At 43.4% G+C, this 57,995-nt stretch overlaps 1 protein-coding gene across 1 annotated transcript; it reads left to right on the top strand.

Moving 5' to 3' along the window:
- Positions 1-5,865: 5,865 nt before the first annotated feature.
- CAPN8 (calpain 8) lies at positions 5,866-36,919 on the top strand (the record flags this gene model as incomplete). The annotated part of the gene is made up of 21 exons (XM_080341726.1): positions 5,866-6,102; positions 8,636-8,705; positions 17,726-17,844; positions 18,942-19,075; positions 19,378-19,546; positions 20,429-20,512; positions 21,320-21,405; positions 22,734-22,808; positions 23,810-23,970; positions 24,640-24,815; positions 26,862-26,873; positions 28,598-28,809; positions 29,413-29,449; positions 29,929-29,994; positions 30,929-30,986; positions 31,582-31,646; positions 32,837-32,905; positions 34,198-34,276; positions 35,196-35,312; positions 35,931-35,989; positions 36,896-36,919. 21 exons carry the CDS (start codon positions 5,866-5,868, stop codon positions 36,917-36,919), a joined length of 2,109 nt encoding a protein of 702 aa, XP_080197852.1.
- Between the last annotated feature and the right edge of the window lie 21,076 nt (positions 36,920-57,995).

The following is a 57,995-nucleotide window of genomic DNA, read 5'->3' as shown; positions in this document are numbered from 1 at the left end:
ACACAACAAGTTTCCCCCCAAACGCGCACCCCCACCATGCGATGCAGGAAAGGAGTGTCTCTGTTTTGGCAGTGTGCTGCTGCTGAGGATGGCTGAAACACTGCTGCTGGCATCCGCCTAGTACGGCATCCCTCCAAGGGAGAATTCAAACCATTTGTTTCATATTTTAGGTCTGACTCAGGACGTGCTGGGCGCCAGGCGGCATTCCCGGGGCGGTGGTGCAGAGACTGATAGCCCATAGTGTTGCACTCGCTGCCTGTGCTGGCTGTCCCACTGCCTCGGGAGGAGAGGCACCTCCTTTTGTGGGTCATAAATCAAGCCCTGGATGCACTAAACAGTTCTTTGGAGCCATCCTATCCAACTACAGTCAACATTACTGTTTGAAAAATGTCTAAAGAACCAGAAAACACACAACTGTGCTGTTTGCTGAGATGTTGTGGGATGTTTTCCTTGAAAATTACAAATCAGAGGTTTTTCTTCATTGCTGCTATATGGTGCCTCAGTGTGCCAGGAAACACTGTCCGTTAGTTTAGTGATTTTGGACTTAAATCACTTATGATTCTTCTGCTTATACTCAACACAGGTCCTACGTACGCAACTATGTGGGAAACAAGGTAAGCACTGCCCATTCAGTTCACAGTATTGAAAAGGAGGCCCCCAAAATCTTCTTGAAGTTAGATATGAGGTTGTTATGAGCCACATCAGCCAGCCACATCTGCGTAGATCATGGCCATGCACGGGAGCAGTCCTGATGCTGCCTGTGAGGTTGTTCAAACCTGACCAGGTACAGACCAACCTCACTCTGCTTTGAAGGTGTTGGTTCTTCCTTGCAGGTCAGAGGGTATTATTCTCTTAGTGAAGAGAATAATGGTATTTTTAGCTGAATATTCAGGCACGTGGGAAATCAGTCACACATGGAGAACTGGAAGCGGATCAAGTAATGTTCCGTGCCATAAGTGCTCTCTGAACAGAACCGGTACATGCTGTGTGCACTCAATTACTGGTAAGCTATTAGCAAAGGTCTCCAGCAAGGCTGTCCTGAAACTCCAGCAGGACACAGTGTGACACCGGAGGATGATTTTTCTTGGCTGTTTCAAGTAATTAAGAACTGCTGAATTATTTCACAGGCAAGAAGGCTATCGGCTGAAACAGGAAACGAAGAGACAACAGCACCTCACCACCTGGGAGTTTAACTCTCAGTGAACCATGCTGCATCCTAACATGACAGATCCAGGAACTCTAGAACTGCTCAAAAGGCGTTTGTTTGGCTCCACACAGTGGTTCAAATCTGTACAGCTGCCACAGATCAGACTTCCCTGATTTTTCAATCGTCCTGGTAAAAGGAAAGCAGTGTTAGTTTAAAGCAGTGGTTTTCACTGGCCCACAAAGCCAGTTTTGCTTCGTGAACTCCTCTAGCCACTTTCCAGCAGGTGCAGAAATTCTAAGCTGGGTTGAAGCTTGTCATATAATCACTTTGCTTTTCTTAGTCATCTCCCCTGCGTCCCATAGATGATGGTCACAGACCACTCCAGGGTCTGCTGGTGGTGCGCCAACAGCCTCTGCTTGGACAACCATCAAGAAGATCGAGTGTGTACAAGCACATTATACGGTTGTGCTGTGCAGTCAGTCTCACCAGAGTTTTCTTAGACTCTTTGCGGTGGGATGGGGATTGAGATAGAGCCAAAGCAGAAGAGCAAGAAGGGAGCAAAGCCAAAAGGAAATTGAGCCAGCAAGGATCCAGGTAGGTGGTGTAAGAGGTACCTTGGGCAATGCAGAGAACAGGTATATTTGCCACCATGGCTTGTTAGACTGGTCCCAAACATGTAGGGGCCGTACTGTCCCAGGTGGTTTGATGACAGACAAGGACATGTTGGTGTAATACAGAATTTCTCCTAATATATGGGAAGTTGGTTGTACCAGCAGCCATCTGAACAGCCTACCCACAAAGACCTCTGTGGCCAGGTAAACTGGCAAGTCAGCCACTTCTAGCCCAGCAGCAGGTGTGGATATGAGTCAAGAGTTAGAGGGAAGGAATTTATTTAGACCACTACATGAGCACATCCCTTGATCTTCTACATACTCCCACAATATGCCCATTTTCTTTAAAGAAAGGGGTGATATCCATTTGACTGTGAGACCAGTGTAATGCTCCTAGGTAAAATAGCAGCCCCAAGAACAGTTACCCACTTGTCTCCCCCTAAAACTAAGCAACTTAAGAAATAAATTCAACGTTTTCATAAGCTCTCTGCACACTTGTAGGTCTTAAAAAAAGCCACTAACTCTCACATTTTGCAAGTAAAGTGGTTTCAGCTGTTGCTGCAGCAGCTCATGCTGGTTGCTGATAAGGAGCATCCAGCTGCCAGTCACAGCCTGGAGTTCCAGGCAGGATGGGCTTCTTCCCTATGCCCACACTCAGCAGGTGTGAGTGGCTCAGTGATGCTCTATCTCATCACATCCCTCCCCTCTCTTGCTCATCTGCCCTCCACTATACACAGATATTGGGGGAACTGTGGGGAGCAAATGGCCAGCCACTCAGGAAGGGGGAGATGGGTCAACACACCTGCTGGGCTCCTGCTCTCATCCCCAGGAGCTGCCCTGTCCCCACCAGTATGAAGATGGCTTCCCAGAGGAGGAGGCTTGCAGCAGCAGTGATGTTTCACAATGAAGGGAGTTGCTTTCCCCTCTGGAGCTGGGATTTGGAGAGGGACTGAGCTTTCCCCATCAGCGCAAGACTGGCTGTAGCCCCAGCCAACATGGTGAGAGGTGGCAGCAAGACCTGGGTCATCTTGTGAAATGTACCCATTCCAGCCCCTCCCGGTGCTGAAACATCGCCCTGGATTGGCCTGGATGTGTCACAGGGCCTCACACCTGGGGTGCAGGCATTACCACTGCAGCACCCCATCTTCTTCCTCCTCAAGTGCCAACAATTTTCTGGCTTTTACAGAAAAATGATCAGGATCATGGCTAATTTCAGATGCATTTCCTTATAGGGAACCCACTAGGCTGCAGCTTGTAGAAAATACTCAGATAAAATATCACAACCTCTAAAAGAATAATCTTGTAGACAAACACTTAGGACCTTTCATAGCCTGCACTAGTCTGCCTATTAATAGTTGCTCCATTTTCACAGTAACAGAGTGGGTAGGAGCTCATACATCTTGAACAGGAGAAGGCAAGCTCTCTAAATCAAGCTAATCCCTTTTCACGCTGTAGGGCCTACAATACAACTAAGCAGCTTTAATTCTCATTAGCAAAGCGCTGCAGTACAGGAGAGCCATTTCATTTCCCTCTAATGCACTACAGCAAAAATGTGTCTAGCACTGTTAGATAATTGGCAGTTATTTTCTTCTTAAGATTTCCACAGATACAGAACAGTTTTGATTTTATGGAATTTGCAGATTCTTCTTTGAAACCAAGATGATGCTTTTTCCTGGTTTATCCTGTTCTTTCTGCTGGCTTCTCTCATCCTCTCGCTATCAAGAAGAAAGGGGAAGAGGTGAAGTAAAGCAGGGAGAAAGCAGGGAGAGCCAGACAAAGATAACTGTCAGTTGTTACTGTAGACATCTATACAGTTATCATATTTTCCTTTTTTATGTATCCTCTAGATGGTGCTTGTGTAGTGCTTTCTACACAAAATAAATAATTCTGCCCCTAATCAAGCTTGGGAATGGATGTGAAGTGCTGTTCCACAGGTCACTAGGAGCAGAGGTTTGTGGTGGACACACTGGGTAGTTACCTCGTCTGAGTCTCCATCAAGATAAAATGGTTGTGCTCAGCCTCTTCCCAAATGTAAGATACAGGACAGAGAAAATCATATAGCACATTTTACTGGAATAATAATATAATAATCGCATGCTGGTGCTGCACAAGGGTTCACCCCTTCTGCGCACACTCATGGCCAGCGGTAAATGGAGTTACAGAGCGCAGAGCATATCAAGTATATGTTCAAAAAAGTACATGTGAAACAAAAGACTCCTGATGAAAATGGTATTTCCAAAATGTTGGAGCACTGTGACTTTCCATAAACAAGTTTGCCAAAGTTTACAGCAAGCAAGCAAAATGGGTGTGCCTCTGGGCCATAGGGACAGAGGAAATTTCAGTGTAAGAGGCTGGTGCAGAGAGCAAAAGAAATCAGTATTCTGTCTCACAAGCAGAGAAAGTGGGTAACTCTGAATGAGTCTATTTGTCAGGAAAAAAAAATCCACCCCGGAAAGAAAAAACTCTCCCCTCAACCCTTTATCTTTACACTCTCTGTTCTGCTTAAGTACACAGATGCACCTAGAAGTGCTGAAATGTAAGAGAGACAAAATTCTGGCCATCCTTGTCCTTTACTCAATTTTAACAGTAGTAATTTAATTTTTAGATAACCATTATAGCAATTTCCACAGCCCAGCCTTCTCTACCTGTGCTCACCTGGAACCGAGCAACTCAATTTGTTTCCTCTTTTGCATTCACGCTCTTCAAATATTTGCAGACAAGCAACCTGGCTAGTCTCTGTTTGGACTCCTTATCTCAACAGGTTTCAGTCCTTAAAAATTCTCTCTTCCCCACACCTTCTGTCTAAACCTACCAAGGGGTAGTCACCAAACATACTCTCTGGCAAACAAAGTTATTATTTACCCAGCTCTTAGCTGGACATGCAGTGGGCTTTCCTGGGAAAACCTGACCATTAAATAGGAAGACAGCAGAGAGCAGCTGTGCTCCATGGAAAATTGCTCCTGCTTTAGTTCTTGAGCCTCCAAAAGTTTGCAGCCACCTTGCCAGGGAGTTGTATACCCCTGTGTCAGTACAAAAGGGGGTTGCCAGGGTAGAAACTTGGAACTTTTCTACTACAAGAAGAGGAACCACTATTTTTAAGGTCCAAAAAGCCTTCTGTGCCCAAGCCTTGCTCTGGTTTTTGGGTTTTTTTTTTTGCTTGTAAACATTTTATATGCAGGAAGCACCACCTAAAGATGGTAAATATGATGGCTAGCTTCTCACTAGGTAAGATCCTGTTTTTATAGATGGGGAAGGTACAGTGACTTTTGCCCAAGGTCACACTGGAGACGGGAAGCAGGGGTTACCAGCTTGCCTCCTATCTCGTGTCATCATTTTCAAGTTTTGGCCCAGGTCATGCTCTTCGGTTGTAGCCTTGCCCTCTGCAGGTCATGTGGCCCAGTAGCCATCTCTCGATCTGTCAGATTCATGTGTCTTATTGCTAATAAATTAACTCATAAAATAAATCATACTGCTTTGAGAGTACCAAAGAGGTTTGGTTTTGTTTTGTTTTTAAAAAGATCACTTAAGCCAGAAGCAGGTTCAACTTCTCAGCTTTTCCTGACTTTAAAACTCAATGACACCTCCATAGCCATGTAAGCTGTAGCAATAGATATCCAGCTCCTGTTTTTGTGGCTGGGCAACCCTCCAACAGGATAAAGCCCTGTCTCAGAAGGAAAGAAAGGAGTTTTAAACTATCTTCTGGGTTTTTTTAAGTGATAGTCCTCAAGCCTGACTTTCAGCACACTGAACACACACAATTACTTTCCATATGTAAACAGGCGTGTCTGCAAAAACGCTGGCTCCCCTTGGTCCTCATTAAAAGTGTATTTTAAAAAAAGGCAGCAAAAAAGCAAATAATGTGGGAATAGGAAGAGGCAGTGCCCACAGTCCCAGCCCCACCGGCTGTGGCCCCCACCAGCTCCCTGCCCCCTCTCTTGGGTGCATCTTGGGTACATATTTGCACTTGTGGTGCCTCCTCCCTCCAGGGCTGTTGGAGCCCTTAGGGCAAACCTGGCTCCACCTGAACCTCCTACCTGCCCGTATTCACCTCCTCTTGCCCAGGAGGCACAGACAGAGCCTTGTGGCACGCCGGGAGGGTAGGCAGGCATGTCCAGGGCTGCGGCGAGGCTGTGCCAAGAGCGAGCGGCCGCAGATGGGCTTGGATCCAACAGGAATGCCATCAAGTATTTGAAGCAGGACTATGAAACCCTGAAGCAGCAGTGTCTGTGGGCTGGTGCCCTCTTCAAGGATGAGGAGTTCCCAGCCTGTCCTTCTGCCCTGGGCTACCAGGACCTGGGACCATACTCCTTCAAAACCCAGGGGGTAGTCTGGAAGCGCCCCACGGTAAGAGTGCCTTTAACTGCCTGTTTTACTGGGTCCAGATCTAATCAAAGCCCACCTGCACATCTGTGCTAAAGCAGTGGTGAGCCTGAATATCCACTATTACTGTGTGTTTTGTATTTTTCTTTTGTCTTGCTTTACCTCCATGGTTAACAGAAGCAAGGTTGAAAGGGAGGTGGGGAAAAAAAATCAACACCTTCTAACCTTCTAATCCCTTACAAAGCAGGGAATCCTATAACTGCTTCATGGGAACCTGCTTCCTCCCTCTCTGTCCCACCTCCATGGAGTTGTAAGTCTAGGGTACAATCCAGAGATGGATGCAAAAGCCACGCATGTATCCAGGCAGACTGTAGGGCACCCCAGGAGTGACCAACCACCAGTCGTAATGGTGCCCACACCAGGGTCTTGCCACTGTACACTCTAAGAAATCAGGCAAATACCTAAATAAAATCCTCTGCCTCACTTCAAGCTACATATAACAGTTAAAGAGCAACTACCTGGGACCTGGAAGCATGTATCCTATAAATGGCCTTTCATTTTAAAAAAGTAATTTTCATCAGGAAAGATTAGGTGCCTATTTTTTTAAGCCACAAAATCAGGGCTTCAGTGATTTTTCTGCACTTTGATTTCTCAGTCATTTGTTTCTGTTCCTGCTTTGCTCCTCCTTTGTCATTTTGCCCCTCCTTGCAACATCAAGAAAAACTGAAAAACGGAAAGAAGGAAAAACTTCAGAACGACTCACCTTCCTCTGATGGGGGCAAGGAGAACAAGAGAAAATTTCAAGGCTCTGATTTTTATTATTTTTTTTCACTTGAAAAGTGAGAAGAAACTTGCAGGTTTAATAGCTTCAAGTTTCTACCCTGGCAATCCCATTTGTCTACCAGCACCTCTCTCTGTCACCTGGATGTTTCAGCAAGAAGTACTGTGGATGCATCCCTCAGCTTTGCCTACCTTGGGAGAAGATCAGCCTTTAAAAACTCATTAAATTAGACTTGGGCTCCTTGTGCAAGAGCAACATGGTACCAGGACCCACTGGCTTGTCCCTGTGCATGGGGCAGAGCCCAACCCCTGCTGCAAGGTGACACAAACCCTCTGTTTTGCTCTCCTGTGGAGGGACCTGGATCTGACCTATTTTTCTGCATCACAGATGACTCCTGTCAGAGGTTACAGCCCTGCTCATTTCTTGGACTTTTTGAGTTGGTCAGCAGGTTTCCATCTGCAAACTGTGTCCATGATTGCAAGCTGATGGGGTCACTGTTTACTGTTCTGCCTGCAGCCAAAACAAGCAGCAGGACCCAGTGGGAAGCCTAGAGGAGACCTGCTGGAGAAGTACCCCCTGCAAAATAAATATCCACTGCTAAGGTCATCCCCTCCAGGCCGTGACTGCTGGTTTGCAGACAGTGGCTGTTAGACATCATGCCATCACGGAATTATCTTCCAATTTGAACAGTGGGTTTATAGGAAGAAGGAAGGTGGAAATGCAGTTATGTGAAAGGGCAAAAGGTGTATGTGGCACTTGGCAGTGGCTCAGAAAGGACAGGTGTCTTGGTGAGTAATGAGTCATACGCAGCTGAGTGACACCAGGTGCACCCTTTTGGAGAGAGGAGGGAAAAACCAACACAAAACCTCTTCTGTGTAGGTAGGTAACCTACTCCTGACTCCTACCCGCTGAGACAGCTGTGAAGCTGGATAACCACAGAAACAAAAAGGATGTAGCTGAGATCACACCTGTTGCGAGAGGAGGTTCACAAACTGGTTCATCATCACACACACAGGAGTCCTGGGTTGTCCCTATCTCCATGGGATGCTCAAAGCTGACAACTGCTGCTCTCTGGGAGAGCCAGCAACTGCTCAAGGCTTCCTCAACCATGCTTGCCAAGTCAGGCTTCCTATAAACTGCCCCTTGCTGCCACCCAGAAGCTCATGGAAAATGCTTGGGAGAAAAGGATGGCTTTTGTCTCTAGAGAGACTATTAACTTCCCAATATAGAGCATGAATTGTTGGAAGGCTCGGAGTTGGGATAGGAGGGGCAGTCAGTGCCATAACCTACTTGGCTGGCCCCAAAGGCCCAGGAAGAAAGTTGAGAGTCACTAGTAAAAGCATTTGTACCAATGGCCTCCCAGGAAGTGGAGTCGAGGTGGGGGAACATCCTCCACACCGGTGGCAGTGGAAACTCAATACAGCTCCAGTGCCAGAGCCAGCAGGGATGGTCACAAACTCATTTGCACTGCTTGAGCCAAAACCACAACAAGATAACATAAAATGTAAATGCTGAGGTTGAATTTTCACCTCTTTCCCCACAGTAGCAAAAATTCTGACTAAGGGCTTTAGGATTTGCCTCAAAAACCCCTACAGACTCATCAGTTGGATAAGGCAACATTTTTCTAACACCATGTTAATCAGAGAGAAGACAAAGGATATATATATATATTTTTTAATGTCAAAAGTGTTTAATATTTTTTGAGCACTGAAACAAGAAATGGGAACTTTTCAGAACAGAAATGGTAATGCATACTTTGAAAATGTGTCTTTTCAGGAGTTATGTGCCAACCCTCAGTTTATAATTGGAGGAGCTACTCGAACAGATGTCTGCCAAGGAGAGCTGGGTATGTACAGTGCTTCTGAATTTTGTTTTAGAAGAAAAAAAAAATGAAGTTTCATTTAAAGATTCCTCATACACAGATGATTTTATTGGCTATCTCCCAGACATAGTAGGAGAGAGGCAGATGATACCCAAGAAGGGGACTCATGGACCAGCATTGCTGCCTGAGACAGGGTATACAAGGGCTTGTACCAGCTATGTCAAACCAAACTACCTCCTAGAGGTAGGAAGCTAATTATCCCTTTGTGGAGCAGAAGGCTGACTTGCTTTTCACTGCTTGAAACGAGAGCTGGACACCAACCTAATAATGAAAGCACTTGCTCTGATGCAAGGGAGTGGGCTTCACAACCATCCCAGCAAGAGCAGCTCCAAAGACTCAGGGGACAGCAGGGAGGTTTCATCTTGTAGCCTGGTCATTTTTATTTGGGAGGTAGAGCAAGTTCCAGCCTCAGTTTCACACCAAACAAATACATGACAACCAAGGAGCAGAGGAGGAACTGGTTCAGTACAGGGGCTGGGGCTGTGAAATGCCATTTCATGCCAATCAGGATGTCCCATGCAGGCATGAGTCAGAAATAAAGACATCGTAAAAAACTAACAAAGCACGTAAACTTCATAATACCATCCACAACAAGCAAATTATCCTGAGCCCTTCATGCTCCTCCTGCTTGCACAGCGTTTGGTGTAGAGCTGTGAGCAGGGAAAGGAGCGCCCAGGCACCAGCAACGTGCTGCAAACACAGCCAAAAAATGCAGAGCTGCTCAGCCCCTCGAACTGGGGCCTGGTGCTGATGAGATGTATCTCAGACAGCACTCATCCTCTCCTGGACATCCATCATAGAAAAACTTCCTTGCCCATTTTTCTCCAACATTTGCTGCTGTCTAAGCCGAGCTCCTATGTGAGTGGACAGAAGGGAGCTGCAAGGGGCCTTTATTCCCCCTTCGAATAGCTGGTGCAGGAGATGCCTTCCCTGCCTGCCTTGTGGATAAGATCCAGCTCCAGAAGACAGCAGCAGCAACCTCTCCTGACTACACATAGCCGTGAGAAGGTTGAAACTCTAGTAATGAGAATTTGATAGATTAGACACAGAGAAATCAGCCTTTCTCCCTCCTGCGCTGCTTACCGCAGTACTCCTGACCTTCCTGGTCTTCTAGCCCATCCATTGCGCAAATGAGATTCAAACAATTTCTGAAAGTCATTGGCAATAAATAATACCAATGCTGGTCCTGTAAACACAGCACCATTAAAGCAATTGCTAAAAAATTCCCTGGTGTGTGGGCCTGTGCTCCAAATGCTAAAAATAAGATGCCCAATCATATACTTGCTCCAGGATATTTATCCAGTGTATGCTGGAACAGAGTACGGGGAAATCACTTACTGTATTTTAGGAGAATGTTTCAGATAAGCAATAAAAGCAACATTTCTTGTCACCTCCAATTTGGGAAGTTTCTATAGCAGCATAAAAAAAAAAAAAGATTGTACGCCTGAAGTGAAACCTCATTTTCCTTGACAGTTTACAAGCTAAAGAACTGAAGATTATTACCTGCTCTTAAACTAGAAGAGGCCAATGCATTATTTGTGTTAAGTCTAGAAACTGAATGCAAATACCCTGAGCCCTTCTTTATTTCTGTCACCTCCTAAGTGTCTCTGGGGACTCCCAGTCTTTTGTGCTAAATGGAATTTCACTAGGGAGGGTTGCCAAAATCCATCAAATAGTGGTAGCAACAGAACTGGACCCAAAAACCTCCTGTGTATCTGAGGATGGCGCCTGGCTCTAGGCTTTCCCAAGCCAGCCTTTGGCGGACGGTACCCCAAGTGCTAGTCCTGAAAGCTACCCCTCAACCTAGAAAAATAGCCCCAAAATCTGTTTCTGCTTTTGTTAGAAGCTTCATTTTCTCTCCGCCTAAAATAAAAATCAATTAAAAAAAAAAAAAAAAGGAAGAGAAAAAATAATCAAAGAGAATCAAATTTGTTCCTGCAAGGCTGCTTACAATCGCTCCTACACACACTGACCCTTCACGAAAACAAATGAGAATATAGACAGGGGACTTCCCTTCTATCATTCAGGTATTTGCTTTACATCTCTGAGGCATACTATACTTCTTCGGTATTTGATCCAATACCTTGAATATCAAAGGCCTTGTTACTAAAGCCCTCATGTAAAACACTTCTACTGAAACAGATCCTGAGTACATATTTACATAAGCCACGTATGTGACCTGTTAACAAGTCCTTTAGGGAAATAGAGCCTATTTTTAATAATCTGCTCTGACATGTTTCTTTTCTTTTAAAAATAACACTGCAGGTCTGGGTTTATATGAACAAAAGGAACAAGAAAACCCAGAGTTAGTCTCACTCCATTTAACTTATTTCTTTGACAACAGCATAAGCTAGATGAATATCAGCTTGGGAAGTTTGATGGGAACTTGAAAGACTTGAAATATTTTAAATGTTCTTTGAACCATATCTTTTTGATAGCCTAGTAACAACTTGAAATGCAGTCACACAGCCTTAGCTATTAAAGGTGACTTTAATGAAGTTTTCTTGCAGCTATCTGAATGTTAACCGCAGAATTGTTTGCAGAAGCTCTTAAGCAGCAAGTGGCATAAATTTAATTTAAATAATATGAAACACACTCAAACCCTCTGAGTTTAATATTAGCTTTCCAGAGCCACACCATCTATATTCATGGGGCACTTTTTGTTCTGAAGGCTCAGAGGGAGCTCCAGGCACTGCAGCTCCCTTGGCCTGGGCTGTCAGCTGGAGAAGTCCCCTGAAGCCAGCGCAGATGCACCAGTCCATACCAGCTGAAGAGTCCACCCCATGTGGACTTTGTACGTGTCTTGTCTTTTGGGCAGCTTTGTGGAAGTTATGGGCAGGTTGGAGAACAAACCAAAGCCTGACAGCTCTAAGATGGATCTGATACCTGTTGAAGGAACCTTTGGAGCTCCTGTAGGCAGGAGAGTACTTAATACTATTAACTTATTTTGCTATAGATATTAATACATGGTTTTTCTGATGTTCAGTCCCACGGGGTGTTTGAGATGCTTGTTCTAAAAGACAGATCTCCTAGATCTCAAAAAATACATTAGGCAACAACTCTGAGATTCCAAAGAGAAGAAACTTGTTCCTTTGGTGAGTGCTCCTCTGAGCTTCTGTACAGAGCTGCAGAGCTTAATTCATTTCCACAGAAAACTTCAGGAAGCCTTCTTTAGAAATCTCAAAGCAGGAACAGTCTGCACTGCCAGAAATTATGAAGCTAGCAGGTCAATGCTTCCTTGATGTCTAGTAGAATGCCCCAGGTCCTATGAGCTCTGAAAAAGGCTTCCAGCAGAGACTAAAGATGAAAGTCAAATCTGCTTGACAAACCAGAAGACAAGAGCCAGAGCATCGTCTTGAGATCCCTTCTGAACACCAGGCATTGCTGGAATAGCAACAAGCCAAAGTACAGTCAGCACAGAAATGCCTCTGAACTGTCCAGACAGATCTTGGAACCGGACACTTGGATTTTTGACTTGAAGTCACCATCAACAGGTCAATGAAGAGTTTGGGTGCTTTGTGTCTAGACACTTTGATGGTAGCTAAACAGAAACTGAGCACTGCTCCGTAACAACTGAAACTAATCAAATTTCTCATTTATTTTATGGCCTCAGCAAGTGCAGCACGCTTGGGTAAACATCATCAATATAGAGGAGTCACTCAGCTCCCAGGTCACCAAAGATTCAGTATTCTCTGCCACAGTTCGATTATCTCCATAAACCAGGAGGCCCCTGCATGGCACTAAGAGCATGAGCCATCTCAGTACACCTGTGAGCAGCGAGTGATTTTATTTCAAGCACAGTAACAGTCAAAGTAATTCTCCAAGACCATGTATAGATAAATATATACATACAGACACACACACAGCTAGGCACAGCTAGGTTTCATGCTTACCATTTCTACCACAAACTCAGGGTCAGAATTGTTTATTTCAAATTAAAAAACAAACACACAAAAAACACTCAAACCAAACAAACCCCAAGACCACGACTAAAAAGTAATTGGACTTCAGCAACATTACAAATTACTTCAGATCCAGGAATCATGCTGGCTTCTTTTTAGCACATTCAGCAGCAGCGGTAAACACTGTATTTGGCACTTGTCTGAAACTTTTGTTCATGAAATATGAAGCAGAGCAGAAAGCAGTCTATGTGCCCGTAGGTGATTTAGACTTGCAGGGCCAATGCTGAGAAGACTGTTTATTTATTTTTATAAGTCAAAAGGCTGCAACTTCAAATACACATAGTGAGCAGAAAACTTGTTTTTGTTTTTTTTTTTTTGTCATTTTTCTGACTATTATTGTGTTGGGAATGTATTCTTATTAAATATTTAATTAATTGGCCAATCAGCCTCATTTTCTCTAAGAATTCATTTTTAGGAAGAGAATCGAATTGTTTCCTCACAGTTTGAAAGATGACATATAACCTGCAGCTGAATGAGGACAGGTTTTAGTGTTCCTATACAAGATACATTTCTAGGGAGCTTGTGCTGTCACACTGCATTGTAGGCACAACCACTAACAAAACTCTGAAATTTGATGCCGGGAAAATGATGTTGGACTATGAAAAAAGGAGCATGTACTATCAACTTGTACTTTTTTAGAATTAGTAATATATTATTCCGTAGGGCTCAGAAACCTTATTAATAGGCCAGGATCCCATTGTGGTGTACAAGAAGATAAGGGGCAACCTGTGCTCTATCCTGGAAGCTCCTTGGTATGGACAGATTCCTACATCCTCTATAACTTGTCTTAGAATCACAGAATGTCCTGAGTTGGAAGTGACCCACAAGGATCATCATGTCCCACTCCTTTCCCTGCATACAACAAGCCCACAGTTCACACCATGTGTCTGAGGGTGTTGTCCAGTCTCTTCTTGAACACTGTCAGGCTTGGGGCCGTGACACCTCCCTGGGGAGCCTGTTCCAGTGCTCCAGCACCCTCTGGGTGAAGAACCTTTTCCTAATGTCCAACCTAAACCTCCTGCCATTCCTTCAGGTCCCATCAGACCCAGAGAGAAGAGCTCAGTGCCTGCCTCTCCTCCTCCCCTTGTGAGGAAGCTGTAGCCGCCATGAGGTCCTCCCTCAGTCTCCTCCAGGCTGAACTGCTCCTCATACGGCTTCCCCTACAAAACCCTCATCAGCTTCGTGACCTTCTGCTGAGAGGTCTTAAAACCATTATCACAGGAGCCTGAATGTAACTTGTCGCTTTTATACAAAGGTGACCCCAAACCTTCTGCATCTAGGCACCTCACATGAACCTTCCGTTTTATCAAGTTACTGCACAGCAGCCAATTCTCAGCTGCTTCCTTTTGGAGGGCACATTTGATATTTGTTCAGCAACAAGCTTAGACAAAGATATTAGGCTCCCAAGTAAGGTCTAGAGACAGGACTCCACATTGCTCAAGGCAGGCATAGCTACTTTTAAGGCCAAGTTCACCACTGTGATTCTTCCAATACAATTCTTTCCAGACATGCTTTAAGCAGAGTTACCCCTGATGCTTCCCCAAGAGGTTAGATTGCACAGTGTGTTTGCGAGAGGCAGACATGCCACTCACTCTCTCAGATGCTAAGAAGTTAATTCATACTATAAGATAACTGTAAAGGATTTCACGCTGCATTTGGCATCTCAAGGGGATGAGATTCTGAAATTGTTTAGTTCTGAGTCAGAGAAGTAAATAACATATTTAAGGCAATCCCTCTTATTTCACTGATTCTTCTGCCTAATTGTGCATCAGACATACACCATCCTCAGCAAAGCCCAGAGTAGCTTCCCCTCCACTGGCTGTAAAATCTGGCCTGGACCCAGAAGGGGAGATCATTCCAAATGTTGCACATTGGGAGAGCACGAACTCCACACTGCTACAGACCTTCCTTGGTTTCACCAGGGGCAGAGGGATACACCAGGAACACCAGGACCCCCAGCTTTTCAAAAATAGTCTTCTGTGCTTCATGGCATGCCAGGAACAGCCAGGGAAGCAAGAAAATCTGGGGTAGTTGAAAAAAAATAAGGGCTTCAGTTCCAACTTCACAAGGCTTTTCATCTTCCTCCTCTGAAGAGCTTATCACCATGATTTCTATCTCTCCAAGCAAAAGCAGAAGTTGTAACATCATAAGGCATATACCTGTACCAAGGAAAGCCTGAAAAAATAGATACAAAGCAGGTCTGAGTGATCTTGTTTTTTCCTGCATCTACATTTTCTTGGAACACAGGGTTCTTAAAGCCTTTTTTCCCCTGCCTTGTGCACTCCCAGTTTTGCTTATTTTATACATAGGTACCTAGGGCTGGGAGGAACTTTCTAGGCTAGTGAGTTGCGCCCTCTCCCATAGAATGCAAAATAATTTGATAGAGAGCTAAGTTGAACACAAGCTTGAGAAGGTTTTTGCTCACAGTTGTTCTAGAGACTAAGGCTTTTGGACTCTACTTTCTATATGCACAGCAGCAACATTTTCCTATTTCCAGTTCGAGCATCTCACAACACTTTTATTTTAATTTACCTTCTCTTCTGTGAGGGAAATCTTACTTTTCAAGTAAGGACTCTTGGCTCAAACAGCTTTTCTGCAAAGTAGCATTTAACCTGCCTTACAATTCCTCTTCAAATTTCACTTTTGTAGGATGAGCAGGACAAGCTTTTTAAAACATCTTCTCATAAGAAATGCAGGTAAATCACAGAATGTCAGCGATTTGAAGTGACCTCAAAAGATCATCCAGTCCAATCCCCTGCTGGAGCAGGAACACCCAGATGAGGATACACAGGAAGGTGTCCAGCTGGGTTTTGAATGTCTCCAGAGTAGGAGACTCCACAACCTCCCTGGGCAGCCTGTTCCAGTGCTCCGGCACCCCCACTGAGAATAAGTTTCTTCTCATATTTAAATGGAACCTCCTGTGTTCCAGTTTGTACCCATTGCCCCTTGTCCTATCATTGGTTGTCAACGAGAAGAGCCTGGCTCCATTGTTCTGACACTCCCCCTTTATATATTTATAAACATTAATGAGGTCAATAACTCTGCCTTTTCTGTATCTTCTATCACCAGGGCACCCACATCATTCATCAGTGGGCCTACTTTACCTCTGGTGTTAGTTTTATTTGCCATGTATTTGAAGAAGCTCTTTCTGTTGTCCTTGACCCCTTTTGCCAGGTTTAATTCTAAGGAGGCCTTAGCTTTCCTAGTTGCCTCCCTACATCCTCTGACAACAGCCTTATATTCTTCCCAAGTGACCAGCCCCTCCTTCCATGACCTGTAAACTCTCCTCTTCCACTTGAGCTTACCCAGCAGCTCCCTGTTTAACCACACAGGTCTCCTGACTCCCTTCCTTGACTTTCTATGTGTTGGGATGCTCTGATCTTGGAAGAAGCAGTTTTTGAATACTGACCAGATGGGGAGAAGCAGATAATCCAGCTGTTTTCGACTCCCTTCCAGCTTGAATGCTTTTTCCTGAACACAGCAGTCAGAGTGACATAACACAATCCTGAAGGAAGGCTTAAGCAGCACCTCACATACTATTATAATATGAGGTTTTCCCTCCTCATTAGAAACATATGAGTTGGCACACTGGGTGGACCACACTTTTGCAGCCATATCAGATCAGCCAGCTCAGGTAGTTACAGATCATCACACCAGGGACACTTCTTTATAGATGTTTCTCAAATTACTGTTTGACAAACTGGGAACAGCTGTTTCTTGCTCTACTCATAGGAGGCACCTGGATACCTCCCAGTGGGCTACAGGCAGAAGAGAATACATAGCACCAAGCAAGTTCCAGTATCTCACCTTTATAATTATATTCATTGTAGCGTTAAAACAGAAAGCCCAAATCAATATAAAGGGTTAAATGCTACTCTAAGATATTGAATTATTCTACAGATTAAACTTTTTCCTCAGTTTCTTGGTTAGCTTATTTCCACTGAACCAAGAGCTGTTATGCCGGTTTCTTCTGCAGAATATGCACCTGCACAAAGAAACACGTCTTGGCACAGGTAAACCACAGGAAACCAGGAAAATGTTACCACCTTCAGAGCAGCTTTGTCTTCCTTGAGTTTCTGCACACCTAAGAAATAACACATAACCACAGAAGTTCTTCTTACTGTTTGTAGTATGCAAATACTGTAAGAAACCCATGAGTCACTGTGTTTCCCAGGGGCAGCACCTTTAGTGTAATAGAGGCTTTTACTTATCCAGCCTTCATTCTACAACAAGCAGGTAACCAACCCAGCAGACAGCTTGAGCAAGGACCGGGCATGCCTGTCCTTTCCAGGATAAGAAGTGTGCCAGAGAAAGGACTCACCTGCTTGCAGAGTTCCCAGGAGGCTTCAGCTTCCATTAGACTCATGGGCAAATCTGTAGGAATAGCCCTAAGTGCTGGCTCAAATTCAGACCTTCAAAGAAAGGTCTAAGAAGGAATAGCCACTCAGATATTCCTGCTATCAATCAAATCTTCTCCAAAAGATAGGGATGGAAGTACCAATGCCCTTCTATCAACTCAGAGGTTTTTCTCTCTTCTGGTCGTCTTCTAAGCCCTTGCCTCTCCTGGGAGTGGTGGATTTGGTCTAGTTAAAGTACCACAGGTCATTAACTCTGCACTGCCCAACCAGGCTTTGCAACCCACATGGCCCAAATGCCTTCTCTCTCTGGCTATGTTCTTGGTCTCCTGAGGGTATTAACAAGCTTAGATAAAGCAGCCTGGTTTCACAGCATTCAGAAATCCAAATTGCAAAGTCCAAACTAGACCATTGAAATCACCACCATGATCAGCCTCAGAGGTTCCAAGATACCTGTGTGGTCTGGCTGGGTGGAAAATGAGCACAGAGATAAATAATAAAACAAGAATGAATTGCTGAACCAATACTGAGGCTAGCAGGACCTTGCAAAGCACTTAATGCTTGTATTTATTATAGGTGAGAGCATGACATAGTGGTGTAAGGATTAGCTGGGCAAAACACTATTTGTTAATGTATTTTTCTGCCTTGTAACACATGGATTTTTTAGGTGATTGCTGGCTCCTAGCTGCCATTGCATCTCTCACTTTGAATCCAGATATTCTGCACCGTGTTGTTCCCGAGGCTCAGAGTTTCCAGAAGGACTACGCTGGGATCTTTCATTTCCAGGTACCTATATGATTAAGATGTTGAGAATGAAAGAGGAAAATTGTAGTGTTTAGCTAAAAGCAGCTTTTTTGTGTGTGTATCTTTGGCACAGGGTAAATATTCAATAATTCCAGTGTGTAAGTGAAATTAGTGGAGGAAAAGAGAGGAAGAAAAGAAGAACAGAGTTAAGTAATATTATATGACACCTGTTCACTGGCTAGGTTCTGCTGTCTTACAGCTTGTAGGGCTCTGAAGAATTATACAGGCTTTGTAAACTGAGCCAGACCATCACACTGCATGAGTTAAGAGAAGCTCTGTTGCTGCTGAATGTGAAAGGTGAATTCAGGCTGAGGTGGTTCTTCCTCCTTCCCTTCCCTCTCCGTGTCTTTGCCTGGATTTCCATGCCTGCAGACCCAGCGCGCTGGGACTGCTTTCATTAGAGCTTTGGCTCAGGTTTGAGCAAGGTGGATTGATCCTGCAAAGCTAAAGGAGGTGTTCTGGTGAGGAGAGATATTATAGAGCACACACTTATCCCTTGCACCAGCTCATCTCAGCAGAGGGTGTATTGCGTAAATTATCTTCTTTCCTTTCAGGACTGCATCAAATTCTAGATGAAATGTTTCAAGTGCTCAGGCAAAAAATAGCATTAGTAACATTTCACACATTTTCCAGTGTTTTCAGAAGGGATTAACACTATGAAGTGCTTCCCCTTTGGATGACCACTCTTTGCAGCATTTTTATAGGGTCTTTTTAAGAAATTTTTTTTTTTTTTTTTCCTCAAAGGATTTGGCCTTAAAAGAGTAGACAAGAAAAAATTTAAGCGTGTTCTGCCTACTCACTATCTTTCTGAACTCTCCACCATGTAAACTCTTCATGGAGAACAAACAGCATTCCACAGGTTATATGCAAGAAGTTCCTTTTAATATTACTTATTAGCCAAACTTTATTATGGCATTAAGAAGCCTGGTCAGTGCTTCGCAGAGATGAGGAGTCCAACATGCGAGTGAAACCTTACAGTGTCTTATCCAGGGAGAACTGATGACAGGCAAAGGGGTAGGAAGATGGTAGTGTAGAGCTATTATGTGCACATCAGCTCTCTTCTTTTCTTTCTTTTTCAGTTCTGGCAGTACGGGGAGTGGGTGGACGTCGTGGTGGATGACAGGCTGCCCACCAAGAACGGGAAGCTGCTCTTCGTGCACTCGGAGGAAAGCGATGAATTCTGGAGCGCGCTGCTGGAAAAGGCCTATGCCAAGTACGGTGGCTAAGCAGGACAAAGTGCTCCTGCGTGTGCAGAAGCTGCCTGCCCAAGCGGGTATTGTTAAACACAACGCACATCACTCAAATGCAGCCTCTATTCCACCCTTTATTTGGTTTCCCATAGGTCCATGAAGGGTGTTGCCAACTGTCTGTTTCAAGAGGCTTTACTTCTGGTGTCTCAGATCACACTTGATGATCACATGGACTGAGAGATACTAAATTATAAACCCTTCTTTCTGCAGTGCCATTGCTTACAGGTGAAGATGGCCCCTTATATAACCCTCATGTCTCCCACAGGTTGAATGGCTCTTATGAAGCTCTCACAGGAGGGTCCACTATGGAGGGCTTTGAGGATTTTACTGGAGGCATCTCTGAATCTTATGAGCTGCAGAGGGCTCCTTCAAACCTCTACCAAACCATCCAGAAGGCTCTGAGAGCTGGGTCACTTCTTGGCTGTTCCATTGATGTAAGAGGCTGTTGCTGCTTTATACTCCTCATTCCTGCTCTCAGGGCTCCAGGCCATATTGTAACAAAAGTTCGGACCAGAGTTAGACATAGGTAGGAAGGTCTGAATTAAAAGCATAGTACAATTAATGCGAGACTTATTGATTTTAGTTCTAAAAACCCTTGGATGAGGTTCTAAATAACCAACTCCTGTTATGCCTCCATTTTTACAAGACAGCCTGTGATAACACTTCAAGCCATGAGCTGTAGACTGGTCTTCCTGAACTCCATTTTCATTTTCTGAGTATTTTTTCTCATTCAAATTCTGTGTCATTTCAGGTCTAAAGATGCAACTGCCAGAGGCAAACTCTTTGACATGATACTTTGTTGTAGCCTGTAGTGTGATTCTGGCTTTTGGTTTTCAATCGTAAAGATTATTTACACCAGTAGTACAAATTCTTTCAAGTTAGAGATTATATTTGTACATGTTTTGGAAACCCCATGCGTTATCTTGTTTGAAATCCTGGTTCATGGCATGTAGGATTATCAGAGTTGAAATTTTGATATGCTGGATCTCAACCATGGCAGGGTAGAGTCGAGTTCACATGAACACAACTTTGCAGGTGGCCAGATCTGCTACCTGAGCTGGGAATTGGGTTTTGATTTAGATCTCATTGTGCATTCTTAAATCTCTGCTGTGCTAGGACTGCATATTTGGGGGCATGAAACTATGGAGATGGACTTTTGCCATGCCTGTCATATCTATTTAATATACTTTGCATCAGGAATATTGATATTCATTGTGCATACCACTTTGGATATCTTCCCCCATATTGATTAGCTCATCAAAGCTGTGTTCATACGCAATATATAGTCCTAAATGTGTATACTTTTGTTGCCTCAGACAACTAGTGCAGCTGACATAGAAGCAATCACAAGTCTGAAGCTGGTAAAGGGACACGCTTACTCTATCACTGGAGCAGAAGAGGTAAGCCAGCCTCTCAAAGCCCATCACACAAAACAGCTCGGGGCTGAAATACTGCAGTGCCTTTAACTTTTTGATATCTCTCTGTGATTGACCAGGTAAAAATGTTGCTGCCTTATGCACCCTTTTACAGAAAAAAAAAAAAGTGTCTGTAGTACTTAGCCAGGTCAGAATCTCTGTACTGGTAGTGACATAGAGTGTACTGTGCAGTCTGCAACTGGTGTTGTACCAACAGACTGGAATACAAAATGTGAAGGTGGACCAAACTGTTACTGAAATGGAGGATACGGAAAGGAGAAACAGGAGAGGAGGCAGCCCCATGTATTTGTACTGCATGAGGTGGGAACATCTGCTTTGCCATCCGCACTAATGGGAAAGGAGTAAAAGGCTCTTTCATGAACTCCTGCATTAGTTTTACTTTCACAGTGAGCCATAGATACTCCTGCTTCTCTGAAACGGGAGTCATTACAGAGGTGTCCGTGCTGAATAACCTCTTTCCAACCTTGCTGTGTTGTGCAACGTCTCCTGCTTCTGAGGATGTAGATATTCTGCTATTTTGTAGCTGATGTTTTACCTTGCAGGTTGCCGTCATTACATGAAATGGTAAGTGCTACACTAATGGCTCACTTGGTGGCAGAAGAAAATGTAAAATAAGGGTGAAAGGCATCTAGGTGTCTTTTAACTATCGCAAATTGTAATGGACCGCATCTCTCAAGTACAAATCATGTTTTATCCTGTATGAAAAGCAATTGCCCCATGATGATTTGGATAATGGAAGTGCTCAGGCTCTGTTTGTTGTGGATCTTTTAGGTATATTACCGAGGACGGCCAGAGAAACTAGTGAGGCTTAGAAATCCCTGGGGTGAAGTGGAATGGACGGGAGCTTGGAGTGATAAGTAGGTTTTTATATGCTGCTGCTTCTCTCTCTTCAGTGTATTTGGGTGTCTTTTAAAAATCAAATGGGGACTGTGCAATTTAATCCAATCACAAAGCACATTTAGGAGAGATACTAAATCAGTTGGAATAAAACACTATTAATTTATTAAAAAGGTTAGATATTGATCCACTCTGCCCAGCGGACATTCTTCCCAGCCTCAGGCAGAGCTTTCTAATGAGTGAGAACAGCACACGTTTTAATTGTGAGCAGCCCAAAACAAGTCATATCCACATTATTTTGCCAGGCAACTTTTCTCAGATTGATCCTACTGATGGTGCCAGGACCTTAGTAGGTTACGCATACCAATCCCATTCCTGGGAAATACAGCAGGGCTAAAACGTTTTGCCGCTGCTTCAATTATAAGGTTGCTGTGCTTTAAATCAGAACGGTATTTGGTTTCTACTGAAGAATCTTGAAAAAAATGGGGATATTGACTAAGCTAGGGGCTCAGAAGTTTGAATATCTATCAGAAATCATCTGGGCTTCAGCTGTCTTGGAATCTCATGAGAATGGCAGTGACAACACCTCTTTTATTTTTATGTTTAGAATGGCATAAATTTTACTTTCACATGATGTTTTTTCACACAATACTTTGAGATTTCAGTTTCCTGTCCTCGTTGACTAGAATACCAATGCTGATGTTGTATAAGACTTAATGATAGAAAATAAACATTAGAATTATGATTACGTTTATCAGAGCTGCTTTGCTCAGCCCTGAGATAAGGTGCCTCAGGCACACACACATGCCATCTGATTTTGTTGCACCTGTTTTACCATGGGACAGATGCAGAGCTACACCATCACATGAGAGCAGACCAGAGCGCAATCCAGCTTGCTGCACATTAACATAGAATAGGAAAGGAGAAATGCTGTTTTCTGCAGTACATTTTCTATTTGCACCTTTTTGCTTTCTTGTTCTTCCCTGACCCTAACAGTGGAGCTTATATAATTTCCCTAGGAACACTATCAGGCATCCCAATAGATCTTAAAATGGAGAAGCTCTGCCTCACTTTCAGGCTGCATGTTGCCTAATCCAGCCAGTCTGCAGTATTTGGACATTCTGGCACCTTGCATCAATGATCCAGTTTAGGGCTTATTTGTTGCAAATATGGTTGCTGTCTAATTTCAGCCCCGTATAGTCAGGTGTACTGCCATTGGGAGATCTAGTTGTTGGAGAAATACATAACTCCTTTATCAGCTATAACTGAAGAGAGAGCCCAACTCTCTAATCTCATTGTAGAATAAAATACAACAACTGAACAGCTTGCTTTTGTGCTTTGTCTGCAGTGCTCCTGAATGGAATTATGTGGATCCCAAACAAAAACAGGCTCTGGATAAGCAAGTAGATGATGGAGAGTTTTGGTGAGAATTGTTCATTTAGCTTAACCTTTTGGAGATTTTCTGTGCATGTTTTGTCTTTAAGCAGTCCTTTCAGCTGGATGGAGGGAAACTGCCAGCAACAAGAGGGTTAATAATGACATACATGCATTGTTAGCCTCTTGTTTATCTCCCATTCAAATATTACCTTTTATTAGAGCTTGCATGACTCAGTGCTTATCCAAAATATAGAGACCAGATGGTAATAAAATTAATGAGGTAGCAAGAATGAACCTCAGCTGCTCTACATTTTGAGGTTTGTTTTTTTGCTTAAATGCTACATACTAATGAAAAAGTTTAGATTACCAGCTTGGGAAGTGAATGTTTACCCAGACCTAATGGAAAGCCCATCCCAGTTAGCTGATTATATGGATCAGTACTGAACCCACGTCACTCTGTCCTGGACTGGAAAGATAAACGACCACCATCTTCCAGTGCAATCAGCTATGAGGGCCATAAGGCACTGAGAAATGAGAATAGACCTCTGCTTGCAGCGTGAAGTGATCAAGGCCTATCAGTCATGCAAACCTACTAGGAATGGTAAAAACAAACATCGAGGACAGAATTAAAGCGAAACACCAAGCAGAGACTGTTTTACTACAGAGTGATGCTTTCATAAGGGCCAGCTCTTCCTCCTATTGAATGGTATCTCCTTGCACATTTTGTTCCACCAATTTTAGCGAATTTACTTATAGATCATAATCCATGAGGGATTGCCCACAGCTGGGGATGACAGAAGATGGTATGTCTGAGCCCATAATGTGTAACAGCCATTGAGAATAACCATTGCCAGGAGAGACAGCTTGTTCAGGGAGTTGGAAATTTTCTTTCCCAAAACTCAGTTCCAAGTTTCAGAGTTCAATAAAATGGGGCTTTGGGCAGCTCTTTAGAACCGTCGTCTGCTGCCCTGTTGGAAGAGACATCCATTTGCAGTTGCCTCAACTGTTGCAGGCTGATGGACTAACCCTGGTCTTTTTGTATGCCAGGATGGCATTTTCAGATTTTCAAAGGCAGTTCACCCGCCTTGAGATCTGCAACTTGACTCCCGATACACTGACAAGCAACGAGGTCAATAAATGGGATCTGACCCTATTTAATGGACAGTGGAGACGGGGTTCAACTGCTGGGGGCTGCCAGAACTACCAAGGTGAAGACTCAACCAAGTGGGCATTTTGTGAAATACCAAACAAAACAATTTAAAAAAAAAAATGCTTGTGAACTGGAGGAGGCTTTGGTGGGAAGGGCTTGGAGGTGCAGCTCTTTCTGTGAGGTTTAAACAGTAAGCAAAAGCTTGGCAGTCTAAACAAAGATCTAATCCACAGTTATTTCCTTGTCAGGGATTACCAACCCACTAAGCAGTTAATTCATGACTGTATTCTTAGTTGTTTTTTTTTTCTCTGTCTGCTTTTCTTGCCTGCACAGCTTTTGCTACTGACTGGAGTAATCCTCCAAAGGGTTGGGTAGGCCAGGAAAGTGTCACAGTTCGGTGGCAGTGTTGTTTCCCATTCATTTTCAGGTCAGACCTCTGGAGAGGCTGTCTGGCATTTGGTCCTCTTGCAATGATTGCAGCCTCAGCCAAGGACATTTCCTGGAGATTAATGACTGACTGGAATTAACAGTATCAGCTCCTCCCTGTTGGTCATTACTCCCCAGGAGCTACCTTGGTGCTTTGATCTGCCATGGCTCCAACTGATATTCAGCATAGCTGTGAAAACATCCTTCCAAAGAGGTGCCCTCTGTAATTCTAGTGACAGCCATCTCAGCTACAATGACAGTAAAATCTCCTCCTTTTTTGTCTCACCTTCGGAATTCTTAGCGACATACTGGACCAATCCCCAGTTTAAAATCCGTTTGGACGAACCTGATGATGACCATGAAGGCAGTTTGAATGAGCCATGCTGTACTATAGTGGTGGGCTTGATGCAGAAGAACCGCAGGAGACAGAAGAAAATGGGGGAAGCTCTGCTTAGTATTGGTTATTCACTCTACCAGGTACAGTTTGTTCCTGATTAAAGGCTTTATTCCCTGTTCTTCAATGCTGGAAAAAAATTAGTGATAGGCTACATCTTGACATTCATCACTATACTTCAGTAGGGTTTGGATTTTGCAAGATGATTCGAATACTTCTCTTATTTCTTCCTGACCCACATAATATGGGAAGATTCAGATAAATTTAGGCCCAGTTTTTGTCCCACTTTAACAGGAAAGCAGTGTAAAACTGGAGGCAATAATTTAGCAGCAGTCTCATTGAGAGCCTTCTCTTACAAATTGTGAACGGGGGCAGGCTCAGGGTGCCTGGCAATTCCAGATAAGTGTTTCTGATTACAGCCTATCATGAGTGCTCAGTACTCACTTTCTTTTTTTTTTTACTATTTTTCCATTGCATGTGAAAATTGTTTTGATTCATTATCTACCATGCTATTGTTCTGGTTCAATAATTTTTTTTTATTTAATTTTATTTAATTTTATTTTTTTCCTGATTCTTCCAATGTTGCTTCTGTCTCTAAAAATGTAATGTAGGAAAAAAACCTACAGTGTCATCTCTAATTTCTGTGATGTGAGGGGAAAAAAACAAACATAAAAATTTCCAACCAGTATTATAAGTCCCAACATCTTACCCACAGAAAAGCAATTAAATGTTGTATGGATTCCACTGGATGAAGATCATTAACCACCACAGGCTGGAGCAGATGGGAATGGCTGACTTTTGCTAATATATCTTGTGCAGGATGGTTCAAAACTAGAAAGGGTTTCCCTAGTGCCTAAGTGTCTGCATACACAAATGGTTCTCCCTGAGCACATTTCTGAGTTGCCATCTGTGTGGTGCCAAGCACCTTGGCTTATTGGCATCCTGAATTCACACATTAAGGATGTTTGTCTGCTCATAGCACTGAGTACAACCCTGGAGAAGTTAGCAGAGCTTTTGTGCTTTACATCTACTTCAGCCTGTCTGTCCTTCACCATGATCTTTTCCACAGTAGGGTAGACTGGGTGACTCTTAACAAGATAAAGACTTTCTTTAGAAAGATGTGGTTGCTAAGTTATCATCTTAGGTAGACATCCAGCTACGATCCAAGTCACTTGACTTGGGTCATGTGCTGTTGTAGATTTACATCATTGCAGCTGATGCTGTGGCTGAGGAGGTCCAGTTAGGACAGCGTGGATGGTGACCTAGAGCAGATCTCTCTGCAGGAGAAGGCAAAAAGGTGTATGCTCAAGTCTACCTGTCCTGCAGAGCTTTTTGAAGTCATGCAGCTCAAACTGCCTACTGATAATAGCTCTAAGTGTGCCCATCACCAAGCTCCTGGCCCTTCTAGTATGTTGGTTATAAGGAACAAGACCTGAGGTCTCAAGGGGCCATCTCAGGCCCAAGAATCGTTGTATGGACAATGTTTTCAAAAGCTCTTTTTGGACTTGAGAGGACACTATCTGTGACTCTCACTGGAATCTGTGCTCTCGAGACAACTAATTGCTTTTAGAAAAGCTACCTTATATTTGGAGATAGAAATTAACATAGCAGTTCAATTAATTTAGAAAGGCCTAAATCTTGAAATTTGTTTCTTGTTATAATTGCCCTACAACAATCATCTCATGATCCTCAGACTGATTGCTAGTGATGATAACCTTATGTTTGCATCAAATTCCAGTTGCAGTAGACCACTAGATTTTAGGTCTGCTGTAATAAATTTTCCGTTTGGTTTGGTTAGCAAAGTGGAGCTTACTTATTGTCTTTCTGGACTGAACATTTAAAGGCTTACCCAAATATTTACAACCAATAGTATCGTTCACGACACCATATCAGGAGAAAAGCAATTACATGTTGTATAGATTCCTCTGGATGAAGATACTGTTTTTCCTTCGCAACAGCTCTCGCACAAGCTAGAACTTCATGTATAGCTGATACTACAATATATGGTTGTAAATGAAAATGAAAATAGCGTCTGAAGGAGGCTTTACTTGATTGTTCTTTTCTTTTTTCTGATGACGGATGTCGTTATGTAGCAGCCCTTTAACATCGGTTTGTTCTCTTCCTTTCAGATTCCTCCGGAGGTATGTAATCTTTGCTGAAGATTTCTGGCCTCCAGATGAGCACCTCCTGTTGCACAGGAGAACTTAGCTACCAGGAAGACTTATTCCTTACTAATGACAGGTCTTCTGGAGAGCTTTGTTCTTGGATCACCAGACCAAAATCCGAAGTTCTGAATAACCAGTTGCAAGTGACTGAGGCACAAGACTTTATTACAAACATCTGAGTCCCAATCTCGACTTCATTTATATTTGTTGAAATTTGGCTTCCACTAAGTTTGCATAACAGAGGTCAGAATTACTCTATTTAGTAGAAGTGAAAGCAGAACAAAGTGTCTGCAGTCTCAAATAGAGAAAATGTAGCTAACGTTGTTTAGAAGTAATGCCAAACACTGTGGATCCATTCATTTTATAGCTCTGAGCTGGGGTTCCTGTTAATGAACAAACCCTGTTCAACCTTCACTAATCCTCCCAGATGTCAATACTGAGGTAAAGAGACTTTTCATTCCTGAAGAAAGAGACCTCAGGGACCCCTGGCAGTAGGAACAGCCTATACTCATTACAGAGGTCTAGCAGCCTGCATTGCTAATTTTGTCTCAGCTTTTCAGCCCTTTTCTTCTCTCTCAGTAAATGAATGTGTGGTCATGTAGCAATTAACTGTGTTCTTTTAACAGCCTTGCAGATGCAAAGGGAAAATGAACTTTAGATATTGAAAAAGATATGGATCTGGCTTCTTAATCTTTGCAGTCCCACTTAGTTTAAGACTCCGTGAGAAAGAGGGTTGGAGCTGTTGAATAAATACCAAATCCAATCTTATCTTAACAATAAAAGGGGAAAAAACCCCATATTCTTCTAGAGTTTACAACAGAAAAATGGAATTATTATAAAATGTTTGGTAACATCTTTGTATGCTCTAATCTTAGCCAGAAACCTTATCTGTATGCAATGTTCCCTGGCCTGTGTCAACCACACAGCACTTTTTGTGGATCATTGAATCACACTTTTTGAAAGGCATCCCTGTGGAGCAAAAGTCATGAATAGATGGTTTATATCAGAGTTGTTATTCTTGCACTACTGTTTCGTCTTACATCAGTGTGTTGGTTTATGAGCTATGCAATGTTTCACTTACTTAAGAGTATATTGGTATTAAGGAAAAGTTAAGTACTATTTTCCCCATAATCCAGAGGAATACCCTTAGTATTACTAACATAAGTTAGGTAAATCATCTAACGTGCCCCCAAAAATCTTACTGTTGTGACTACTGCTCTGTCCTGTTTACTGTTCTCTTCTGTCTGTTTAAAGAAATAAGGGAGTACAGTTCCTATGCAATTAGGAGATTTATCCCATACCATAAATTGCTCAAAAATATTCAGAAATTGAAATTTGTCCTCAGGCAGCATGTGAAAGCAAAAATTGCTCAATAGATGGACAACTTAAGAACAACTTAAGTTGTACTAGATTGGCCAGATATGAGTACACGTTAAGATATTTTTATTTCCTTTATATCACAGATTGTAAAGAGGCATGTGAAAAGATAATCTTTATAAAGATCCTTGCCCCTTATAATTATCTGCCTGACAGTTTCCCATGCCAGAACCCTGGTGGCTATCTTTTATGCCATCACTTTCGGATCTGTTCTTTATGTTAAGAAAACCTTGAGACGGTTTTAAAGCACTGCAATTGAAATAGGGTGTCTGGCTTACCAGTGAATTGTCCAATGGTGGCTAACAAAAACACATTTCCCACAGCTGGAAAATAACACAGATATTCATGCGAACCGTGCTTTCTTCGCAAGGAACCAACCAGCAGTCCGGACTGATCCTTACGTCAACCTGCGTGAAGTCTCCAGCCGCATGAAGTTGCCCCGGGGAGAGTATCTCATTGTGCCATCCACTTTTGAGCCTTACAAAAATGGAGAGTTCTGCCTGCGAGTCTTTTCTGAGAAACAGGCTAAAACACAGTGCGTATCTTCTCTATAAAGTCTCCTCTTCTACTGGCGAGGCACATAAAGGCAAAGGTCAGGTGTTGCACCCACATCCTGCGCTTTGTCTTTTCCCTTAACCAGCAAAATAGGCCCATTTCTAGGACCTGTTTTCTTATGTAGTCTACTATATGTGACACACACACCATGGTAGAGAGTCATGGCTCTTCAGATGGCCTCCACCAAGCACTCAAGCAGTAACTGTATTCTTCAGGTCTGTGAAGTAAAAGTTCCCATAATTAGAGAACATAGGATATGGGAGTATGATGATGATGAGACAGTTTTAAAAAGGGTTGTATCAGTGGCAGTCATTGAATGAAAAAACAGGAGTCTGGATATAAGGCAAGAACAACAAAGCTGGGTTTCCCAAGGAAAATATGTTCAAAGAGATGCAACAGACTGAGATGGGATAGGGAGCATGGGAAACAGGAAACCTGCGGGCTTGTTCTATGCATTTGCTAACACCTTATATTAAAACAACTTGTTTTGCTAAATATTTTAAAGGCAAATGGTAAACTCATAATTTCTGTGTTGTTGGTATTTTGATTTTTGTTTTGGTTTTGTTTGTTTGTTTTTCCTTAGGATGATTGGTGATGTGGTGTCTGCAAAACCATATGAGGTAAATGTCTAGTCCTAGCAGACTTTGCCTTCAAAATGTGGGGGCAAAACTGGGGTAGGATTTTCATTTCTCCCCTGAGCTGGGGTCACAGTGTAAGTTTGTGCTTAGGAGAAATGTTTTTTAGTTGTGGGTAAATTGTGTTCCTGCAGCCTGAGAGCAATTGCAAAAGCTGACTTCCAAGGAACTGCTGAATTGCTCTGGCCAGGTGCAACAACATTTTCTCTGCAGCTATTTCATGAAACTGCCTTGGTAGCAGAAGAAAACTTTTTCATCAATCTTAGAAAATATTTACTCCCAAATGACGCCAGCCCCTGGCTGGTTGTGATTTAAGTGGTGCCTCTGTTTTGCCGTTGTCGCAGATCAAGTGCTCATTTTCCATTGCTGTAAATAGTCCCCTGTAAAGCTGCTTTATGATATCCACAGCTCGCCTTTTTTGAACTACCTTGTAAACCACACTCTTGGTCATCTCTTTCCTCTAGCCTCGTGTCGATAACAAAGATATAGATGATGAGTTTAAGACTCTATTTCAAAAGCTCTCTGGAGAGGTAAGTGGATTAAAGTGAAAGAAAGAGACTGGGAGGACCTCTCTGTTATGATTATGCAAATATTTGACTTGCCGATTCTTTTTACTGTCTTCAAAAAACCAAGAAGTTCTCACATTTTATTAACTCACAGCTTCAGTTCAATTTATTTTACAACAGAGCAGTTTTACTACATTGTTCCACTTATTGGTGCAAAATGCGATTTGTTCCCTTGGTAATACAGGGCATGGAATAACTTTGAAAATAGGGGTAATGGGAGCGAAAACTGTGAAAATATTATCCCACAGTGAAATAAATTACCTGTGGAGTTAGTGTATAATTCTGACAATTGCCTAGTTGGCCAATTCCTTCCTTTTTGTTTAGAAGCCCCAGGAATCGGAAAACTGTTGACTGAACTTTCTCTCTATTTATTGTATTTGACAAACCTCAGTACCTAGAAAGCCCTGCTGTGCTAGCCTGTGGCTGTCACATCGGATTTTCTCTTAATGAACAGGTGGCCACTGGCACTGAAGATGGAAAACATTTTGTTAGTTAGGAAGACCTTTTTGAGTTTTGAGAGGGTAATTTTAGTATTGTTTGGTTATAGTTTCTATAAGCTTGGAAAATCTCAAATGCTCTCCTGAACCTCTTTAGCTGAGAAAGCAAGCAGTCACCTAATTCGGTCAAACCTGTTAAAAAGCTGATGTTTATTGTGTTGTGTCACTATGGCACCTAACAAACCACTTATTTCCCATTTGAACGGCTAGGAAATATTCATGGTTTCTAAGGATCTCCTCTGTGTGATGTCTGATGGTAAATGCAAAGTTTTAGAAAAAAGATAAAAGTTTACATGCCTTAGATATGGAAGGAAAATAGTGTCTGGATGCCTGACAGCAAATGAATATAGTTTGTTTCAAATGAGTTTTGTGTTAACATCTGAAGTATATTTTCTGTCCAGGATTGTGAAGTGACTGCAACTGAACTTCAAACTATTCTAAACCGGGTTTTAGCAAAGAGTAAGTAATATTATGTAGTTCCCATTGAATGGAGCCAAAAGACACATGCGGAGATGTAGAGACAGCAAGTTGCTCTCTGGGCAGAGTGAGCATCTGTGCCATCAGCACACAGATGGGGTCTATACTAGCAAAACAGAGTTCTTTCAGCTAAGAGTGATGAAAAGTCAAGGTTTGTCTGTCCCCAGATGAGTTTCTTCTGGCTTGTTGACCCTCTAATGTGAGGAGGGGAGTGGGAAATACCACCTGGTGCTCCCCTCCCAAGTGCTGCCAGACAATGCCCTGCAGAGGCACTATATTCCCTGCACCTTCTTGGGAGGACCACCATGGGAAGATATTATTATGCTGCTGCATAACTTCTGTGGACACAGAGAGGCTTACCAACCCCAAAACTGATGGCATCCCCTGCCCCTGTGCGAAAAAAGCCGTGTTTATCAGCTGAAGGGAAGGGGAACAGTGGAAGAAATGGCAGAGCATTTACTTTGCTAACAAGTTTTTAAGGTGGCTGATACCTCCAAGGTTGTCTGCAGAAAAAAATTATTTGCCTAGAAGTATTTCTGACTTGGATTTTTTTTTTTTTTTTTTTTTTTTGGTGCAGGAAAGGATATTAAAAGTGATGGATTCAACATTAACACCTGCAGGGAGATGATCAGCCTTTTAGATGTATCCTTTGAATGTCATTTCATCACCTTTAAAATTTCTGGATCTCTTTTGCAAAGCTTCCTGACAAAATAAGGTGAAGTTTACTCTTCAGTTGTCCAGGCACATGGCTTAAGGCAGAAAATTCAGCCAAGCAGCCCTATCAGCTCAGGGTGGCAGAAAGCTGAACCATTTAATCATCAGCTGCTTCTCTCACCTGCTCTGCATCTCTCATTGCTTAAATTTGTCCCTAAAAATAGCAGGGAGGAGAAGCAGGGACCTTCTGCCCTTATGCACCTGTGCAGTTTTGGATGCATACACAGCATGCTTGGCAGGAGACGGGTTTTAAGCACAACCTCAACTTCCATCTTAAGTCAGGTGCTGCTTACAGAGAGACAGCAGAGACAGGCTCTTCAGAGTGGGAAAGCTACAAGTGCATGCTGTGCTTCCCTCCCTTATGCATAGCTTGTAGGACACATGGGGCCAAGGCAGTAGGAAAGGTCAGCACATCTGCCCAGTACCCCTTTGATATGCTGGGAAGGTAACCAGTGCAGTGGGACGGTCAAGAGCCATGCTGCTAGTATTACACTCCTGGTGGTCTCATGATATGGTCATGTTGAGCTCAGCAGGGATTAGCCGTGGATCCTGTGGCCACTGGCTGTTAGGACAAGTGATGTCTTTGCCCTACAATCCACAGCCTCCCAAGCCCAACAGGGGAACTCCATAAGTACAGCATAATGGGGGCCAGCTCCCTGTTTCTGCATAGTTTTCCATAGGAAGAGACGTTCAAGGCCCTGAAGGACATGGGGGAAGACTGTGTATCCTACTATTGAGTCTCTCCATTCACTCGCAGTTCCTGTCTCTGCTTTCACTCTTGTCCACTGGGAGGCCAGTCCTTTGTTTTCCTAAGGGCTTTAACCTACTGTTAACTGTACAAAATGCAAGTGGATCTAATTGTGCTTATACATTTAGCAATCCCATCTATCATTCCCTGAGAGCACAGATAGCCTAGAAATTCTTGGCATGCCTTTAGCTAAGCAAATGTAAAGCTGTGTGCATGTCTATGTGAAGTGGAGATGTATTACCAACGAGAATGAATATGGCATTGAGATGACACTGTGATGAGTGATTTGTTTTTATCAGAACTGGTAGCTCTCCAGCTTTGCTAAGGATAGAGAAATCTTGATTTTTGAACCATGCCTTAACATGCCCAGACCAATGGGACGAGCACCTTGGGACTGATAGAATTCAAGACACTTTGGATGAAGATTCAAAATTATTTGGTAACATAATATTTCTGACTGTCTTGCCTCTCAGCTCTGAAGTACAGATCCAGGACTGAGATAGGGTTAAGTCACCACAGGCAGATATACTTGGAAGCCTTCCTTCTCATGGCTGGAGGTTGTTCCAGGGCTCAGAAACACTACTGATTTAAAAGGGCACAAGCAGATCCTCTTTCACCTTGGTCCCACCACTCTCCATAATTTGCAATACCTTATGGAAGGCCAGATTAACCCTCTTTCATTGCTGGCAAAGACAGCTCTCTGCTGCCTGCTGTATTAAGGCTCATATGAACATATCTCTGCTGTTGTGATATGTTACGTTGCTAGCTGAGCACCAGCAATCACAAGAAGCACATAGCTTTAGGACCTACAAAACCCCAGCTTTGTGTTTTTTAAATCTTGTGGAAGTGCTGAATTATTTTTCTGACAAAGGATTTAGTATCCCAAGACGTGTACTCAGAATCTAGCAGTCTAAAGGAAGGTCAAACTTGGGCCTGCTTTTTTTGACAATATCCCTTTCAAGAAAGTCTGCTGCTACCGTGCTTGATGCTGGTCAGCATGGAGCATCTGTCCTGGAGGTTCATAAGATGTTCAGCTCTGCTTCAGCCAGAGGCACTGGCTCTGTCCTGAGGCTGGTGTTGGCAGAGCAAGCCCTGGGAGCCAGTTCCAGTCTGAGCCACAGGTCTGGGTGGCTTCTAATTCTGGAAAATAAACCTGTTTGCAGTAGGAAGCATCTGTCATCTCAACTCAGATATTAAGCAAAATGGACTTAGTCTCTTGAAGTGTTTGCCAAATGATAGGATATGTTCCTCAATGGCCTGTCGGCTGCTGTATAACATGAAGGCAGGCAGGCTGCCAGCCCATGGGAATGTGTTACCCAATCTGCCTTGCTTGCCAGTAGCTACTTGAAAAATTTCCCTTGCTCATGAACATTTCAAAGAGCAGGAGCTTAGGCTTGTAGGGGCAGCCCCTGCCTCAGCCATCAGAAACCCCAGGCCGTGTCTGCACAGCAGAGCGATGGTGTGGGTGCAGCAGAGGTGGGCACGAATGTCCTAGCTTTGATCTAGCTGCAGGAGCAGGTAGGACGGTAGGGCATGGGCTGCAGAGTAGGCTAGAAAACCAAGGTTAAATCTGAGAGGATCTGTGGCTATTTCATTTAGGTGAGCCTTGTGTTACCATGTCTTCACTACTGTTGTTACCCAGCCATGAAAGCCAAAGCCTGCCTGTCCTTGCACCATCACATTGTTGCATGGGCACGCATTGAAAAGCCATTTTCACATTCACATTCATAGGCGATCTATAAGAAAGTGGACAGCGACTACTCTGGTACCATTGACTCCCATGAGATGCGAAATGCCCTCAAAGAGGCAGGTGAGTACACTGCTCAGGGACAACATCAGTTCACTGCAGTCCCCCCACCGAACATCGGAAGAAGAGTGGAGCCTTTAATGTCTTCGCTTCCCTCCTGTCTCCCAGATCACAGCACTGCTGGTGTCATTCTCCATCACTGACAGTCACATACCGCTACGTCCTTTGGCTGTTACAGACATCAAAAATCATCCTCTGTTCCGCATTCTGAACCACTGATATTTTTGTCCGTGCTGTGACCACTGCTTATCCATCTGATTATTACTTGCTCTATTTTTGACCTCATTATTTCCTAATCTAACTGTCCTCTTTCAGAGCTATGTCCAAATCCACTTTTTCCTTTGTTTCCTCACTCCACCTTTCTCTACACTAGAGAACGTGAAAAAAGCCTGATCAAGGCATGCCCCAACAATATCCTCTCTGATGTGTGCTATTCACTTTTTGGAGCAGTGCTTGCCAGCTCAGGACCATCTAGGGAAGCACTTTTTTTTTTCATCTCTCTTGTGCTCGGTAGAGTTTATGTGAGTGATCCAGAGACAGAAATAGCACTCATATGGGCCTGAATAGAGCCCAATGTGTTATGTGAGCGATTGGCTCAACTACAATCACTGCTATTCAGCTGCAGCACCAAGACTCACTAATTAGGGGTTTATCTGGGGAACATAGGACTGGTTATGCTGTGAAACAATGTGAAATATGCAGTCTGACAAAATGCTGTGGGAGAACTTTATGCCTCTCTTCACCCAGCACAATGGACTTTGGAAAGGACCCACAGCAGAGGTAGAACAGACCTTCTTGGAGGAATAGTTCTCAATCCTTCATCCAGGTCTGCCTGCAGCTGCAGCAGTCCATGGATAAGCCATGTTAAAGACAGCATATTAACCTGCTGTGTCAGTGGTTCATGTGCTTCCCATGCCTTCAGGTTTCACGCTCAACGACCAGGTGCAGCAGAGCATTGTCCTCCGCTACGCCTGCAGCAAGCTGACCATTGATTTTGATGGCTTTGTGGCCTGTATGATCCGCCTGGAGACCCTGTTCAGTAAGTGCCTCTGTTCATCAGCCAAGATGAGTTCCTGAAAACTTTGTGTTTTTGTTAAGTATTTGGTGTCTTTTAACTGTGAATGTAGCAAATTGCATGGAAATGTGAGAGTGCCAGCAAAATTCTGTCTCCTGGAGAAAGCAGCAGAGAAATAGCAAAAACCTTTCTGACTGCATGATCATGGAGTGTGGGGGACATGTTTTCATAACCTACCATGCTCTACTGCTTTACAGTCATCTACACTGTATGGTCAGTGCTCTGGTCCCCAAGTTGTCCCATCTCCTGTAAATGATATCAGTTATCATTTACAGTCCTTACTCAGACCCGATTTTCAGGTTTGTCCCTGGATCATACCAGATGCTACTGCATCAGATTTTATAGTTGTCCTGCTGCCAAATCTCAGTTTGCTGCTGTAGATCTGACTATTCTGCCCCATCAAGTGGCTTAGAAATGACTTGTAAAAGGGAAGAACAGCTGTAATATTCTCTTACAGAACCCATCCAGATTTCCAGCAGATCATGGCAAAAAGCCAGACTTCTACATTTTGTCAGACTAATTCTCTACATGTCAAACTCTGTGGTTTACATCCAATATTTTTCCCCCTCTTCTACTTTTCAGAAGTGTTTAATCTCCTGGACAAAGACAAGAGTGGAATAATCCAGCTCTCTCTGGCTGAGGTGAGGCTGGTCACACTGAAGTAACAACTGGTTAATCTACAGCAATGGACTGCACTGAAATACATTTATTTAAAATCATTATTATATGTGGTAAACTCAATAGTGATTCAAAGGGCAAGTTTGTTTATGTGAAAAGGCTCTTCAGCTTGGAAGGCTTGTCTGAATTAGTAGAATAAACATTTACCTTATATAAGCAAAAATGTAAAGGTATGTTCAAAATTCCTAAGGTTGTTCAAGAAGATGCTTACATGGTGTGTTTCACTGTCTGCTTTCAGAGAGCAGTGGTCAATTCACTAGAAAACACACAGCAGGGAATTGTTCTTGTCTGGCAGAGAATGTACTGATCAACCTGACAGAATTAGAAGAAACCTTTTAAGATGCCATATTTTTTTTTTTTTTTTTAAATCCACATTGTTTTTAATGCAAATTTTTCCTTTTGAAGCTGTAATAAAGAAATCAGCTTGAGTCTTTCCTTTGCAGAATACAAATATATCTCAGGAAACAGCTGGAAGGGGCCCCAAGAGGTCCATCCAATTAGTCCTTTCAGCTGATGACTGGCTTAAAGAGAGAAGGATGGCTGGGAAGCCCAGTGACCCTCAGTCACAGTTAGTTAAATCTAGCTGAAATTGTACATTGTGTACTCCGACCCTAGGATTTTTCAAAGTCACGCAGCTTACCCTGGATAACTGGTCTTCCTTTGGAAGAGACCCCACTTGCAATATCTGAGGCAGGACGTGGGGATAAATTTCCCTGAAGTTCCAGAGCAGATGTAACCTACACATACAATAGATTAAAAGTCAGCTCCAACCTTTTCCAGCTTGTTCTCCCTGAGCTGCAGCAGAGTGCCCCAGTGGCATCCTGTGAACCTTCCAGATGGTTTGACTCTTTCTTCTGTTTCTCCCTCAGTGGCTGTGCTGCACGCTGGTTTGAACCATGGTCGAAGAATTCAGCAGAGACTCCTGAGGCTCTTCTGAACATGGAAACACTCACTTGGATTCTTCTTGTTATGGAAGGCTGAGAGAGCAACTTGGTTTTATTACTAGGAAGTTATTTTAAGCCCACTAAAAATGAAGTGATCCCTTGTCAGAAAATAAAATCACTCTTGAAGCAAAAAAGATAAACAAGAAAATAAAACAAACAAACCCAAACTGCACCTCCTTTACTTTTCCTGCCCAGAGTATTTTTGCGCGTTGTGCTGACATGTCACAAATTTTGACTTGACATGACAAATTTTGACTTGACTTGATAAATTTTGACAGATGGTCCCAGGTGTCTTTGGTTTGACTTCTGACTGTGCATCAAAGTTCAGCAGTGTCTAAAATCCTGGAAGGGATCTCCATTGTCTGCAATGTCCAGAATATGTTTCACAGAGAGAAACGCATGCTCAGATCCTGGGCAAAATTTGTGTTGCTGCCTTAGCTCCCTTCCTTCCCAGCCAATTGCCCACTTTGGCTGTGCCAAACTCCCCCAGAAGCTGGGGGTGAGGAGCTCAGAGGCAGATGATGAGCTGCTGAGAGCACAGGGGCATCAGGCATGGACACAGCCCCAAGGATGAACTGGGAATTAGGCAGATATGATGGTACTCCTCCATGAGTCTTAGCTCAGTCTTCCAGGATGAGGAGCAAGGATGGAAGGCCATAGGCAAGTTGCTGCAGTGATTTCAGCTGAGATTTTTTTTTTTCCTGTGAATGTTTGTCCGTATGTGTACTTCGGTGCCCAAAGGTGGGATTTGGAGTTTTAAGAGGTGAGTGGTTGGAACCCAGAAACTCATGAAGGCAAGTGTGAGGAGAAGAACATAAAATGCATGTGTAGGGGATCCAGGAGCTTGAGTGTGAGAGGGATGTGCTGATGCGGATTGTGATTTAAAGAAGAAACTGAAGCTAACAGTCACTGGCTAACAGTGTTATGCTTTCTTATGATCTTGTGAAACCTTTGTCCTTTTAAAAAAATCTCCCTGCATTTAATTTCAAAATATTATAAAGAATAATATCACAGCAATACAAGCAAGATAATCTAGCAGTCTTTTTAGCAATTGGAAAACATTTCTGTAACTCGCAGTAATGATCTGACAAGGTAACAAGTCTTTGACACTTCTTCCTGGAAGCAGAATGAGTGCAGGCAGAGATCTGTGTCCCCAAGGCTCCATCCCCCTCTCTCTTCAGTGCTGTGTTTGAGAGGGGCCTTTCTCCACACCTGCTAGTTTCTAACTTCTTTCTTTAAGCAGGAAGAAAGCTGTTGTTCAGTGCCTGTCTCTGAACACAGAATGCCTTGTGACAAACCCCAAGCCTCGCTTGACATCTCCCAGCATTTCTTCTTGGTGCTTGCTACAGAGGTCTGACTAAATGGGATGTAAGATCTGTCTCAGTGCATGGCTCTGCCTTTCTAAAAGGGGTCCTCTCCCAGTAAAAGAGAAATAAATACTTCTCGGTTCAGGTTGCAGGATAGAAACAACCAGCGAGGGAACCAATGGCTTTCCCCTGCTGTCCCTGTGCACGTATCACTGATAGGCAGGCAGCTGTCCTAGGTTGCCACCAGTTTCTCATGGTAGATATTTGCCTGCCGACCAACAATAGACATCTACATACCTCCACCTGCCTCAAAGACAGACCCACCTGGGGCAAATGGAGGTCTCCAAAACCTTGAGAATTTTCCAGTGAATGCTCTGCCTGTTCAGTAGGATGAACTTGTCCTTCCCTGCCCTATATCTTGAGTATGCAACACATCTCCTTACTAACCATGCAGCAGGGCGAGCTAACTGCTTGCAGCTTCGGATTTGCTTTCTGCTCACATACGCTGTTCATGAGTTCATTCCAATTATGATCAGAGAGAGGCCTCTCTCCACAGGGCTGGGAAAACTCAAATATACACAGAAATCCATTGCATGCTCCCAGTTCTTCTCCCTTTACGTTAAGCAAAATGCCCCCATCACAGCAATTCTCATAGTTATCTCAATGGCTCTCACCCGCCTGTACAAGATGGGCAGAGTGCTGCTCTTCATCTTCCTTTATCTTTGGGAAGCAGGCAGCTCCAGAGGAGCCACCTCCTTTTTCATTTTTTCTTTGAGCACAGCACTTGCCTATCAGGTCTCAGAGAACAACTGCTCCGAATAAGCCTTTTCATGGGATTGAATGCATTTCTCCTTTTCACTTGACACATCTGCAAAAAAGATTATTAACGTCCACTTTATTTTTCTTCCTTGTGCTCCATGCTGAACAAATGTTGGCACCCATCAGTTCTCTCAATTAGTCCTTTTGACTGAAATGCCTGCAGCAGGTCCTGTGGAAGCAGTGGGGCATGGTGGGCTGAGCCAGGGCTTGGGCATCTGGACTCTGCACTCTTACACCCTGCATATTTGCCATGTTTCATTTTTGGAGCTGTGAAGCACTGCAGCTTCCAGTAGATTTCAGTAGCTCAGTCACGGAGAACTATAATGCAGGCAAGTCACTAAGGTTCATGAATTTGTGATACGTTCCCTGTCACTATGAAAACTGTGCTCTTCAGAGCTTTCCCTTCTCTCTTCACTTTCCCACAGAAATGTTTTCATTTGCACTACAGCCTCATGAACTGAAAACCTGAGCTCTCTACATTGCTCCTGTAAAATGTGATTCACATTAGACCACATTCTGAGTTCTGAACTCCTTGTGCACTAATTGTCTTGTGGTTGCCTGTAGAGGAACTTGCCATGGGTATAAATCCTACCACATCAGCATCTGACACCAGCTTTGCACCAGAGTAAATGTCTGCATGAGGTGCAAGACAATCACGGGGATTTGGGATTCTGCAAGAGCTAGAAGGATAAAAAGAATCAATTTCGTACATGCAATTATCTGTCACCTGCTCATCCTCCCAGAATGTGAGATTTTCAGAGGCATCTTTCCTTTCTGTCACTGCAGGCTAATGATCAGATCCATGGCTTACGAGTCAGCACAGAAGGAGCAGTCCTTTTCAAACTCCTTTTCGTTCTTTACTTCAGACAATCCCGCTGAACCTGACTCAATGGTATGTTTTAGTTCTTAATTTCCATACAGTTCAGACAACCTGGCAGGCCTGAAAGAGCTGAGATACTGTGGGCACGTGTCTTCTTTCCATCTTATTCAAGATGCATCCAAAATCCCAGCCTGCTGTTGTTGTCATCCCAGCCTAAGCTTATAGACAGGAGATTCAAATAAAGTCCATAAAAGCAAGTAAGATTCTGGGCGTGAAAGGAACCCAAATTCCAGAGCTTTTGAAGTTTCTCCACCACTAATGATGTCCCCAGTGATTGTTAATCTTAAAGTAGTGCCCTGCTACTGCCTGACAAGCTTGTTGCCATGGTGTCTGTCTCTCTCTGTATAACTGGCACGTACAGCACAAAATCCTCTCTTTTTTTTAATAGAGCAAATTACTTCACTTATTACTGTTGGCCACTCATTAACTCCTTCCTCTGTCTTTGAAATCTTTGATGCAGCTCTCACCTGAAGCACAGACCCCCATTAGCACAGCATCACCTGCCTGCATGGGCGGGAGGGCTTGGCTAGTGTGGTTCTTGGGGAGGGTTGTGTTGGAAGAGAAAGAGCAAGAAGCAGAAAATAATTGGTAGGAACAGGTCCGTGAGATGTACTAAAGAAGCACCTGAAAAATGCTGGGATAGCAGCCAGGAAGAAGCTGAACAAACCAGCCTTTTGTCCATGCAGGAGCTGAACAACGTCAGGAGCTGGAGAAAATGGTTTCTTCTTTGACTCTTGCTGCTTTCAGGGAAGAAGGTGTGTGCACTCTCTTCATAATATGCAGGGCTCATTTAGAGAAAAAAAGCTCTTCTCCTATTTAGTAAACTCTATAAAACAGTGCTGGTTTTGTCTATTCATGTATTCCATTCATGTATTTCTTCTAACCCACTTCCTATTCATTAAAATCAAAAAGAAAAAAGCCCCACCACCAAAACAAACAACACCAAACCAATAAAACCAAAACCAATGATGCTTTCTCTAAGTTCAAGCTAGCTGGTCTGCTCCCTCACCAAATTAGGTTTGCCTAGGCTAGTTTAAATGGAGTAACCTGATCTAGCTCTTATACAGAAAATAACAGTGTCCCATGCTTAAAAGCATTTCAGATTTCCCTAAATTCCCACATCCTTTTTGATATTCTTTCTCTTATTCTCCTAACTGCACAGATGGTCACATTTTTATCTCTGCTGCATGCCTCTTGTCAGCTGATATGGTAAAATGTTTCAGTGTTCCTCTGCTATATGTAAAAAAACACTGAAGCAGAATTTCCCTTGTCCTCCTCAGTTGTCCACTCCCTGCTAGCTAAGATTCAAGCCGTACTCAGATAACAGGGTCTATACTGGTGCTCCAGACCTGGTCCATCAGCACCAGTTTTTGAGGTGGAGCAGCAGGAATAGCTGCAATCACTGCCAAGGGGAACATCATCTCGGTGCTCTGCTGAGGCCACGAACCACTTTGAAGGTACACGGGACACAGGGTCTGCAGGAAAACTGCTAGGCTATCTGTATAGAAAACACCACAAATCATTGCATCACAAACACTTGAGTACTTTAAGCACATTTCAATGTAGGTGGGTCTTTTCTCTGTGTCTTTGCTCAACACTATAGCTCCATGAGGACACTACTGAACTTCCCACCATGAATGCTACTGGCCTGGCAGCAAAATCAGAGACTACGAAGTGGCTGAACTCCTTGCCATTGGGGATCCGAATTGAGAAACAAAAGCAAACAAACTGATCTATTACTGTCTCTCTCATAGCTCTTGCTGCCTTTCACATGTTTGAAAGAAGTCAGGCTACTTCTTTCTCTGCTGAAGCTTTTTAAGGAAAAAGAGAGTAGACCGGGACAGTGTGGCATTGCTTCAATTATAAAATCATCAGTGCTCTCTTTAATACTGAATTAAATCCTTTTGCCACAGTTTAGCTACAGACAGCACAAGATCTGGGATTTCCAGAGAATTTTCATTTCTGTGTCTTATTTTCTCTGCACACCTTAACTGCCTAATTAGCCAGCACTCCTAAGCCAGTTCTTGGGCATGTCTCTCTATACTTGGACTTCAATGTCATCCATGTAGGCTTGGCTGGAATAGCAAATATTGCATTTTATTTAAAGATATTTATTTGGTAATTGATACCAGTAGGATACCTGGCATGGTCACTAAGCTAGCTAGCTTAAAACTGTATGCATTTGTAAAACTGTGTGTGTTTTCCCAAGCTGTAATCATGCTCTTAGACTGCTGTGTAAATTTACCCAGCACACACGCCAAAGCAGGTATGATCTCTTGAGAGTTTAAAGGGGCTTTATGACCAACACCATTTATGTCAAATTGTGTTTTGCTACATTTTAAAAGCTCATCATATTTGCTCATTAAATTGCAGGGAGCTGGAGATCAGGAAACATGGTGCTCATCAAACAGAGCGTTGATTATTGGTGGTCTCCAGCGTTTTGGCAGGCAGCAGGGCATCCTGCGGGGTCTCTGTGCTCCTGGGGCAGCAGCATCCTTGGGCGCTGTGCAGGGATGTGGATTTTGTTACACGAAGGATGCTCCGCTCTGCCTTGGGTGGCATCTTCTGCTGCGGAAACCTCGCCTGTGAGATGGTAACTGTGAATAAAGAAAACTAGGAGAATATTTGCAGTTTCAGAAAGAATCAGCATGGAATTAATTAAACAGAAGAAAGTAGATTTAAAAAAAAAAAAAAAAGAAAGAGAGAAAACGATAAAGTACCAGCCTGACCTCTAATTTGTAAAGCACCTTTAGTCAAAATCCTGAGAGAAGGAGCTATCTGAAGCGGCAGTTGTGAACTTAATAATAATGAAGTCAATTCCAGGAGAGAGTGCCAGCCATCTACATTCTAATTTAATTTGAACTCGTCTCAGTTTTGGGTTAGGATTTTTGTGTGTGCTTTTATACATGCTGATAACATTTGAATTTCAGACATGCTGGTCTGGTGCATGAAAGCTTGAATGAGAAATTATCTAATCAAATTTTAGTGTCCAAGCTAACTAGAGCACAAACAACGAGGAAGCTTTATGAAGAGAGAAAGCAAAATGAATTTCACAGTTCATGCCCTGCATTGTATGGTGATACCAGTAACATGAGCAACAAGAAAAAATAATGACTTCAAAAATGATGTGGGTCACACCAGGGATTTCCTGTATGTTCTAACAAGTGAGTAGAAAGGTGAAGTGCAGCCTTCTGAATTAGGAGCCTTAGATTCAGTTCTCTTCACTAGTGACTTGCAGTGTATCATTGGGGCACTCACTTAAACTGGCCCCTACCTCCAACCAACCCCAACTCCAAAGCTGCACCGCTCAGGCTTGCCTGTGTTCAGCTGCTGCCTGTCCGTGGAGATACCTCCACTCAGAGGTGCTGCAGATCTTGTACTGAAGCTGCTGAGGTCCTTGAAAGTTATGTTTCTCTAAAGGTGCAGAAATATTTAAGTTTTGACAGTTTTCAGGTTTTGGCATCTGTCTCAGACTCAAAGCTAACCATGTTCCAAGTACTAGATGTTTCTCTAGGAAAGAGTCCCCTGAGACACTCAATCCAGGAGACATTTCTGAGGATGACTAAAGCATCTCAGGAGGATCCAGTTCTTCTTGAAACACAGTGATAGCACTGCTTTCATCTGAAATATGTCTGTGGAGGAGTTGTTTCCCTGCACCTTTTACTCTCCTCCCATAGATGGTGGTGTAGTGGTTTAAGCACTTAACTAGAATGGATGTGAGCAGCTCTCCTTCAAGCCCCTTTCTCTTTAGATGATGCAAGTCAGCCTCTGCATCCCTAGGAGGGGCCCTAGCTGAGGTGGTGCAATTGGAGTGGAGGTGTCTCTCCATTCCTCCTCTGGAAGTTACACCACTCTACAAAATAAATTCTACTGTTTACATGCCAGGAATACAGAAAGTCGGGGTGAGACAGCACTCTGATCTCCTCCATGGAGCAGTGTGATTTGAGGTCTGAGCCCCCAAAAAAATGCTGCTCATGGGTGGGAGCTCAACACAGATGGGTCATTGGCAAAGATCTATGACTTCTGCATCTCAGGGGGTCCCAGTCATCCTGGCACTGACAGACTTAATTTTGCCTGTCCTCATAAGAATTCTTGAGCCAGCTCTGCCCATAGGACTGCCAATAATATTCTAGTTTGAAGGTTATCTCTCTTCAGTACCTCGTGCCCTATCACCATTCTGTGATGTAATAGAGCTATGTAATGGTGATGTCCTATTGTCAATAGGGATATATGTTTTTTTTTTAATTTTTTTTAAGACAAGGTGCATTTTCGGAACAGCATATATATGAGCATGTCTTGAAAAATCAAGGTATTTGTCAAACCAAGATGTAGCTTCTCTGAGCTCTTACACATAGTGGACACATAGTAGAGATTAAATTTCCTCAAACACCAGGAATATGATTTTCTTTTGTTTCAGCTTTTTTTTAATACTCTGAATGAACACTTATGGTTTGGGATTCCTGGGGAAAAAAAAAGATAGAGTAAAATACTCTTGGCCACATCTCCTTTATTTCATTTAAAAATAGCTGGCAACAGAGTGATAATAAGCTTGAGGATACTTGGTGTGGAAATGTTTCCATCCCTAAATTCAAGATCATTGCATGGATGGATGGAGACAGCTAAATCAGAACTTAGCTAGAAGATTAATGAACCTGGCTGGACCACAGAGGTTCAACTGCATTGAGCAACAAGTGAACAGCATATTTTGCTATTGGTTTTGGTAGGCTGAAGTATTCTGACATATGTAGTAAATTATGCTTCATGCCACTGGAGTGGTCAAGAGAGAAGTCTGGGAATACAACTCATTCAGCGGCACTGTAAAAACAGTTCTACCACCACCAGATCTTAAAAGAGCTAGACAAGACTGTGCTGCAACATGTCTTCAACCTACACTCCCTAAACTTTTAGTTCTAATTAATTTTCTTAATTGCATGGCAGTGCACTTCCTAATTACACTGGGGAACCACTCTTGGATTGTTACAGGGTCTTTATCTACTGCTCAGATTATTCTGGCTGTTGCTCTGTCAGCATACTCCCTGGCCTAATTTTGCGCTAGCACGTATGTCTACGAGCACAGACTGCTTGGGGAATGCTTGACAGATCCTTCAGCTGATGCAGCTACAGCTCCAAGGACCAGATGGATACCCTTATTCACACAGAGTTACTACTTGAGTAGTGCCATTGAAATCAGTGGGACTACTGTGGAGACACTTCTTGATATAAGGGTTTTGTTCAGAGCTCCTAAAACCAACAGCCAGAGGCAACCATTTGCAGTGCACATCCACAGTTTTATTGGTCCTACAATACCCAGGAGCTAGACTATGTGTTCTTGAGTGCCATCTAATTTGGGGAGTAACTAATTATTTATCAACAGATGGCATACTCCAGAAACAGGGAGCACAATCAGCCCCCAGATTAGCCATTTTCACATGATGCTGACAGAAATGAGGAACCCATACCCTTGGCTGCCTTTATTTATCCCATCATTGTAACTGACATACATAATGGTATGGGCAGATGTGTAATAAAACTATGCCAGAGTAATTACGATCAAGCAGTAAAAAGATAGGCAAACCAAAATCCCAGTGTGAGGAGTCTGGTTTTGAAGGAACACACATCCCAGTACTGTCAAATATATCTGCCAGGCAGCAGTGCGCTTTTTGTTTCAGTCAGCTACACACAGGACTGAGGTTAAATACCTGAAGTGTATTCCACATTTTTCAATGGTACAGACATGCTTTAACATAGCGTTAGTTCCTCTCGGTTTCCACCACCACTGGGAAGTAGCTGGGGTCTGGATCTTTTTTGCCCTATCCTCATCTTTTGCTGAAACCAACCAAAAATTTCATAATAATGTTTGCTAGATTTCCTTTCCTCCTTTGTTTTCAAATTTTGTAAAACCAGACTCCTTAGCCAACAGTTTTACCAGGACCTCTCCCCACAAAATCTGCTTAACGTCAGGGGAAGAAGATGTTAAATACAATATCGAAGTAATACATTTAAAACCGATCAAAGGAAATATATATTTTAAAATGCTGATTAAAATGCAGAGCTTATTGTCACTGGATGATGTTGATATCCCTTCATTATCCCTTAAAATATCCCTTCATTTGTGTGGCTATTCCAAAACACTTGATCCTGGACAATTTGAGACATGATTGTCCACTGGATGAAACACAGATCACTTCCAGGATACCAGTGTTTGCTTCACATTTTATCAAACAGACTTGTGCTCATTTGCTGTGCAGTTACCACTGGCTCTTTGTACTTCACTCTGTGCTGCCAGGAGCCCAATGTCGGCTTCTGCTCTGCTGAGCAGAGAGGAGTTGACATGTCGCAGAGCAGAAGGAACTTGTGCCCTTCCCAGGATGATTTCACTTCTCCTCCTCCTTCCTTTGCTGCTTTTACAGCATCCTAAGTAAATGCAACTGAGTGGTAAGTTATATGTTTAATCTTTATTTATAGACTTATAAGGCAATGGTGACTGTGAAAAGTATTTGCAAAGCACAGTTCTGGCCAGTTATTGAATTGGCTGAAATATGTTTGACCAATAACAATTACTCTAAAGCAAAGGGCAACCTATAAAATTGTAATTGTCTTTTTCTATAAAAATAACTTACAATGTGTGGGCTTGAGGTCACTAAGGCATGTATTGAAAATATTTCACATAACTCTGCTCTCTGACAATTGTGAAAAACCTCTCTGGGTCCCTACGGCTACCCCAAGAAGTGCAGTGTAGGAACAACCCATACCTGACGATAATGCTGACTGCAGTCCACAGATCACCTGAAAACATCCCTTCATAATTCCTGTTTTCTAACAGCTCTAGAAAATTACTTGCAGGATTGAATAAAAACCCACTAGAATTTTAAATAGCTGTGCTGACAGAGATCAGTCCCCAAAGCAAAAGTGCCTGGGTACCCAAAGGGACAAATATTTCTGTCTGCAAACATGCTTCTTAGTGATGATGGTATACAAACTGTAATGCCTCCTTTTCATCTAGCCCTTTTAATGCAATCACAGCAACACAAGGCTTCAGCCTGAGAGTCTCCCTGTCATCCATTGCAGCGACCAAGATCTGTGAGACAGATCTGTTTTCAAATTGGATAAGACGTGTACCAGGTGCCGCATTCATGAGCACTGCACAAACAATGAAATCCAAAAATTGCCTTTCAGCATAGCCTGATTAGAACCAGTATAAAACAGAGGCAAGGGCTGTCTGAGCCTCAGGATCCATCTCACCGCTTGCCCTCTGCAATGTACCTCAGACTGTGCTGCCAGTGACTTTCCTACCATCGTGCTTCCTAAGGCTGTGAAGGGAGGATGACAGAGGATTCTCATGGAGGTGCTGTTAGACTGGGACTCGGGAGACTTGAGTTGGACTCTCAGTTGTGTCACAAATGACATCATGTTGGGATCTCTGTGTGTGACGGTCTGTCATACTGGAAAGGCAACACCAGGCCAACCCTGCAAGTCCTCTTTTAAACACAAAAAGTTCCTCCACATGCAGAGTGGCAGTGCCCTGTATCTTCTGTCACCCACAACATCCATACAAAATTACATGCTCAGTTTCCAAACAAAAGAGTTGTTAACTTTCTCAGTGACACCCGTCAACCTGAGCAGGTGTCCCAGACCATCATGATGAATACAGGTTCCACCAAACACAATAGGCCCTGGTATTTTTTTTCAGCCTAGACCCTGAGAGGCATCTTTGCATCAAGTGAGTTTGCAAAATATAAATGTTTGGGAACTCAGTACATGATTCCCCTGGTGATATTAGAAAGGAAATAAAATCTGGACCACACTTTTCAGGGTTTATAGGAACAAGAGGAATAAAAGGAATAAAAAATGAGTTATTACTGAAGTCACAAGTTTGACTCTAATACAAGCAAAGGTTAGATCACCTAATAAAACAGTTCATTCTTTCCAGTTCGGATTAGGAGGGTGTTTTAATCCTCAAAACATCCTTGTTGGATATACTCACATATGCCAGTGCCCGTGGCTAGCTCTAAAAATAATAAGCATGATTCATTTCAGTTTTGGACACGAGTCGAACTATGAGGATCATGACTCACTACATGGGGAAGGGTCAAGGGGTTATCAGCAGTTCATACTCAGATGAAAGAGTTAGTATCACTTGTTTTCAAAAGCAATTTCACGGCTGGAAATGTTTAACTGCAGAGATACTGTGAGTATTGTGCATGGTAGAACTACTGAAATGATAACGTGCCAGCTCCTTTTGGCAGAGCTTTTCTGTAAGTTTTCTTTCCAGCTCAGTTGCTCACAAGCAGAGGAAAACTTCACCTCCTCTCGGACTCTGCCATAAAGTGCTGCTAGGTGCTCTCAGCTGGTTGGTGCCTGGTGGCACTGGGGAGATATGGGCTGTCTTGGAGTTCAGAAGAAGCTGTATTAGAGGAGAATCAAGGTGAAAGACCCTTACAGGCATGTGCACCCCATTTTTAAAGGTCTCAGCTGAGAAACCTATTTAAGAAACATGGCCAGAATGAGCCAAAGATGTATGAGTGATGGAGAGGTGTTGTAAGTATCTTCTCTCCCAGAGAGACTTCTGAGAGACAGTCTGATCTATCCTTACTGAAATGGTCTTGTTTTCACTGTTGAAACACCAATTATCTCTATTTTTCTTTTTTTTTTTTAACATGTGGAGTTTATTATGTCCATTTCTATCCTGAATGCAGTATTTTCAGTCTCTAAAGAGACACGGACAGATTGCAAAAGCTACTATGTATTGATTTTGTTGACATCGAACTTTAAATTTGAGCGAATTTCTGAGAACATGCAAAAAAAGTTGTGGATTTATTTTAAAAAATAACTCCATTAAAACACAGTAAAATTGGTAGGTACCATTTCAAATAAAAACATAAACCTTATGATAACTGAATTTGAATACTATAAAGATGCGTATCTTTTTCTCTTTAGGAAAAAAAAAAAAATGACAAGGGGAATCATTTGGAATAAAGCATTGCCTCTCATTTTCCAGGTGCTTGTATTCTTTACTTCCAGCTAGAAAGGGGTGCTCCTAACTTTGTGTTCATTACAGTTGTGCTGCCAGTGATTCCCACCCATGCCCGCCTGCTGGAGCTGCCTTACAGAGACACCTCAGTGCAGAGGAAGCAAGGACTGAGCCTGCATGTTCAGAGATTTGGGGTAAGGGAGTACCAAGGAGTATCATTAGACTAACTCTTAGGATTCTAGTGTTGTTTTTTATAAGCAGCTGAATGTCAATCTGAAAAATGTTTACATTTAGAAGAATAAACAGAATCTTTTTTATTGCTGATTTGAATCCCTCTCTGTGCCTCTGCTGTGCCCCAAGGCTGACATTTCATGTCCTTATTATATTAATTTCTTAGTCTGTTTTTATTTGGGGTTGGTTTGGGGCTGTTTTTGCTTATTTGATAAACATTTTGTGTATGTGACCTGAACACTGCAAGATAAAGTTCAGCTGGGTAATTTTAATGAAATTGGTGAGGCTAGGATAGAAAATGAGGAGGTGTTTGAAGGAAGTGCTTGTATCTCACACGGTGTTGCAGCAGCTGAAATTAAATTCTGATTAATTTTGTTCACAACTGATAGTGACCGTACTGACCCTTGATTGTCAGTAGTTTTTTAATACATGCCAGAGGTCACACAAGCCAAAAACCAAGGAGGTATGGCCAGGGGGCATGATGGAGAGAAAACAGGGAGGGGGTGTTAATGTGTTAAACGTGACATGTACATGCCTTCTATGTAACTACAGTTGGTTCCTACTTCATACCCTCAGGCAGCCTGAAGCTAATAACCCTGTCATCTGGAGAGATAACACTGATCATCACAGTTTCACTAAATGAGTAATTTTAAATTAATTATATTGCATCCTAATATGACCAGCTCTAATTGACTCCTCTCTTATCTTGGATTGCTATATCAGGACTGAATATATTAATTTCACAAATAAAGCTCTGTGTGCTTGCACACCAGCTGACGCCGAGTGTCTCTCTGTGTCGCCTACTATCTGCAACTCTCTGACCTCCTGAAATCCTGATGAACAAGACCCACTGGGCAGGTAAAGCCAGAGCATTTTTCCCTTCTCGTTTCATACTGCAAGATGTCATTGTGCAGCTGTGCACACCTCCCATTGAGGTTGTTCTTACAGTCACCTCAGCCATGCCAGTTTATCTCAAGGCATAATCCAAATGCAAGCCTGGAGCTTGCAGCTCGGCTCTCCTACACATAACTATGCTCCAAGGCAGCTCCCTCAACCACTTAGATAAGCCCGGAGTCTGCCTGTTGAAAAAGAAGCCCCTTTATTTTGATATCCCAATGACATGAATGGCACTGACAAGCTGCTTAGAGGAGGGTTGGAGTAATGGGCAGGTAGCAGAGTGGGCAAAGGGAGATGTTGGAAAGCTCTCAGCCTGCCTCTGTAACAGCGACTTAAGAAACATTTATTCAAAATGCTCTTTTTGTTAGAAAGTGCCTCTGTGTTGAAACAAATCACATCTACTGCATTTTCAGTCTCAGAGTGGAGCTGAAGCAGGATGGGAATATCAATGAATTGATTCATTGTTTTTTTTTTTTTTTCCTCAAAAGTTTAATTTACAGAAAAAATGTTTGAAATCAAAATGTTGACATGATTGTAATACCATCTTCAAGCAAAAAAAACCCTCATGGTTTCAGCTTTTAAACCTCAATTTAGAATAAAGGAAGAATGGGGACTTTAAAAGTAATGACAATTTTCTTGCGGCAGCAAAAACTTCCCCACTGATTATGGCCTGGCACACTACAAACTCGACACAAATTTCAAGTTTGGAAGTAGTTTCTATAGTCTAGTTGAATATACACCTTAGAGATCCTCCAAATTCTTCTGAGCCAAAGGCTTCCTCCAGACTTGTTCATCTCCTTGTTCATCTCCACTCTGTTATATTCAATATATTACCAGTATATCAGTATATTACCAATACTATTCCATACATTAATCAGTGACTTGGATGAGGGAATAGAGTGCACTGTCAGCAAGTTTGCTGATGACACCAAGCTGGGAGGAATGGCTGACACGCCAGAAGGCTGTGCTGCCATCCAGAGACCTGGACAGGCTGGAGAGTTGGGCGGGGAGAAATTTAATGAAATATAACAAGGGCAAGTGTAGAGTCTTGTATCTGGGCAGGAACAACCCCAGGTTCCAGGATAAGTTGGGGAACGACCTATTAGAGAGCAGCGTAGGGGAAAGGGACCTGGGGGTCCTGGTGGACAACAGGATGACCATGAGCCAGCACTGTGCCCTTGTGGCCAGGAAGGCCAATGGCATCCTGGGGTGTATTAGAAGGGGGGTGGTTAGTAGGTCGAGAGAGGTTCTCCTCCCCCTCTACTCTGCCCTGGTGAGACCACATCTGGAATATTGTGTGGACAGGGAACTGCTGGAGAGAGTCCAGCGCGGAGCCACCAAGATGATGAAAGGAGTGGAGCATCTTCCTTATGAGGAAAGGCTGAGGGAGCTGGGTCTCTTTAGCTTGGAGGAGACTGAGGGGTGATCTCATGAATGTTTATAAATATGTAAAGGCTGAGTGTATTGAGGATGGAGCCAGGCTCTTCTTGGTGACAACCAATGATAAGACAAGAGGCAATGGGTACAAACTGGAACACAGGAGGTTCCATGTAAAATTGAGAAGAAACTTCTTCACGGTGAGGGTGCCAGAGCACTGGAACAGGCTGCCCAGGGAGGCTGTAGAGTCTCCTTCTCTGGAGACATTCAAAACCTGCCTGGACACCTTCCTGTGTAACCTCATCTGGGTGTTCCTGCGCTGGCAGGGGGATTGGACTGGATGATCTTTTGAGGTCCCTTCCAATCCCTGATGTTCTGTGATTCTGTTTACTAGGATGAAGCACGACAATCTATGTGCCCAGGGTGAGAGAAAGGAAGAGAGAACAGAAATGCCAGGTGTTACTGCATTCCCAGTACATCTGTGCAATTTTCTTTTTCGTGTCATAATGCACTGGTGAGTGATAACAAATGGTAGCTCCTAAATAGCAAGATTTGCTAAGGGGGAGAATAGCAATGAAATCAAGTCCTGCTTTTGTTGAAAACATCAGCCAAAACTTCAAAGAAAATGTGCTCAGGGACTTGCATGGCAAATCAGGATGCCACCTGTGAAGGAGTAGTTTAGGAAGACCTGGGTAGAGTGATACTTGGAGGGGGAATCTGGGATTACTAAGTGTGCTGCAAATTTCACTCTACGTTTTTAGTTCATCTGTGTTTGGGAAGATGAAAGGCAGGCAAATGAGAAGCTGGGTTCTTGAGAAGGAAAAAGACAAACCCATGAAGTCAAGCACAAGAAAGAAAAAGCTCGGTGAAGAATCTACTGCCACTACGTAGGAGCTGAGGAACGTGCGTAACAGCACGTCATACTCCAGCAAGTGGCCTAACCAGGCTGCCACTGCTCAGCCTCCCACACTGGACAAGCATTTGCCTTCTCTGGGGGAGTTACAGGTTTCCACTCACCAACAGACACAATATGCAGGATTTTCTCCCCCAGGATGTTCTCTAAGGCAGTGTGTCCTGCGTGCAGTCAAGAAGAAAAGGCAATCCCTAAATGCTCTTTGGGGTGCTAAACTATGCTATCATGAAAAAAAAAAAATGACCAGTCTTAAGCTAGTGTTGAAACTATACCTGTAACTACAAATAGGAGAAAGTAGATGCCGTCACAAACCATGTATGAGACACTAAATGACAGCAATCCTTCAGGTCATTCTTTGGGCCCGTGCTAAGAAAGATTTTCTCTGGTCTTCAGAACATTAATCATGCTTGCTGATGGGTTATAAGGGAAACACAAGTTTAACTAATGTTGCCTCCTTTTGCGGCTGTTTTTCTTTGAAAAGACAGGGTGTCAAAGCTCAAGAGGCACAGCAGTTAAGAAGATCCACAGGAATCACACCCCAGTTCCTCAAGATTTGTAGCCTCCCAGCAGTCATATTTTCACCCTAGGAAAATGAAGCATTGCTCAATTAGCAATATTTTATCACTTGTAGTATAAGAGATCTCCTCTCTTAACAGCTGTTTACTTTATAGTTTTCCCAGTAACATTTGCATCTATTTAAGATAACTGAGCCTAATGATTTAGTTGGCAACTGCTATTAGATGTTGCCAAAAAGTTTGATATGAATTCAAAGTTGATAGTAGCAGGAGTGAATGACAGATCCGAGTCTCCAGTCGAAGGAAACAGGTTTCAGGAATTTGGTTGTGATTAATGTGAACCAGGCTGTGTAACAGTTGATGAGAGCAAAGACTGCTTACAGGAGGAAAAATGGTTATTTACCACCAGAATTAAATTGCTGACTTTATTTCCTAGACCAAGTATGAAAACTCTGTGTCTAACTCAGACATAACAGAGAGATACATGTTGTCGCATGACAATGGAGTTTGGGTAGAAGGAAGTACTTGCTTTTGGGTTTCTTTTTAGTAAGACTGACCTCCAGGCAAGGTCACTTTACACTTACTCCACCTCTGTGTATTGCCTTAGTTAAGAACACATCCAGAGAGGCACTGCACAGTTGGCTAAGCCTACCCTATAGTAAAAACTACTTTTACTTCAAGCCTGGGGAAAGATTTTCAAGATAACATGCTTTTACCAAAGCCCCTGAAGTTACACAAATCAACAAACTCTCACCACATATCACATTGATTTTTGAGTTCATGGGAGGCCTGAACAGTCCAAACTGGTAGCTGAAAAGGTGCTAGGAGCTACTCTGACTTGTATTCTAGCTCATGTAATCCCACAGGCTCTCCGCATCAGGAAAAGAACTGAAACAGAGAGATACTGTGACTCTCTGACTTTTCTCTACCTGCTAACATATGTTTGGGATAATTGCCAAACGGCTCTTTTACAGAATGTGCTGAGGAGCTACAGGGTCCAGGCTAAAGATTTGTGTCCTGTGCAGCAAGACTGGACAAGAACCATACATTTACCAAGGGACCTATTTAAAATGTATGTTTTTTATCAGCTGCTCCACACAGTACAGTGGTCTTGTCTGTAGCATTACCGAAGGCCTTTCTCATTCTTCTTCTCCCTGGGCCATCTAGTTTTCATGAGCTTTTATCTTTTTTCATCTGGCATTTTTGCCATATCATCCATGGCTTAGAGAGATCTACCCAAGAAAACAGAGACAGTTTCAGTCTTGAGGCTCGGATCAGGAGTCTGTATTCAAATCTCCAGGATCTTACAAAGGGTCTGAGGGTAAGACCCGCACCACTGTTCGTTCTGGACTGTCACCAGTGGCATGATGTAGTGCCTCACAGGGTAACTCAAAGCACCTCACAGTTGATGACTGTCTCTCTGGTTTTATTCAGCAAAGTGGGTTTTCTTTCATAGAATCATTTTGGTTGGAAAAGACCCTCAAGATCATTGCGCCCAACCATAACCTAACTCTGACACTAAACCATGTCCCTAAGAACCTCATCTACACATATTTTAAACACCTTCAAGGATGGTGACTCCACCACTTCCCTGGGCAGCCTGTTCCAGTGCTTCACAACCATTTCTGTGAAGAAATTTTTCCTAATATCCAATCTAAACCTCCTCTGGCACAACTTGAGGCCATTATCTCTCATCCTATCTTGCTACTTGGGAAAAGAGACCAACACTCTCCATGCTACAGCCTCCTTTCAGGTAGTTGCAGACAGCGATAAGGTCTCCCCTCAGCCTCCTTTTCTCCAGGCTGAACAGCCCCAGTTTCCTCAGCCTCTCCTCATCAGACTTGTGCTCCAGACCCCTCACCAGCCTCATCATCCTCCTCTGAACCCTCTCCAGCACCTCAGTGTCTTTCTTGTACTGAGGGGCCCCACACTGACAACAGGATTCAAGGCGGGGCCACTGTGTACCGGACTGTTGCATGCAACAGCACTACCTAGACCCAGGTACTCCTTGGGAAGTCTGCTTATACTGGAGAGAAATGTGGCATGTCACAGAGCCTTGTGTACAGGACTGAATTCAACCTGCTCCTAAGCTAAACAACACATGGGTCAAGGAGGCTGTCTCTTTTAATGGTTTTATACAAAACACTGCATGCGACCTCTTTGAGTTCATGAGTTTGTCTGCAAATAGTGACTGCATCTGGATTTTGTTGTAATGAAGAGAGGCAGCTGTGGCTAGATTAAGGAAAAGGTGTGCTCCTAAGCCTCAGTGGAATTTACTTTGGGAGTATTGCTCAGATGAGACATCCTGGCTGGTCAGAGGTGGGTAGTGTCATAAATAAATGGCAGTTAAATTGAGAAAGAGAAAGAGGAGATGAGAAAGTGTAAGGAATAATAATCAGAAGTTGAAAATCCCTAAGGAAAATATCACACGTACTGTATCTGAAGTATGGTGCAATGTTTAAGGTCAAAGTTATTCTATCTTTAAGCCACATCATTGCCAATATTAAGAATAAAAAGAAGAGATACTGTAAATAGTCTTGACACTGTGTTTTCCTTTCAGCTTTGGTATAAATACTTGCAATGTCACTGTCATTTAAGCCCCTCCTGTTTGGACCAGACCTACCTTTTCCACGTTCTTTCTGTGCTTTTGCCATTTCCACCACACCAGCCTACTCTGACCTTGAGCAAGTCTCCCCCGCTATCTCTGTTCCCTTTCTGTAAACCGTGTGCTTTTCTGTAAAATGTGGGTACAGCAAATCTGCGAGACAAAAAATGTCCTTCGTGAACATCATCATACTGGGTGCTGTGAACATAGCTTAAGGAAATATGCTCTCAAACACAAGGTGAATTCAGGTTTAAAATGGCTACAGTCACATGTTGATTTAAAATTCCTGTTCCAGTTGCCCTTGGCTTTTTGGGGTGTTTCAAAATCGGAATTCCAATGAAGGACACTGCAGCAAGATTCAATGCAATGTGTCTGAGGGCTCACATGTGCTGGTTCACATCAGTGCCTTTTAGTACCTAGGGATGGCTGCCAGTCAAAGGCTCCCTTCATCCAAGATCAAATTAACTTCATGTCGTTCAGCAATGCCCGCTCTGCATGCATCTGCTGCATCTCCTCTCTTGTTTAGACTAATGAGGACAGAGACTGCACATCTTAAAAGTTTGCTGTAATGTTCACCGTCACGTTTTTAGACAGGCTTGAAAGAAAACCATGTGAAAACAGGGCCGATCACACAAGCATTTCAGTAACAGCTTTAGATATAACCAGGTACCCTGAACTTATCATATTTGATAAGAAAAGGGGATCCTATGTTCATGGAGGTGCTAGGGATGCCACAGCATATCCTAGAAACATGAAAGACAGGAAGGTGAATGGAACTAGGAGTCAGCATGGACTCAGCAAGGGAAAGCCTGCTTGCAAAACCTGATAACTTTCTATAGCAGAATGACTTGCTTGGGAAGTGAGGAAAGGGTAGCAGTCATTTTACACTCAGACTTCAGGAAGGCTTTCCACACTGTCTGCTAGAGGAGCCACATGAGTAGACAGGGAGGAAAACTGGCTGAGCAGCTGGGCCCAGAAGGTGTTGACCAAGTCTAGTTGGAGGTCAGGAACCAGTGGTGGAGGCCAAGGCAAGGGGCACTGGCAGCAGGTGGAAGGAGGTGGTCCTTCCCATCTGCTGTGTCCTGCTCTGGACTCCAGGTAACTCCCCACTTGGGGCTGGGGTCATGTGGGCACAGATGGGCCCCATAGCAGCAGCATTTCTCATGCCCACCGCTCTCCATTCAGCAGGGAGGGTCTCACAGACACTGAGCCAGTGCTGAGCATGGGCGTGAGGCCGAGCCGGGGATGCAAGAGGAGTGAGAGGTGCCTTTTCTTCCTCCAGGAGGAACTGGTCATCGCCAAGTTGCAATGAGAGCCTCAGAGCCCAGCTGCCTTTTCTCCATCCCTGGCCCTGGGTCCAGGGAAGGGACACCTTGACACCAGCCCCAGGCCCTGGGACCTTGGTGCTGGATGCACCAATGTTTGTCCCAAGGGTAAGTGGGACCCCAAGGAGCCACCCCCAGCTCACTGCCTGCCTCTCCTCCACAGAAGTGGTAAGCACCACCCTGTGCCTACAGCTCCGCCTGGCCCTGGTGCTGAGAGGCAAGAAGGAGGTAGAGGGGGAGGAAGAAGAGAAGGAAGAAAAGGAAGGCAACAATGAGGACAAGACCTCTGTCATCTTCATCTGGCCTACTGACACTCCCATTGCCACTTTTGGGTGAGTTGTGGTGCCACACTGCACTGTTGGGCAGGAGAGGTTCCCAACCATGCCCACACCATCCTGTGAATGGGGCACTGGGCACCTCTGCACATGCACGGGTCTCTCAGGGCATTCCCCATGGGGAGAAGGTGACAGAGCCAGCCTGTAGCCAATGCCTGCAATAACTCTCTCTTCTGGGCCACAAACAATTCCTCATAGACTGGGTTTCCTGAAAAAAGCAGAACTAAATAATATATTTTCCTTCCTCTATGCCTTTATCAGAGCTTTCTGAATGTCATTGCAGGTGCCAATTCATTTTCTCCAAGTCATCCACTGTGACTTTCGAGCCCATACAGCTGATGTGCACAATCAATTATCTTTTCTGTCTTCTGACTATGTCTGCCATATGTCTGGACTAGGTAGATGTTGTTTGGTGATTAATTCTTCCTTGGGGAGGAATTTGGGAACATCCTTTGTCTTAGCATCCTTTCCAGCAGGCATCAGGACAGAGTTCAGGTGCTTTAGGAGTCAAACCACAGCACAGGGTCACACAGGAGGGTGGAGGTTGGACAGGACCTCTAGAGGTGGGAGTGTTCACTCAGCTCCTGCTTGGATTTTGGCTAACACACAGCTCCTGCTAAGGCCTGATGTACGCTGGGAGCAGAGCCATGAGGTGAGAATGAGAGCAAGATATGGGCAGGGCAGGGTAGCCAGGAAGGGCCGATGGTCCTTATGTAGCTACCGTCACCCACAGCTTGCTGTCCCATGAGGCTGTCATCCTTGCTTACTGTTTGCTGGGCAGTTTTTCCAGAATCCCCTCACTCGTGGCAATGCTATGAACCAAACTACCATGCTGAGCTATATAAATACT

The sequence above is a fragment of the Nesoenas mayeri genome (assembly GCF_963082525.1).
Source record: "Nesoenas mayeri genome assembly, chromosome: 3".
In the NCBI taxonomy this organism is placed as follows: Eukaryota; Metazoa; Chordata; class Aves; order Columbiformes; family Columbidae; genus Nesoenas; species Nesoenas mayeri.
The sequence above is the reverse complement of the archived record's forward strand: the minus strand, read 5'-3'. Positions and strand labels throughout refer to the sequence as shown.